The 72089-nt window shown below is 44.6% G+C and overlaps 1 protein-coding gene across 4 annotated transcripts; it reads right to left on the reverse strand.

The window, feature by feature from the left end:
• Nucleotides 1–5205: 5205 nt before the first annotated feature.
• Nucleotides 5206–60128, reverse strand: LOC147625024 (protein LOL3-like). Of its 4 annotated transcripts, XM_086818242.1 has the most exons (8): nucleotides 59569–60125; nucleotides 42690–42806; nucleotides 18890–19003; nucleotides 18648–18757; nucleotides 7973–8053; nucleotides 5900–5965; nucleotides 5747–5824; nucleotides 5206–5403 (listed from the first exon to the last, which is right to left on the reverse strand). In XM_086818242.1, exons 1-7 carry the CDS (start codon nucleotides 59624–59626, stop codon nucleotides 5780–5782), a joined length of 591 nt encoding a protein of 196 aa, XP_086674368.1. In that variant the 5' UTR covers nucleotides 59627–60125; the 3' UTR covers nucleotides 5206–5403; nucleotides 5747–5779. The 4 variants fall into 4 exon arrangements, 3 of the variants coding, with proteins under 3 accessions (XP_086674368.1, XP_086674369.1, XP_086674370.1); XR_015268903.1 differs by having other exon boundaries at nucleotides 5237–5824; nucleotides 7934–8053; nucleotides 59569–60126; XM_086818243.1 differs by having other exon boundaries at nucleotides 5237–5824; nucleotides 59569–60126.
• Between the last annotated feature and the right edge of the window lie 11961 nt (nucleotides 60129–72089).

Here is a 72089-nt window from a genome sequence, read left to right on the forward strand (position 1 = left end):
TTTTCAACATCAAGCATCATATTTCATCATCATGAGCTCCACATTCTCCGACAAATTCAACGGAACTGGGTTTCATACCTGGCAAATCAAGGTGAAGGGCTACGTCATGAAGAAAAATCTGTGGAGTACGGTCAAGCCACTTACTGAAGATGAAGCAGGTATTTCTGCTGCAGTTACAAGAGCTACAACGGCTGCACTTTAAGCAAAAGATGAGCAAGCACTTGGTATTATCATTACTGCTTTAGAAGATGATTTTATTCATTATATTGATGATGTTGAGTCAACTATGGAAGCTTGGGAATTATTAGAACGTACTTTTGGTGCTAAGGCAAAGCATTCCAAGATCAGTTTGAAGATGCAACTCTTTGATCTAACCATGGAGAGTAATGAAAATTTGGCAGCTTTGATTAACAGGTTGAAGAGCTTAATGACACAATTGGTTTATGTTAAGTCTCCTTTTCTTGAAGAAGATGCTATTGCTAAGATGCTATTGCTATCCTACTTAAAAGCTTATCTTCAAGCTTTAGACAAATTGTGACGGTACTTAAAGAGAAGGAGCCAGTCCCTTCTTTGGAAAGTATCATAAATTCTTTGCAAGAAGAAGACAAGAAGATTACAAAGGATGTGATAGATCCTTATGCATATGCTATTACTATGACATCGGCAAAGAAGAAGTGTACTATTTGTGGTCATACAAATCATCTTACTAAGAATTGTTTCTCCAAACATCCTTGTGAGTATTGTGGAAAGACGAATCATCCATCCTCAAAGTGCTACCAAAAAGATCAAAAGCTAGCAAAGGCACATGTGGTTGAAGAAGTCAACCAACAGGAAGAAACAAATCTTTGTTCTAGTCTTAGTATAAAAGATGTAGATGATGAGTATGCTTTTTAGATTATGTCATGTATGTGGTTGAGTCAAGACTTATGTTGTTCCAACTTGACGAGTTGTAGAGGAGAGTACACTACCCTATGTTGTTGTTAAGGGGGGACTCTTACTCATTGTGTCAAGGAGGTATGTTAGACTTGATTCATGTTCTTGTAAGAAGTTGATCTTAAGGGGGGATTGTTGGATAAATGTAATCCCAACTCCTTAGTCCAATTTAATGTGTGGTTGTTAGGCTAGTGGTCAGTGGTTGGTGTTGTGTAAAGCCTACAAATGGTTGGTGCATGTTGTAGAGGAGTCTCTAAATAAGGTACAAGTTGTGATCAAGTGAAAATGTAAGTTTGGTTCATGTCTAATCATAATTAGTGTCTTCTTGTGTTAATCTCAAAGCAATTTTCTACATATACCAGTTTTTGTCCCTCATATTCATGATGTTTTGTACAATCTTTGACCCACCTTGAGTATGTTTTGATCAATCTTCATAGCTTAATTATCATATCCAACAGTTGACAGAGCTAATTGGTGAATCCAAGCTCGTAGAATCATGGCTGCTCCTCTTTCTATGGTTTTGGTGTTCCTATGCTCGTGTAAGTGTTTTGTTAGCTCACTTCTTTCCAAAGCTCCTCGCTTGAGATGGATCGAAGTCTATCCTTCTTAGTAAGGGAGACTCTACTTAGTGCTAGTCATTTGTTGGGATCACAAGCTTCGTGGGTTTGAGAGTGTAGTTTGATGAGCTACAATTGATTATATTATCATTTTCAATAATTAGTCGAGATCAAGTTCGCATAAAAAGTCCCTTGTGCAATTCTGAAAATGATTTCACATTATTTTTTTGCTACTAGGGTCACGTTTGAAGAATCACATGTCCAGGCTCACATCTGAAGGATCACATGTCCAAGTTCACGTAGGAAGATTGGCTCACGTATGCAAGTTTACGTAAGCAAGCTCATGTGTCCCGGCTCACGTATCCACATTCATGTCTCTAGACTCATGTCTACAAGCTCATGTGTTTAGGTTTAGGTTCAAGACAATATTTAGGCTCACGTTTGCAACCTCATATCTTTTTTGTATGAACTCGGCTCACGTACTTTCTTTGTATGAAAAATCCTATCACAAGGGAACGAAAATCTAGGGACTAGGCCTATAACAAGGTTGGTGTGCACTTAGTAGATAATCATTATACTTTAATTTCTCAATAACTACGAAGGATAAGAATTTTTCTTGGAATTTGTAGTTGGCGATGAAACTCCTCCAAGAACATGAGTAGGTGTATACATACGAGTCTTTATGGTAGTAATAATTAATACGTACAATGTTAAGTATACCTAACTCTAGAATCACGTCTTCACGCTCATATCTCACATTTCCAAGCTCACAGCTCATGTCTCCAAGCTTAGGCTCATGTGTCCAAACTCGCATCTTTTTCACGAAATTGTGGACTCATGTTCCCAACACAAGAGTTGGTGTCGCTGGATTTTTATAGTTTTTGATATTTTTTAACTTAATGGAGTGTGGGTAATGATCTTAATCCTAATTAAATGTTATAATATAAGTAATTAAATATTTATTTATTATTTCTTGATGAATTTACATCAAAGTTACAAATTCATATAATGCATGAAAATTTGTAAAAATAAAATTCATAAACAAAAATGATAATCACACTCTAATTCACCCTATGTGAGCTCAATACTGATCTTTTCAAAGTGGATTCCACTCTTAATTACAATTGCTAAGCTAATCTTTGATTTGAAGCAATGAAATCTAAGCCTCTTGGACTCCAATTTCATGCAAATCTCTAATGAACCACGATTTTTTCCTTTCAATAGATGAGAATAGAATACCCTAATATAAACAAGCTTCAAAGCAAAATCAAACACAACAAACAAACACATCCAAAGCTCCAAAACCAAACATTGTTTGAAGTGTGTACTCTTTATCTCAACACTGGACAATATTAGATAATCCCAATAGCTTAGAATCGATAGATAAACAGAGCTAAGCCCTAGGCTAGTACCCGACAGCGGTGCCAAATATGTAAGTGAAGAGCTTACCTTAGCCTTATCGAAGCATGTGTCATTGGGTCATGCCTTAGAGCTACAATCTATAACTTCCCTATGTGGGTGTACTAGCTAGTCTATCATGTCTTCACTCCATTGTCAAATTGGAATGCTTCTTTGCGAGAGCTCTCTATGCCTAGATGGAGGTAAGAAGACATGGTCCTTCTCACGATGATTGTCTCTCACAAATGGTGGAGAATGAAGAGAAAGCTAATGTAAGAAGACAACATACAACCAAACATATCTAGCATGCATCCATCAAGCAAGCAAGATTCAATGGCATACAAGGAAGCAAGAAGAGACAAGATGAGAGCTCACACACACAAATATTACAAGGGAATGATTTTGTATTGCTTATTGTAAAAAATGATACATACAAATGACTAGTTTTCACACTAAGCTGACCATACTTAAAAAGGGTCCAACCTCTATTACTAGTCTTAGTGCCCATTTGAGCAAGTAAGATAAGAAAGTGCCTTACATGAGTCGGATGGATAAAACCATGTTTAACCTATGGAGTGGTTAACATCCCTCGTACTGTTTGCTTCTGTATTACACCTACCGTGAATAAGAGAAATAGTATGTTAATTTTCCAAGATCTTCTAGCATCTCACACCTATAATGAATGAGAAGTAAATAATTCCCCAAGATCAAGAATTATGGCTTAAGCACACAAGATTAATGTCTTCTTAAAATTTATCCATGAATTAGTTTGAAGCAGCTCGAGTATACTGTATGTAAAGAAGATATTACACATAATGTAGATATGTTCAATTTTTTCTAGGAATTATGCACCCAAAATATCTCTACACAGCTTTGAATTACTTAATTGCTATGATAAACCGTCTAATTGTGATAGAAATCATCTGCTTTGGCAGATTGTTTAGCTTTTCTTTGGGGTAAGTATGATCATAACCTCTTGGGCCTACCCTAGGAGTAGTAGGGTAGTAGATTTGGATAGTCCTTGAGTGCAACCGTCTACTTAAGTACATGGAGAGAGGAAAAATTATTACTACCCTTTTGGGGACCTCCCATGTCCCCACCTACATATATCAGTGTCATGGGCATGCTTTGACTGTCAATTAAGCTCACATGTAAGAACAATAAACTAGCCAACCAACATACTACTAAAGATTGACTTCAAAGAGAAACCTTAGCTGCAATCATTCACTTATTAGTGAAACCCATACTCTCAAACATAAATTTGGGAACATGGGGATTTTTACCTAGTTGGATGCATCTTGACTCTCTAGATCTACCACTTGCACAACTTCACGACTTAGAAATTAACACATTTATTATTTTCAAACTAATAGATTTGTGAAATTTAACACTTACATTCTCAAACTAATATATATGCTATTCTGGGAAATAAGTAAGCCTTTTTTAGTGTGCTTGTACACTACCCAACTTAAGTTTTTCAAATCGTTCAAGAATATTCTCTCCTCCTCACCATGCATAATCAATTAAGACCATTTCTTTATATTTTAATTTTGCATGCACAATTATCTAAGCATCTTCAAAATTACATTTTCCACCATGAAAGGTTTACCTCCTCCCGCTATAATGCTGGCCGAACACATACACATCTAGCACCAAATTTTAGACAAACAAAGATAGCACAAACCGTGTGGTAGAACATGATTTCCTCAGCACCTTTGATAAGACATTCAATTTCCTTTTGATATGGTTTCATAGCCTACTCTTATAGAGCAGCATCATTGCCTTGCTTCTGTCGTGTGTACTAAAAGGTTTCACTACATAACCCTTTGAAAATCATACCCATCACATTGACACGCTCTTCCCTTTGAACCCATGGACATGTTAACTTGTCTTTGCTTTGGCAATTCTTTTAGGTTCATTTTTTAAAAGTGACCACTAAACAAGGGTTTTTTTGGATTAAAAAAATTGAATATTAAAAGGCTTCAAACCAACGTTATTGGCCTAAAACTGCCCTCAAAATAATGCTTGGTCCATGGTACTTAATTTAACCATAGGGGGTTGCCAAGCCTTGTTTTTAGCACACACAAGAGAATACTTTTCTAGATGTATATGAGGCTTATAATGTAAGGTTAACCATATGGGGTTACCAAACTTTGTTTTTTGGCACATACAAAAGTGAACATTTTTCTAGATGTATATGATGTTCTAATGTGTAATCCACATTAGTTTTTAGGTAGTGTATTTTTGAAGCTAGTGCATTTTCTCTGAGTAATTTTTTTCTCCTAATAGGTCATTAAATAATCAGTACACTGATACATAAACAGTACATTACTTTGGCAGGACACTGATACATAAACAGGCCATTACTTTGGCAGGACATTGTAGCAAAACAATAATCAGTACACTGATACATAGCTACAAAACTTGCACCTGTGAACAGATGCATGTGCACATGCACACAGTGACATCATACGCCGTCAACTCACTTGAACCTCATAGGCAGTCTTGTTTCGACCTGTATGGGAGATGGAATTACAATTATAATAACTAAAATACATTATATTTCTGGAAGCAAAATGCATGGCTGTAATATCCATAGCTAGAGCGACTTCCTTCCCTGCCAGACCCACTACTTGAAGATCTTAAGAGATAAAGAGAAGCCATACTCACTCTTCTATATATTACTTACTGATAAAGAAAAGTGAAACACAAAGACAAGAAGGAAGGTAAAGACATAGGCCACAAAGCATAGTAAGGTGCCCACCAGACATTGTCAGTAGCATAAGACACTGTTATTTAGCAAATTACTTAGCTCCATACATCTAAGCAGGCAGCTTCGGTAAACCAAAAGCACTGACCATTCTTCCACTTATATTGCGACCATGGATTATTTATTTCTTCTCAACAGTGGTAACACCAACAGCAACATTGCTTACCTGTTAAAAAGCAAGTTATTAGTCCTCAACCAACCCAAGCATTTTTTAAAAGATGCATGAAAAATAATGCTTTACCAGCCTGCCGCTTTCATCAAAGGTCATTGGATTCTCGACTACGACAGTCTGAGTCCGTGGTGTTGGCTACATAATAGGCAGGAAGAAACAAGTTAAGGCCTCAAACATCTAACCCTGACACAAGCAGTTCCAAGTTCACTTGCCCTCAGTCTAAGTCCCTCACTTCATTGCGTAACACAAGTACTTGTACATTTGCTCTACTAACAAAGCCTGTTCACAAAGCTCAACATGAACTTAAATCACGCGAAGTTCAATGCGTGACAGCATGACATCAACTGTCTCTCTCACCATTGGTACAATGTATCGTAACTTTTTCTTTTCAACCATGGCTTTCTAGAGAACCACAGAGCCTTGATCAGTAACTAAAACAAGGAAAGTGAAATCTCGGCTCTTCTCCCATCTTTCACAATCTAGAAGCCAAGTATCAGGACAGTATTGTTTTCCAAAGAAAAGATCCATGTATTAGTAAAAATGCGTAGATCCATAAGGATGAGTTATCAGCCCTCTTTAGAAGAAAGGAAATGCAAGAGAACCCACCTGGGAGGCAGAGGTGGAATTCCAGTGGATACCATGGAGAGGAGGCACTCCAGTGAGTTGCTAGGTGGGAATGGGCCTCTACCTTGAGCACCAAATTGCTCCCTGCACTCCAGGGTCTACGCATGTCCATACAGCCCATAGGGACCCTAGAGGAACTTGTAACATGCCTGGAAGTTGGCAGGCACTGAGTGCAACCTAACCAGAATCGCAGTGGCGATAGAGGAACTCTGCCTCACTTCAAGTGAGAAAGTCACTGAGTGCAACCTTACCAGATGTGCAGTGGCGAAATCTGCCTCACTTCAAGCGAACAAGTCAATTGGAGAAAATCTTCCCGCTATTGCATAAGCGATACCCCACCCCAACCTCAGGGATGGGGGTGGAGTTCTACTGGATATCAAAAAGGCTCTCCAGTTTGCTACCATGGTTGCTAGGTGAGCCTAGGCCTTTCCAGTGAGTGCAGATCACTCCTGTCCTGACAAGGACTCCCAAGAAGCTTTTGCATCGGAGCACCATCAATGCACCATCAGATTCTCTCTAGAGGGACCTTCTTTGCATTCTCAAATCTGCCTGGGTTCTTCCTGTCTTTGCCCTTTTGGCAAGTTTTCTGAATCGGTTGATTTTCTTATCAAAACCTAGTGGTGTTGTTTTTCACAATGTATCCTCTCATAAAAGCTCTGCAAACAAAATAATAATGTGCGCGCAATATCTCCAGATTTCGGTAGTTAACTGCATGGCTTCCTTGTAGGCTGATAACAAGACTCTGTAGCCATGAAAGAACTTCTCAAGCCATACCACTGCATTGAAGCCTTTGTAAATGAGCTACGTCACAACTGAACCTGGTTAATGCAGAACAGAGGATGACCAGCAAGAGGTGACATATCACATGATGGCCAGAAGGACCTATTAACCACTTAAAGGTATATAAAAAAAAAAAGCAGCCCATTTCCCAAAGGAGTTTTCTCCATCAACATCAAAAGGAACGATTCCCATACCAAATTAAAGACTCCAAGACAAACTAAATCTGCACAAAGCCAGGATGACTCTCGCCCCCACAGATGACTCTCTCCCCACTGTTTCAAGACAAGTAAAAGAGGTGGCACATGCAACAGCTCCAAAGAGAGTCAATGCATGTGTGTCATCACTACAACACCAAGGAGTCCCACAGAGACAAGCAGTTTGTGGGGGGATGAAGGCCACATGTAACAAAGGGAAGCATGTAGATTAAATTGGGAATTGGAAGCACACACTTGTGATGGGGAATGACAAACAGAGGTACCAGTCTAAAAGAGCAAGGGGCAGGGTAACACTGCCAGACAAGGAGCATGGAAGCCCACCAGCCATGAAGACAAGGCTTAAAGAACAAAGACCAACAAAAACTGATGTTTTTCTTTACATTCAATTTGTAACTTGGAACTTTGGCAAGACAGGTCATGGCATCAATAGAACAAAACTGCCCTTGTATGAGAACCAAAATCATGCCCTGTAACCAAACATCACCTGATCGTCACCAATAAACATTGAGAAACATCACCCAACCTGCGAAGCTGGATACAGTTGCACAGGTGTGACATTTGAGGGCGGCCTTTGTGTTGGAAGTGGCATCCTTGCATTGCTCGTCTAAAGCACCAACAAGTAAAGGTGTCAGATAGCACCAACCACCATCTTCTTTCCTTCTCAAAAAATTAGAAAGACCAAATCCCAAAAAATAACAAACATTGCTAGACAATTGATACAATAACAAGAAATGATTTATCACATCAACCACCCCAACACGAGTAAAGGGTTCACCATAGGCCTGTCTTGTTTTCTTTCGGGGGTATGTGGGGGTTCATGTATAATAAACATTAAATGTAATTACTTAGTGTGATTATTATAAAATATGTATTATCTACTCAACTATATAGTATGATTAATTGTTGTTAATATTACAGTATAATATTGCAAGGATAAATCTTACATAGTTAGTGTTCACAATAATATGATCATTAAAATTTATATTAAGTTTATTATGAGTTGATATTGCAATTGATGTATTAATAATATATTAAAATTGTAATTATGAATATTATATCTTTTTACACATTGTGATAATTTTATTCATGTATTTATTTTTATTAATCATAGAGATACCATAGGAATGTGTGTGTGTCTATTAAGGCCAAGGGTCTTCAGACTTTGTATAAACATATATATACTTTTTGGATAGTATGAATATACATTAGATTAGTTGAAAATGCAACCTTTTCTCTCTCCTCTCAGGCTCTTCTTTATGTTTGCATCTATGTGTTCCTATAAAAGGCATTTAGGGCTGAAAGAAGACACAAAGCTTCCACGCATGTAACATTCGTATCAGAGCATCAGGCTCACCAAGGGCAAGTCCTGATTGTGTCGCAGAGGAAGGTGCACATTCCAAGGGTAACACAGACATGGAAGAAGATCCCAAGAGAATGGTTGGTGGCATTGAGCAAGACCTAAGGGGAATGGCAGCCCTGTGAGCCCGAATGCCATTGGGGGAAAGCTTTCACGAAAACAGTTCTAAGGGATGATGATCATCCAATGGGTGGAGTGAAGATGCTAGACTACTCAGGATAAGAGGACCAAAGAAGTGTTCGGGGAAATGGCATGGAGGACAAGGGGACAAAGTGGAACAGATGCATTGACTCACACTAGACTTTGGAGTGGAATCAAAGGATGGCAAGGTTTTCAATAGAAAGGTTGCCAGGATTTGAAGGATGACAATGGGAGTCCATGAGGAGAAAATGGGGATGATGACAATCATCCAAGAAGTTGGAAGCCCGAACATGAGTCATAATCATAAATCATATACGTCAAGGTACATCAAATACACATATTGAGATACTTAAAGCCTTGCGTTGTCTTGCATAAGGAACTTAGTTGTGTACAATATAATTGTAACGCTTCTAGCCTACCGGTGTGATCCATGTGTTACGTGTGTATAGCTCCAGTAGATCGTATCAGATCACCCGGATTCTATCTTCATGTGTAAGCCTAATATTTGGGGAATATGGATCATACGGAAATGTTGGGAGCCGGTGGTCCATCTGTAATCCATGTGCCTGAAACCAGCTAAGTATTGTGCCATACCACGATGAATGTTCTCCTCCAAAGAGCTAACTTCTCTGATGATTGGAGTGCAAGTCAGGGGAGCCAAAGTCGATCCATCTCCCTCACCCTCTGTATATAAGTGACTGTCTGGAACAGCGCCTCCGTCAACATAGGAGCCACAACAAACTCTGCCTGGATGATCTGATGGGGAACAAATGGCTTGCTACGTGTCATCCGTGATAGCATCATGATTTGAGGATGCTCTATGCACTGCCAATCTGTTGAGGATAAATCTGGCGCCTAGAAAGGAGCTGCATACATAGGTGCCTGGGTGACTAGGGTGTCAAAAAGCCAACCCTTTGTCCTCGGCTCCTGAAAATGCACCTAGAAACACTGCCTCTCCAATAAGGCTAGAGTTGCATATCCTCTAGTGAGTCTATCCTCTACTACCTGTGTCATTGAGAAGCATGGACTGGTGAAGGTAGCTCCAAGATAGACATATGAGTACACCACCTCAACCCTGCTACCCATGTATGTGATCTCTGTACGGCCTGCAACTGTGGAATACAATAACCTTGGTTTTCCCAAGGTTGACTCAGAGCCCCCTCTTTGTGCAAAAATCCTGTAAAGTATCCATGTGCTTCTGAAGCCCCTCCTCAGGATATGCAATGAGCACAATATCAGCAGCATATAAAAGGATGGAAACAAGAATACCTCCTAGAAAATCTCCTCCGCCTCTGTTTCTTTCAATGAAGTCTGAGATCTCACCTCTATAGAGTCCAAAGAGGGTCGGTGTGGAATGTTTGGTTGAGCACAATGCTAATCAATACACTTAAAAACATTAATATTTGATGAAGAAGCATGAAGCATTGGAAGAGAAATCCAGGAGGTGGAGTCGTGTGGTGTATGCGGGCGCATGGTTGGTCGCCAGAGAACACAAAACTACACGTAGAACTTCATCACAGGCAGCACTGGACAGAGAGAGAGCAGGGGTCGTCATTTTCCCTCGGCTGTGGCTAGCATTGCTGCAAGTGGTGGACGGGGTAATGTCCTCATATGGTGGCGCTGATGCAGGCGGCTGCGTGTATGAGAGACGCCAGGTGGCTGCGTGTATGAGAAATAGCCAGGCGGGCTACATATGTGAAAGCAGTCAAGCGGGCGCCAGGCGGGCGACCTTTGGCAGAGTGGAGCAGTCCACATGCATGTGGCGGCTGCCTGTGTGAAAGTAGCCAAGTAGAGTGCTGGTCTGTGGTGGTGGTGCAGGCGGAGCAATGGTCTCAGGTGGTGGCAGAGGCGGGGCATAGGTGGACAAGGATGGCATGGCCTATGAGACAAGTCCGGGCGTGAAGATGTACAGTCACTCCGACGCGATGGGTGTCCGGGGATGAGCTCCTGCGGGGCATCTACGCCTACGGCTTAGAGAGGCCCTCCGCCATTCAGTAGCGCGCTAACCCTCCCATCATCTAGAACCATGACGTTATCGTCCAGGCCCAATTCGGCACCAACAAGACCTCCATGATCCCTCTCGCCGTCTACCAGATCATCGACACCTCCGTCAGAGAGTTCTTTATTCGTGAATTGCAAGCCTTGTTTTAGAGAATGGGGTACAGAGGATCAAGCTACATATACACAGGATGATGTTCTTGGAAGAGATGTGTTGTTACTCTTCGTCTTGGACTTATGTGTATTTAGGGATTGCTTGACACGTCCTCTATCTTTGTCTCTCTAGGTTTTGGCAACCGTGATTAGATGGTATATTTGTCATGGAAACAGGACATTGATTTTCGAGAGGAAACAGGACATTGGTATCGAGGAAACAGGCCTATGGTTTATGGGATACAGGTCTTTGGTTTATCGGATACAAGTCTTTGGTTTCATGTGGAAAGCATGTCTTTGGATTCATGTGAACAGGTTGTAGTTTTCTCGAGGTTACATGCAAGCTGTGACTATAGGGGAGGACATATGGTTTGGTACAGCCCTACTGCTGTTCGGGAAAGGGTTTGAGGGATCCATAGTAGAGATGGAGAAGACCTTTTCTAGCAGGGAGGTGTTGTACACGTGTGGCTTCTCTATGGTATGTTGTGCTGTAATAACGAGAGTTCTTATTTGGAAGTCCTGGGTGAAACTATAAGGGATCCTATGGATGAAGGATTCTACAAGTGGTACTTTGTACTCAAATTTAATCAAGTAAAGAAATACCGCAAGGGACGCCACTGCGTTTTGGGGCCAATCGGTGTCCTTGTGCTATTTGCAAGAGCACTCTAGCTCCCCCTGTTTGTTTCCTTTTCCAGGTCCCCATGGGTGATGAAGTGTTTTGTGTGCGAGTGTTTGTTTCACCGCCCGTCAAATTTCTGAAGGCCGATTTCACATAATATCATGGCATACATAATACATAGGCATCTGACAATACATAGTCATGCTTTGAAACCACTGAAACAACAATATGAAACCCTGCACAAGACACAGCACTAGGGATTGAAGTTGGGCGAGGCCCCCCAGAGGTATCTTTATTGCCAACATAGTGATCCAATTGAAACCGATCCCATCAAGTGGGAATAGACTCCGTTGGACACCCACACGCGTAATAGCACAACTTAATATCACAATTTGAAATGGACAACTTAATAACAACTGAAAATTGAAATGAAATCAAATAAAATAGATGGACACCAGCACTGGGGCCGGAACGGGCCGACCCCCCCCCTCAATATATGATATATTATTGGGAGTATTTAGCAAATACAATGCTCCATGGGTTCAATGAACCAGATGATGTCCATGTACAAATGAATACAGTACCAAACAAGAGGCTCGAAGTAGATGTTCGAAGGAGAGCGACCACTTGAGTGGTCCAGTCTCTACGGTCCTGTGCCTTCAATGGACTCCGCGGAGCGCGCCACTCGTGTTCCAGGACCACGCACAAACAGGCGCTCCCGTACTAACGCCTGGCTCTCCCGATCTCGGCACCTTTGGACCGTGGTTCTCCAAAAGCTTGGACTACCCGGCACCGAACGGGTGTGAGCGGTAGAGAGAATCCTTTATCAGATTTACAACAAAGTTCTTTACTTAAATCTGAATTCACTTACTTGTAGCTCACAGATGGAAGACCAATACCCAAGGTGTCTGTGTGCAGCTATTTGAGAGGAACACCAGGGCGCAGCCGCCTATCGAGGAGGAGGAGCTACCTATGTTGAAGGTGTAACCACCTAGGAGGTGCAAAGCCACCTGTGACCACCTATGGAAGGGAGGTGCAAAGCCGCCTGTCGAGGAGGAGGAGGAGGAGCTACTTATGTTGAAGGTGTAACCACCTAGGAGGTGCAAAGCCACCTGTGACCACCTATGGAAGGGAGGTGCAACCACCGATGGGAAATAAGTACAACCGCCTGTCGGAGGAGAATGGAGCAGCCGCTATGCAGGGTAGGCAGCCGCCTGTATGGGAGGAAAAGCATGTGCAGCCGCCAGCTGTAGGAACAACAGCCGTCTGGCTGCAGTGCACAGCCGCCTGGCTGCAGCCTGCGCAGCCGCCTGCTGTGTAGTGGGCAGCCTGCTGGAGGACAGGTGCAGCCTGCTGAACAGAGGGAGCTGCCTTTGCTGTTGAGGTGGTGGAGATGGCACAGCCTGGAGGAGATGAACACACAGCCGCCTGCAAGAGAAAGCAGCGCAGCCTGTTGAAGAGAGAAGACAACCGCCTGAATGGGAGGAGCAGCATGCGCAGATGGAAGGAAACAGCCACCAGCAAAAACATGCACAGCCGTCTGTGGAAGAGGTGAAGGTGGCACAGCCTGAAGTGGAAGAGGCGCACCAAAATGTCTGCAGTGATGCTGAAACCACCGGGCTGCAACCTGTAGAGGAAATCACAGCCGCCTACTGTGTGCAGCCGTCAGGGTGTAGAGGTGGAGGAAGCGTAGCCTGAAGACGGAGGCGCACGATCATGTGTGGGATGCTGAAGGGTGGTCACTTATTTTTGTAGGAGATGGAGAGGAGTAAACAACCACAGCTGGCCGGCTCCCCATGTTTGCATGGGGCCGGCCAGCTTCATAGTGTGGTGTGGGTAGGTGACCATGCACCCACCCCCACACACACTTAAGGGGCTAAGTGTGGCTCCCCACCTTGGCCCATATGTGGGTGCCCCTAATGGGTGCCCACTTTTAAATGAAATGTGAACTTACAACCTTATAAAATAAAAGGTTAGAGATAAAACTATTAAACCAACAAGTGCAATACACTTACCACCTGTTCACACGCAATAAAACTCGTCAGAAGACAGAGCAAACTTCACGACTCACTGGCAGGCGTCCCCGCTCAGTAAGTGACACGTCAAGCAGGCAAACACAAGAATACAAGTCATGCGAAAACAGTTTCAAACATGCAGAACAGGAGTGCATGTGCAAATAGTATCATGGACATATCTCCCGTTCATGGAACAAGTACAAAATATCTGTCGGGCACAAAAATGGCACGACATAAAACATAAATCCTGGTCTTCCTATGGAGTGACAGTCCCATAGGTAAAACACAGTTCCAGGCATGAGCCTCCCTATGGAGTGACAGTCCCATAGGTAAGACACGGACAAATACTGGCTCTTCCATGGCGTGACAATCCCATGGATAGAACACAGTCCACGTCATACACGGGTGGCACCAGTCTGGCTCCCGTCCATGTTAAGCAAAAATATTGGCCCCTTCACATGAGACACTGGCCTGGCCTCAAGTGAACGAGACACAAATCTGGAGATGGACCAAATGGTCGGCCAATTGGTGACACCAATACAAGAGAATGGGTGCCAGAGAGTAAACACTCTATAGGCTAGCACCAGATACATCCATAATATGATGAAAACAAATAAAACAGTTGCCTAGGGCCTAAATCTCAGCCTTACAAGAATTCCTCGGGCACAGCCATACTCTAGTGGGTGATCACACCCTCTAGCAGTAGTGCTGTCATAACCAGCCATGAAAACCCTAGCTCTAGCCACTCAAAGATTCCGCCCTTAGAGCCACAGGCTTCACACAAGTTTATATATTGTTTGCCTTCGAATTCGTCACGAAGTACCTTGCTGAATTGGACTGTTTTCAGCCCACAAACATGCTGTACAGGTCAACCCAAGAGATGAGATGGATGCCCTGTTGTTTGCCTTGAACCCAAAGCCTTTGGAGCATCACAATTCAGCCCTATCTTCTCCACATGTGTATAGTCAAAAAACAACACACTCTCACTTATAAATTAATGCTAGATTCTAAGGCCAAGTTTTGACCAATACTTAACCACATGTCAATGTCTGCAGACAGTTTTGACCAATACTTAACCACATGTCAATGTCTGCAGACAGTTTCACACGCACGGTTCACGAACTACACATTGGTCAAGCAAGCATGAAAACAGCATGCAAATTCAATTTGCATGCAAGCACATAAAGATGCTATGCATCACAACATTGGTATGGACAATCCCCATTCATGTGACTATACCAAAATAGACGTGTTTCAGGTAAGTACACGAGGTACCAGACCCAATTGGAACACCAATCCTCCAGGAATTTCCGGGCACGTACACACAGGCAAAAGTCCCAACGGGAAGCCAAATCCACAGTATCACATGAGTGGCATCAATCCCCTGCATAACAGCCATGGACGCCAATCCAATGTATACACGTGATGAGAAAGTACAGGTGGACTTGTTGGGTGGCCAAATGGTGACAGTCGGAGATAGTGGGCATCCTTGTTTCACTCTGAGGGTGCTAGAGACCTCCTCACATAGTCCTCCCGGGCATCTCACCCTACCAATAACTAGCTCATATAAGGCAATAATAGCTTAGATCATGTCAAACGACCGCAAGATGCTGTAAGTGCTGTAGGAGAAAGGCACGAGATACAGTATCAAAAGCTTTGCGGATGTCCACAAAGCAACAGTATAGTCGGTAGCCATTTTCCTTGGCCTGCTCGATGATAGCCTCAAGCGTGAATATGTGATCCAGCGTGGAGAAGGTCCTCTTGAACCCTGCCTGCCCTGTGCCCTATATCCCTCTCTCTCTACGAGTGTGCTAAGCTCAGACTCAAGTATAGATCCATAGAGCTTTACCAAGATATGGTTTTTCATGATGGTTCTATAGTTATTAGGATCCATGGGGTCTCCCACCTTATGGATAGGCGCAATAATGTGTGATGACCAAGTGGGGGGAAAGCCCTCTGAGAGGGCCCTATTAAACATAAGGGCTAGGAGGGGTGCCACGATGTCGCTAGCATAAGAGAGTTGCTCAGCCATAAGCCCCTCGTGATCCTGTGATCAGCCATTCTGAAGCTTGTGTATCGCCTTCACCACCATGTCTCCTGTGAAGAAGGTGGATGTGGTGGAACGTGTGTGAGGAAGGGAGGGTTGGTGGGGTATGTGGCATAATGCGTGTGCATACGAGTGCCAGATGTGTGGGTCTGTGATGGGGGTGGGTAAGCGGCATTTCCGGATCCTACACCAAGCCTCGTCAGAATTCCCGCTCGTGAAGAGTTGGTTTAAGTCCTCGTGTTGTTTACGACAATGTGTTAGTTTCTTGCGGCAAGTAAGGTACCGGTTAGTTTGTTCAGCTTCACGCTTCTGGATTTTGTCGATAGCTAACTCATGCAAAAGACGTGCACGTGTGATACCACATTTGTCATCATACCAATAATTCTGAGGCATGGTACCTGCGCGGGCTTTGGTAGTGGACTAGCACATGTGTGGAAAACTGTCGCTGGCAGATGTGTGGATAATTGTTAAGATAATTGACTGTATTGGTGCCTCCCTTGTACGGAAAACTAGTAAGCCCTCCTGATGCACACGACCATGCCATCCCATTATAGATAGCAAGGTTGTGGCGTGAGCCAAGCTGTAGGAGGCATCTCCCATAAAAAGCGATGGCTCCATGGTCCTGTGAGATCCGTTGTAGCCTTGTGCCATCCTGGTCTATCACCTGCAACCTGATAGGGTCCTCAAAATCATACATTTGTATGTGCTCACTCTTGTTCCTTGCATTGACCTCCCCAAGTAAGAGACAAGAAACCAATGATATCCTCAGAGTGAGTTGTGTATGGAGACTTCCTCAACTCCTGTGGGGCATATCGTGAAGAATCCAAGACGAAATTGCATATTGCCACATAGATACATCTTGAGGCTGTAATCTGTATTTCCCGATACATGTGGTAGTCCCCTCTCTTGGCTCTGGTGCGCCTCTGTGTAAAAGATGATGTCGCATCCTATGAAAAGTCTCCTCGAATCCCCCAATGTCTGACCACAAAGTCCCATTGCAGTTCCAAACTGCCATCCTCAAATGTGTGGTCTTATAGACCCTGTGTCCCTATTTGGGACATCTGTCTCTATAAACTGCCCACTTTCCTGCCTTAACGCTTCAAGCACCTGTGGCGTGAGCTCATTTTCCTATGCTCCACTTGTGTGGGAGTGAGGTCATCACCAAGCCAAATTTCCTCACCTTTGAGGGCTGCTCTATGACCCAAGAATGCTTGCTGGCCGGTGGTGTCCTTGAATTTGAGGAGTAGCGGGCGGGCACCTGTGGTGTCATTACCTACTCTCCATGCATCCATATATGGTGTGCCTTCTATGCCCATTTTAGACAGTGTGTGACAGCGTCTACCTTGGTAGACTCCCCTTCTTGCAGCCCAACCACCTACACATGTAATGCCTAAATTTCCCTTCTTTATTCTCCTCAATCGTGTCATGAATAATAGTGGGCGTGTGTGGTGTCCTATGCCTTGACACACACACACACACACACAAAGAAATTAAGTTATATTAAACGTCTTCAAAAGACCCAATGGGTCTATGAGACCAAAAGTGATACAATAGTGTCCATGTAATCTCATCATGGTACAAAAGAAAACAAAGACGAGAGCTATGAGCTGGGAATGTCAAATCCGAGCCATATGATACAAAGTGGGACCATCATCATCAGACAACCTATGGAGCTAACCCCCCAGTAGAGGGAGGGGGCCATCAAGGATATCAAGCATGGGGTTAGCCTGTAGAAGGCTCTGCAGATCCGCCAGGAGTGGGAAGGTGGCTCTATGCCTCTCCAAGATCTCCTCAAGCTGGGGTTGATGAATGTGTTGCTGGCGAGGTCCACGGAGTCTGGGGCATCGGGCTCGCTGTAGTGTCGTGGCCTAGTCTAGAGTCACACCACAGTGGGGTCTGGCGGGGGGTCATGCACTCGAGAATGTGTGGCTCAATGAGGCTGTGGGTATGCCATCCATGGCTGGTAGGGCGTCCTCTCGAGGTCGGAAGAACTGAGTGATGGTCGCCTGGGCCGGGGTGGATGTCTCCCATGGAGTCTCCACTCCCTAATCAGTGAGTCTCCATGGCGTTGAAGCTCTAGTAGGAAGAGGCCTAGGCACCACTGATCTGGGTAATCCATGATCTTGGATAAGGGTCCAAACCCCTCTCTCAAGAGATAATGGAACCTCCCTCGAATCTCATAATATAAGGTGCACCTACATATGAAGTGCTCCTTTGACTCAACCTCCTGCTGGCACATAGTGTGTATCCTCTCCTCACGAGGTATTTGCATGGCTCTCCCTGTCTCTATCCTCAGGCAGTGCGATGACACCCACAACTAGCGCACTATAATCCGCATGGCATGTGACATGTATATGTCAAGATATGTGCCAGAGAGAGAGAGAGAGAGAGAGAGAGAGAGAGAGAGAGAGAATTGTGGAGGAAAACTCTGGAAATATAGAAAAAGGATTCTAATTTTTAAAGTTTTCCTTTACCTTTCCTTTCCTTTTTTTTATTTACTTTTTTGAGGTGTTCTCTAAGCATATATTACATGCTCTCTTAGTCTTTCCTTTCACAATGGCATGCCAAAAAAGATAAAGCCCCTTCCAATGTTGACTCAAAGAAAGGCAAGTGTGCTCCAGAGAAGTGACAAAACATTATGGTTTATCCAAAAAAACATGTTCACTAAAATGGACATATATTTATGCATTAAAATCCACCTACTCTTGGGTAATAATGAGTAGTCTACGCTATGCATGCAGTTGATGATTTGAAGCTTTGTGAGTAGACTCTTTGAAGTTAATATCACCATAAACATCCTGCTGTAATTTGCACATCAAAGATACATCACATCAATTTTGAAACAGCAAAAGAGTGAAGGAGATATACCCTGGTGGAAGTGACAAACTGGCAAAGGGCACATTTTACGGATTGTGCTCCATACGGGTACATCAACATGGTCCCACATCCTCCACAACTAATATGAGCAGCTTGGTTGGCTGCAAAGAGAGAGACATCCCAATTCAAACAAAACTAGGTACACTAAGCATATCCTAACAGAACTAGTCTGCCTAATTAGCCATCTGGTAAGCTTCACATCAATTTTCAAGGAAAATAAAAATTGTGCCAACCTTCCATTGCAAGGTTAACTGTATGGCAGCATGAGCATTGCACACTTGTTGCACCACGAACGTACATCAGCAACGTGCGGCAGCCGCCACAAATCAGTTGGGCCATCTCCGTCCCTGATGCACAATAAAGCAGGTCCTTGCAGGTCAGTTTCCTGCGACCAGTCTAAACACATGCATATCACAACAATGTATTTGGACATTTTTAATGCTTGGGTATGTCGTGAGCTTCTCCATGCCCCAAACGCGCTTTCTCCAAGTCTAACCTTATTCTGCCTTCAGGAATAATTATATGGAGGCGCTTTTATCAATTCATCAACCTACCATACTCCATCGATTCATCAACCTACCATACTCCATACAGCATCATACTTGCTGCCCAGGCCCCATACTTAGCAGTCCAGATGAACCTGCACCATAACTGTCTGTATTACTGACCATACCTACCTGTACAGCCTTGTACCTGTTGGGATTCGCAGCCTCATGTGTGTGTCTGTGTGTAAACACTCCCTATGAGTGTTAGTTAGTATGTGTGTGTAAACCCTCTTATATAGGGTGGATAAGTATGCATTAAATGCGAGTCTATAAAGTAGATGAACCTCAAGGCTATTAAAGCAATGTACTTGGTGAAGGCTGAGATCAATCAATCTAATCATCGTTGAGTCAAGCAACATCCTCTCTCTCCCCCTTTGAGCTTTGTCACATCTCTCTCTCTCTCTCTCTGAGACAGTGCACACAAGAGCCTCTCCATTTCCCCAGGGTTACTGTAGACAGGCGGTTCAGATGCAGCGAGCTAGACGCCCAAGACCTACTGGGCCGCATAAGTGCTCCACCCATCAGCTCCAAGTCCAGGAGATGCTCCGGCAATACAGAGATGCCCACACATGACATGTGGACATTGATGCCCTTTACACAGTTCCTGAGGATGATGATGAGACCTCTCTACCAGCCACCCTAGCTAGATGTTCCTTGGACCTTGGGTCATCGTGCTATTGTATTCTGATGATATATTCCTGAAGATGCTACTTGTATTTGTAGCTAGTAGTCTTTTTCCAGTGTTTTATTTTTCTGTTTTATCAGGATCAGTGTAACACTTGGATACTTTGTAACACCTTTTTTGTCTCATAGACCCTAGTGGTCTTTTGAAGACGTTAATAAAAGTTTCTTTCTCTCTCTCTCTCTCTCTCTCTCTCTCTCTCTCTCTCTCTACACACGCGCAATGAATATCTTCCATCCACCTTAGCTTCGCCTGATCCTGCAACCCTACTACCTTCAATGGGTATAAAGCATGGGTGAACCAAGTTAGATTATCTTCTCTGTGTTTTTTTCTTTTTGGGGGGGCCGCCATCAGATGGTGTGTTTTCTTCTGCGTGCCTCATCTGCTCTCGGCAGCAAAACACAGCTCATACAGGGCAACCAGGTTCAGGGCAGCAGTCCATTCAGTAATACCGCCTCCTTTACAGCTGTGATTATGTGGTATTTAATATTTTGGTTGTCATTGGATTATACTACAAGTGAATGGACGGCAAACCATAAATGTCTATACTAGAGGGTACATATCCTTTAGCATAAGCTTGCTAGATAGCCAGACACCATAACTTGTGTCGGTAGAGAGTTGCAAACAACATAAACTCTATTTGGTACAATTCCATATAAATAGCATAGACACTAGCCAATGCAATCATCTCCAACAATGTACTTTAAATGCAAATAAAGCTTATGTAACTTGTAGCATTTGTTGGGCTGCAAACAGCAGATATTCATGTTGGGAAAAATCAAGTGACACCCATCTTGGGAGAACCAATTAAATGTTCATGGTGTATTGTCCAAACCTTAGAAAAGAAAGCCTTGTAATAATGAGCCCATAAAGAGTGCACTTTAGAGTAAATCCAGACAACGTCAAAGCCAATAAGAGGCCTTCGGAGGTTTTTTCCCCCAAGCATGTGTACACTATTATGAGTAAGCGTGTAAGTGATCTTATCATGTTACTTCACTCATTCCCATCAATCTACTTTGAGTGTTGTGCTTCTCTCTATCTCTACTTGCTTGCTGCATTCGTGACCTTTGTCTCCGCTCCAACAATTGGTATCAGAGCAAGTTCTCTTGGCTCTCACCTCCATCATTTGCTCTCATCATCACCTTGAGCTGCTCTTCCAATTGTCTCAAATTGAGCTATCCTCTCAAGTAAAGAAGGTATACCTTATAGTGCGGTGTTAACTTCATTGACAGAGTTTGAAAAACTTTTGGGCCGTTTCAGGTGCGTTTCAGGGCCCGTTCGCATGCTGTAAGGTTTCTACAAACATTTCGGGGGAGTGTCAATTTGAACTACCTTTGTTCGATTTTAGGTTTTCTAGATAATCTCAAAGGGAGCTTTGCCTGTTGAGGAATGAACGGTGTTGTTGTAAGCATGTTCAACTTGTCACATGTGGAAGCCTCTGTGTCCAGATCATCACTCATAAGAAAACACAGCACTCCCACTGGATGCTTGATGCACAAACAACTGGATAAAAACGCAGAGAAAACAGTGACCTAACCTACTCAAAATCTTATTCATATACTTGTCTGTTACATTGCCAGGTTGGAAGCTTAGCTTCCCTTGAAAAAGGTCACTTGTACTCCTACCTATGACCCAAGTCCCAAGTGGGAACTTGAATGAATGACATAAAGACCTTGGCCCTCTTTATATAGCCCCTTGCAAATTTGGCGTTGGACCCAACAAACTGGCCGACCAACATTTAATGCTGCTGACCAGTACATTCTTGGCGTATTCCTCCTGTCGGGTTGCTGCCTGGTCCACGCCTTCTCTTGGTCCCACTCAGCCCTAAAAGGTGTCTGATTATGTCCTACTGCCTGTCCAGATCAGTGCGGAAGTATGTCCACGTGGCATCCCCCCCCCCCTACTAAACTTGATGACGGGGATCCAACCTGCCTCTTTGGATGACTATCATCATCCCTCATTCCCTGCCGTGTCTCCTCACTGTCATCCTTGGACGTCTGGCAACTTGACTTGACCTGGAAACATTGCTAGCCTCCGCGATTGCTCCACTTGAAGAACCTGCATCCTGATCCACTGAGTCCCCCTACCTTCATGCCCTGTCCCTTGAACACGGGGTCTTGGTGTCCTTCCCTGAGGCTGATCGCTGACATCTTCGCTCCCCCCTTAGATGACTACCATCCCTATGGGCTCACTGGTATGCCCTTTGGCACCCACCCATGGACTGCCTTTTCCCTATGGCTTTGCTTAACACTGACCATCCTCCTTTGGAGATCTACCCTTAGCTGTGTTCCCTGCCTCGAACTGTGCACCTTCTCTTGGGACTGCTCTTGGAGCACTGGAAATCCTGCTGAGTGCTGGCACTCTAATACCAATGTCACATGCGGAAGCCTCTGTGGCCAGATCATTACTCATAAGAAAACGTAGCACTCCCACTTCGATGCTTGATGCACCAACAACTGGATAAAAACGCAAGAGAGAAAACAGTGACCTAACCTACTCAAAATCTTATTCATATACTTGTCTGTTACAATGCCATGTTGGAAGCTTAGCTTCCCTTGAAAAAGGTCACTTGTACTCCTGTTGGGGTAAAGGCACTATGCCCACGCTTATAGTGTGTACAAGCCCATAAGTTATAGTACATAGTACACTTAGTACTTTTAATGTACTAAGTGCACTATGTGTACTAGTGCAATATACATGTGTGATAGGGGAGTCACACACTCAATGCTTGAGTTGACTTATCCCCACAACTCTCTGTCTCTCTCTCCCTTCTCTCTGTGTATGTCTCCCACATGAAAACCTAACCCTAATTCTCTTCCATTCAACTGGTATCAGAGCTTTGGTATCTAGGCGACTTGACAGTGCTGTTGAGGTGACACAAGGTGCACACAAGCGAGGCAACAGGTGGCTAGCTTGGGTGTTGCAGGTGTCAGCAGCTGCCATGACAAGCAGCGCAGCAAAGCGCTGCACAGCAGGTAGCGAATCAGTCGAAGGCAACGTGGTGCAGTCTGTGTGAGCGCCTGGCCACAAGGCGTAAAGCTACTAGGCGGAGGCGGCGAAGGCAGCAACGCGTTGGGCAGGCAGGCGGGCGTCCATCGAACACGCCTACGAGCGAGTACCCGTAGCGCGAAGGTGAGGCAGGCGAGCGAGGAGTTCTACGCGTAGCTGGAGGAGTCAGGAGAGGCTCCGTTCCATCGGCGCCTTTGGTGCTGCGTTCCATCGTCACCGACCTCACTAACGCAACTCGCCTCAACAACTGGCGTCCACGCGTAGATATGGCGTGAGCGAAGGTTTTTTTTTGGTGCTCTTCTTAGAGAGCTGCTGCACGATGGCGATGGCCGCTGCTGCGAATGTGTGCAAGTCGTCTCAAGCTTCCCGTCTCCTCCTACAGTCTCGCTTCTCTTCAGCCCCAACGGTTTCTCCGCCACCGCCACCGCCACAGCGCGCTGCGACCATTTCTGCAATAGCAGCACCAAATTCATCTCCCCCTTTTTCTGCAACAAAGAAATCAGAAATTTACGAGGTACATGCTTCAATTTTTTTTTTGGGATTTGCAATTGAGCAGGTACAATTATCAATTGAGCAGGTACAGGTGCCAAATTGCTCAATTTTTTGAGCAAAATTGGCAAAATTGGGTGACATTGGTCACAATCAGGATCAATTTGCAAGAAATTGGATGTCGAAATTTGGGGCTTTTGATGTAATTGTGCAATTAAGCATTCATACATGCTGTATGATGTGAGAAATCGCACATTCGGGCAAAATTGCAACAAATTGCAGTGCAAATCAAGGGGCTTTTGTGCCGATTGGGTTGATTTGCATGCAGGCACTCACAATTGATGCTTTGGGCAATGTGTTGATGCCTGTCAAGCACTCAATGTGCCTGTAAATCAAGGGGCTTTTATGTACTGGATGTATATGTGGCCAGGGGGAAGCATTGCGAAGACTCTGGATGCCTTCATGTGCGTTAATGTACCATGCATGATCAGAAATTGATCTTAAATCAAGGGGCTTTTCAAGATTTTATGCTTGTTGAGCTTGGCAAAGCAGCAGGCAAGACTTTTATGCCTTGAATCCTCAGAAATCAGCTTGCAGTCAAGGGGCTTTTGCCCAATTTCTGTTCGGGACTGTTGTATACAGTGATCGGGACTGTAAAAGTCTGATTTTCACTCATTTGGGCAGCCAGGAGAGCATTTATTGCTACTGTACTTGCTGGTACAGATTTGGTACAACTTTGTGCAAGTTTTGGCATGGCTGTACACTGATTTGAGTGAAGAAAAGGTTCAATTTCAGCTGCTGTACTTGCCGGTACAGGTTTGGTACATCATTGGTGAGCACTTGGTACTGTTGTACAGTACTTTGGAAGGGCAACAGAGCACATTTAAGGTGCTGTCCTAAATCTGCAGCAACCAGATTTTGGTGATTCCATCACATACAGTGGGAGTAGAGTTGCATTTGTGCTTCCGCAGTGGGAGATAAACTTTGGGAGAACAACTGTGAGCACTTTGTGCGCTTTTGGTGCAGTGTTTGCACATTTTGCAGGGAGTCAGGCATTGACAGGTTGCATATTGCTATGGCAACCAAGGTGAGAGCTCTTCATTGCTTCACATCAAGAAGCTTGAAGGCTCACATAACTATGATATTTGGCAAACCCAGTGCTATAATGTGTTGCTCCAGAAGAAGCAGCACAAGCCTATCAAAGAAAGGGGTGTAATGCCCGCTTCTCTTACTGTTGAAGAGTGGGAAGATATGGATGAGCTAGCAAGATCCACCATCATGTTGTCTGTGTCAAACACTTTACTTTTCAGCATTCGTGAAGAGAAGACAGCTTGGGGAATGTGGCAGAGATTGCAGGACTTGTATGCCCAGCAAAGTGCCTCAAGCAAAGTGTATTGGTTGAAGAAACTCATAGGTCTTCAGATGAAGGAAGGGGCGTCTATGGCAGCCCATCTAAATGAGTTTAATGGTATTGTCAGCCAGGTCATTAATCAAAAGTTGGCAATGGACGATGAGTTCAAAGCCACTTTTCTCTTATGCACTTTGCCAGAGAGTTGGGACACATTCAGGACAGCCACTAGCAATTCGAATGCTATGCTGTCATATGCAGATGTTGAGGGTGCTCTTCTTCAAGAAGAGATGAACAGGAAAAACGACTCTGTTGGAAAGTCCAATGCAATGAATGCACGTGGGAGATCCCAGCAAAGGGGTAAAAGCCAAGAACGGGGAAGGAGCAAGTCCCGCTCCAAAAAGGACTTGGAATGCCATTATTGTGGCAAGAAGGGACACATCAAAAAGCAATGCTACAAATGGAAAAATGATCAAAAGGAAAAGGGAAAAGGCAAAGACAAAGACAAAGATGAAGCCAAAGATGTAAAGCCAAAGGGCAAAGTGGAGTCAAGATTGAAGAAGTCAATGTGTCACATGCAGGTGACAGTAAGGATGAGGTCCTATTCACGTCTTCACTTGATGCCCATTCACTTCTTACAGGAGATGGTCATGGTATGCACTCATGGATCATTGATTCAGGTGCCTCCTTTCATGTCACAGGTTGCAGAGACTTGTTTGTCAGGTATACTACTGGCAATGAAGGAGTAGTTTATTTGGGTGATAACCATGCATGCAAGATTCTTGGCAGAGGTGATGTGAGGCTTGTGTTTTCAGATGGCTCACAGCTTATGCTCCATGATGTCAGGCATGTGCCTGAGATCAAGAAGAACCTGCTTTCTACTGGACAGCTTGATGATGCTGATTATGTTACCACATTTGGTCGTGGAAAGTGGAAGATTAGTAAGGGCTCACTGGTTGTTGCCAGAGGCTCTAAGGTGGACACTCTTTACTTCATGCATGCAGGTGTTTGTCACCATGCTAATGTAAATGCAACCGAGCTGCCGGAAATCTCTATGTGGCATAGCCGGTTGGGACACATGAGTGTCAAAGGAATGGAGCAATTGTCTCGTTTGGGTTACTTGCCTTCTCTAAAGTTTTCAAGTTTTCAGTTTTGTGAGCATTGTATATATGGCAGGCAACTCCAGTGCCCCCACAAGAAAGCTCTTGGACAGAAAGATGCTCAGTTAGAGCTTGTGCATACAGATGTATGTGAGATGCCTCAGCTTTCTTTGGGAGGGGCAAAATATTTTGTCTTTTATTGATGATGCCACACGCAAGGTGTGGGTTTATCCTCTTCGTTTGAAGAGTGATACATTCTCAGTGTTTCAGAAGTTTGTTGCTCATGTTGAGAATCAAACTGGCAAAACACTGAAGGCTTTGCGTTTCGACAATGGTGGAGAGTATATGTCCAAACAGTTTCAGGACTTTTGTGATGCTAAAGGCATCAAGAGGGAGCTCTCTACTCCTTATGATCCTCCACAAAACGGGACAGCAAAGAGGATGAACAGGACCATTCAAGAGAAGGTCCGTTCTATGTTGTCACATGCTGCATTATCTCATGGTTTTGGGCTGAAGCTGTTATGACAACCGTTCATCTTATAAACAGGTCACCTAACACGAGGCTTGGTGGGAAAGTGCCAGAAGAAGTATGGACAGGGAAGCCTCCGTCCTACAAGCACTTGAGAGTGTTTGGTTGCGTTGCGTACGTGCACATACGCAGGGAAATACGCACCAAACTTGATCCTAAGTCTCACAAATGCATATTCCTAGGATATGGTGACAGAGGTGAAATGGGGTATAGACTTTGGGATCCCGTGAATAGAAAGATTATACGCAGCAATGATGTCATTTTTTATGAAACATGCATGTATAAGGAGCCTGCAAGGCAACAAGAGCCTGGCAGAGTCATCTTTGATGATGATGGACATCATGGACAACAACCAAGGGCTGTAAATCAGCCATTACAGCAGCAAAACCGGCCCTTAAATGGTGCTGAAAATGGTCCAAATGGACAGCCAAAGATGGCAGAAGATATCCCTATGGATATACCACAGTTAGAGGAGATACCGGGCATGATTTTTCAGCCTTATGGCATGGAACAGGAGCCACCAATAGGTGATATGCAGGCTGGACAGCAACCTGCAAATGATGGTCATTGGGTACGGAGGTCCACTAGACCCTCCAGAGCCCCTGACAGGTTTGTTCCAGGGGTTGACTACTTGATGCTCACTGACTGTGGGGAGCCCTCATGTTATAAGAAGGCTTTACAGAGGGCAGACAAGGCTCTTTGGGAGCGTGCCATGAAGTCAGAGATGGATTCTCTGCACAAAAATGGAACATGGAAGTTGGTGCATTTGCCTGTAGGCAAGAAGGTTTTGCCATGCAAGTGGGTTTACAGGCTCAAAGTTGCACCTGATGCAAAGCCAAGATACAAAGCCAGGTTAGTGGCTAAGGGCTTCAAGCAGGAATATGGTGTGGACTTTGATGAGATCTTCTCTCCAGTGGTCAAAATAACCACACTTAGAGCTGTATTAGCTTTGGTTGCTCATGATGATCTGGATTTGATTCAGATGGATGTGAAGACTGCTTTTCTTCACGGTGATCTCCATGAAGAGATATATATGCAACAGCCAGAGGGTTATGCAGTGAATGGAAAGGAGAAGCTTGTATGCAAGCTGAAAAAGAGTCTTTATGGGCTCAAACAAGCACCAAGGGAATGGTATCATAAATTTGATACATTCATGAAATCTCAAAATTTCAGGAGAAGTGACATAGATCACTGCTTATACACCAAGAAAGCTTTGGATGGCAGTCTATTGATCCTCATCTTGTATGTTGATGATATGTTGATTGCCGGGAAATCTCGTAAAGAGATGGATGCCTTGAAGAAGAGGCTGCATCAAACCTTTGATATGAAGGATTTGGGTGATGCAAATCACATTTTGGGTATGCGGATACTTCGGGACAGAAATCAGCATCTGTTGTATTTGTCTCAGAAGGAATATATTGGCAAAGTTTTGCAGAGGTTCAATATGGACGGGAGGGAAAATGTTATTTTTAGATATGTTTTTAACTCCCAATCATTCCCCTATCATTAAGGAGCTAATAACACCCATCATTTTTTGATTTTCCCAAGGACAAGAACTTACTAGGAATGGTAATGATAAGCCTAAAGGAATGCACACTTGAATTATTTTCAATGGGGAAAACACTTTTGAGAAGATATTTGCATAATACACTAGTATTTGAGCATAAAGGAAAATTTATTACATTGCAAGGAGTTCTCCTTTGATATGCAAAATTGCACTGCAAAATTGCGCTCCAAAAGATTCATTAAGATAATGGAATAGAACAAATGTTTCTCTGTTATGCAATGCCTTGTTGGAATTAGGGTTGCAGGAAAGCACACAAAGCTTGGAGAAGAAGAAGCAAGAATGCACACAACACAAGTGTATTAGATTGTGTCAATGTATAAAGATAAGTTAGCCCTAGAATAATGGGCTTATATACAAGCCGGGGGAAAAAACCTCCTAAAAGACTCAGTGCTATGGACAGCCCACAGTCAGATAGTGGCAGGGCTGATATGGCCAAGATTCCGTATGCTTCAGCTTGTGGCAGTCTCATGTATGCCATGGTTGCTACTAGGCCGGACATTGCATTTGCAGTGGGAGTGGTTTCTAGATACATGGCCAACCCTGGCAAGAAGCATTGGGAAGCAGTGAAAGGTGTCATGAGATACCTGAAGGGCACACAGGATATGTGCATATGCTTTGGCAAACAGGATGCATTAGTGCATGGTTACACGGATTCGGATTATGCCGGTCATCCAGATAACCGGAAGTCTACTACCGGTTATGTGTTTACATTCACAAGAGGTGCTGTGTCATGGATATCCAGGATGCAGAAGTGCACTGCCTTATCTACTATAGAGGCCGAGTATATTGCAGCCACAGAGGCTTGCAAGGAGGCATTATGGCTATCTCGGTTAGTGGTTGATTTGGGTTATACAGGGGATATTCCATTGTTGCATTGTGACAGTCAGAGTGCCATCCAGTTGGCAAAGAACCCTGTCTTTCATGCAAAGACGAAGCATGTGGATGTGAAGTATCACTTCATCAGAGAGGTGATAGAGAACAAGCAAATTCAGCTTGTTAAGATTCATACGGATGACAACCCGGCTGATCTGTTGACAAAGAGTTTGCCTCCGGAGCGGTTTGCTCATTGCAGACACTTGATGGACATTGGATGAGGCCAGTTTCAGCCTTGATATGGCCTTGTATATTATCATGTACATGCTGTTTTTTCTTTTCCTTCATTTAAGGGCACTTTGCCTTTAAGTGGGAGGTTGTTGGGGTAAAGGCACTATGCCCACGCTTATAGTGTGTACAAGCCCATAAGTTATAGTACATAGTACACTTAGTACTTTTAATGTACTAAGTGCACTATGTGTACTAGTGCAATATACATGTGTGATAGGGGAGTCACACACTCAATGCTTGAGTTGACTTATCCCCACAACTCTCTCTCTCTCTCTCCCTTCTCTCTGTGTATGTCTCCCACATGAAAACCTAACCCTAATTCTCTTCCATTCAACTCCTACCTATGACCCAAGTCCCAAGTGGGAACTTGAATGAGTGACATAAAGACCTTGGCCCTCTTTATATAGCCCCTTGCAAATCTGGCCGACTGGACCCAAACTGGCCGACCAGCATTTAATGCTGCCGACCAGCACATTCTTGGCATATTCCTCCTGTCGGGTTGCTGCCTGGTCCACGCCTTCTCTTGGTCCCACTCAGCCCTAAAAGGTGTCTGATTATGTCCTACTGCCTGTCCAGATCAGTGCGGAAGCATGTCCACGTGGCATGCACATGACACAACCAAAGGCAAATACTTCTCCCATTGATCCTTTGCTTCAAGACCATAACACTTTAGCATATCCAAAATAGTGAGGTTTGCAATCTCACTTTGTCCATCGGTGTGAGGATAATAAGCTAAAGAGAAATTCAGCTTTGTCCCCATGTTGTCGAAAAGAGCTCTCCAAAAGAAACTAGTAGTCCGAAGATCTCTATCCCCCACAACGGATTTAGGTAATCCATGATGCTTGAAAATCTGTTGAATGAACAATCTTGCCATATGATTTGTGCGGATAGTCTTCTTCACTGGAATCAAGTGGGCTTTTTTTTTTTTTCCGAGAAAAGATCCCTTCATTAGTTATATATGGGTTTTGGTCCCACGCGGATTATGCTCAATGGAGGACTTTCGGATGGTATTTCTCTCACCCGTTCTCTCCGGCAGGGCTGTCCTCTTAGACCTCTTTTCTTTGCCATTGCCACTCATCCTATGTTATCTCGCCTAGATGCTATGGCATTGCATGGTGAAGTGGTTGGTTTGCATCTCCCTCATGGCAAGCAATTGGTTGCTCAAGCCCTTGTGGATGACACTTTTATGTTTCTCAGGGCCGAAAAAGCCAATATAGATCGAGTAATGGAAGCTTGGAATAATTTTGCATTGGCTTCTGGGCTGAAAATAAATTCAACAAAATCAGCCCTCATTGTATGCACGGAATTTGATCTTGAGGCATTAGGGTGGCAAGGCCGTGTGGTGCATACAGGAGTCATTGTTCGTCATCTTGGGTATCCGGTGTGGACCCCCAAGCGCTTCTTGCTTGGATTTCTGCTCGGATCTCGGATAAATTTGTGTATTGGAAAGCTCAAGGGTGGCCTATGCACGTGAGGGTTAAGGTAGCTCAGGTTATTATGCTTAGCATGATTTCCTATTTTTTGCCTTTGCTACCTTGGACGCACAAATCTCTTCTCCGTTTGGTTGCTCCCATTCGGTTTATGCTGTGGAAGAGGCAAGGAAATATTATGGGTCAAACATGGATAGCTTGGAATCACATTACGACGCCCAAAAGAATGGGTGGGGCTGCTTTACTTGATGTCCGCTTGCATATGGTGGCGCGTAGATGGGCGCTTTTTCAGGATATGTGTTTGCAAGAGCAGCCTTGGGTATTCATGGCTCGTGACTTGATTGAGTTGGAGGGATTGTCACATGGACGGACACGTGTGCAGGCTTCATGGTGGGACATTGTGAATGCGGCTCATCCTGTCCGTATTTGTTCATCTCACATTTTATCGCATATTCTCCTTTCTTGGCATGAAGTTCTACTATTGACTCGGTGGGATCCTGGTCATGAAAGACTACTTTTGAACTCTTTGCAGTTCGAAACATTTGTGGAGTCGCGTGTCATTGTTTGGCCAGACAGAGATGCTTCACGCATACGACTCAACCACATGGTCAAGTTAGGCTTGGTTAGAATCCGAGATGCTGTGATACCTGGTCGTGACAGGCCATATTCGTTTCGTCGTATTCGGCAGCACTTTAGGGTTCCTCGGACATTTCAGCCACTATGGGTTGACATCATGCATGCAGTTGAGCCTTTTACTCCATTGCCTCGGCCATCTGCAGATCAGCCTTGGCTTGATTGGGCACTATGTAAATCTGGTGACTTGATATCACTTTCAGCTAACCAGGTCTATTATAAGCTCGTATCAAAGAAAGATTAGGTTTCAGCCAAGGCCAATAAGGTGTGGGGATTGCACAAGTCTAAATCATAGTGGCAAAAAACTCTTATGCGTGGTTGGCAGTCTAAACTCCCTTACCAAGGTAAGGTTTTCATTTGGAGGATGTTGGTGGGAGGGTTACCTACACGGGATCAGCTCAGCCGTCGTAAAATTGCATTGGCCTCTTGCTTCTTCTGCACGACATGCACTGAAACAGTTATGCATCTGTTTATGAGTTGTCCACTGGCCCGTCAGATTTGGTCTTTTGTCTCTCGCGTTTGGGAGGCAGTAGAGAGGTCTACTGTTTCGGCTCATCAGTGGATATTTGGGATTTGTCCTCAAGTCATTACTTCGGACAGTCACCTTGTGATATTCCATTTCCTTATATGGACAGGACTTTGGCATATTTGGACTACACAGAATGGGTTCATCTTTGATTCCTTGTCTGGAATACATGGGCACATTCTACGTATCCGCGGTTTGCTGCTTTCGCAGTTTTCTTCTCTTCTCTCAGCTCAGCTACTGGATGCAGATGTTATTTCGTTATGGTCTACGGCGGCTCGGCTGGCTCATCTTTGATGCTTTTATCTGGGATGCTTATTTGGCTAGGAGGCTTTCTTATTAGTGTACACGTTTGCATGGTCATGATCCTTTAGAGGATCTTTTGTGGGGGTTTTTTGGGGCCATAGGTTCTGTGTGAGCCATGTGGCTGATGTACATTTTTACATATAATATAAAACACCATTTCACGAAAAAAAAAAAGATAGCTACGTCGTACGACTGTTCTGTCCCCAACCAGGGCACAGAAGAGGGGAAGAAAATAGGCCGGCTGTCCTGCTGCAGTGTACGGCCAACGCCTGAAGAGAGAGAAACAGAGAAAGAGAGATTTCAACACCTGCTGCCCCTTCTTGCCTTCCACGAATTCAGCCCCCATCCCCCTTACCAGCCTTCTATAGCCCATGCTTTTTCCCTTTTTGCCAAAAGTGGCTTTGGCTACCAGAAATAACTGCTTTTATGCTTTTCCAAAACTTGCTCCCCAAGCTGGAGCTAAGCTCCTCCTCCTGTCCACTTGTAGATGCCCAAAGTAATAGTTTGTCCAGCCAGATTTCAATAATGTGTGCACACACTGACTTATAAACCTTATATGTTACTTTAATGATTAAAATCCTATGCTGCTCATGCTCTATAGCCATCTTTCAAGCCAAACTTTGCCAGTGAATGCCTCAGCTTTCTTCTGTGGAAAATCCCCATTCTCACCTTGGTTCTACTCACTGATCAAGACTGGTGAAGGGACCAAATGGTGACACGGGAAGAGGGGGCTAGAGGGGCGCACTGCGCAGGCAGAAGGAGGGGATGCCGGCGGACAGAGGGGGAGAGAGGGAGCCCGGGCAGTGAGGAGGGGGCGCAGGCGGGAGCAATGTGGAAGAAGGAGAGCGGCAAAGGGGAGGCAAGCGCTGTTCGATTGGGGGGGGGGGGGGGGCACAGCTCCAAGCTCACGATGGTTCGTCTCTGGCTCATGTTGTCCCTTCATCTTAGCCATCTCCTCTCGTATTTCTATCATCTTCCATTCACGGTGATCTTCGTGGATAGTCAAAATTTCTTTCAGACTCTAGTAAGCACACCGCATCTGTTTGGTTCAGTACTTACATTGACTTGGGCATCAATCTTGTCGAGCAATTTTTTCAATTCCCCTTGCAATTCATCCCACCAGCTCGATCTAGTCATTTTGGCTTGGGAGCTACTTCTTACCTTTCTCAAGTTAGGCCCAAGGACACGGGTGAAGACGGGAGCCAGCCCGATGCGCGATGAAGTAAGGGTGGGAGTTGCTTATCATTGATGGTTCAACCATTGGTCCACGGCAGGGACACAGTATATCAGAGAGAAGAAGAGGGAGAACAGAGACAGAGAAGCACGGGCGGCGGGAAGCATCGGGCAGGAGAGCATCATGCGAAGAGAGAAAAAGGGGGAGTAGAGAGAAGCGCGGGCAGCGGGCGGAGGAGCATCGCGCGAGGGGACCACCGGCAGCAGGAGAGCGTCGCACGCACGAGAGAGAGAGAGAGAGAGAGAGAGAGAGAGAGAGAGAGAGAGAGAGATTGCATACTACACAGGATAGGGGCCCAATAACCCATTGAATGACCCACCCCCCCCCCCCCCCCCTAGATGGTGCATTTGCTTCATTGCTGTGAATTCTGCAGCAAGTGCAATCGGGGTTACATCTGGTCAACTTCTGGACTGGATTGAGATCTGTGTTTTCCCCTTTGGGAACACCCAACTAGACTCCACATTGGTTGCCGAAAGGACTACTGAATCTGGCTGCCCTCTATGGATGCCTGCGTTTTGCTTCTAAACCTTTGCATTAGCCTTCCACGGCTTCCCTTTAGCTGCAGCCTGAATCCTGGACCACCTTCACTATGCGTTTTCCACGTGCTTTGCCCTGTGCCTGCCTAGAGGAGCATCTGCATGGACAATGATGAGATGTCACGAAGAGGACCCAATGGGCCTTAATATAGCCCCCGTGAGGCTGATCCAGCTGGCCGACTAGGCTTGCACCTGGCCAACTAGGGCCTTGGGCTGGTCGTGGCACTAAAAAAGTCCACAAGGAAATTCCCATGGGCACTGTGCCCTTGCCCACTTGGCCAGCTGTCTTGGTGCTTGTATGGCTGCCCATGCCCCATGGGACTGTCCACATCCCTCTAAACAGCCTGCACACTTCCTTGCCTAATCAGGTTGCCATTAGTACCTTAGACAAATGGGTTCACATGCAACCGGACTCTGTCCTAAGACACCGACCGGGGTTGTTCAGGCCACCCGAAAACTGTCTAACAAGTGTCCAGACTTCCTTGCCTAATCAGGTTGCCATTAGTAACTTAGACAAATGGGTTCACATGCAACCGGACTCTGTCCTAAGACACCGACCGGGGTTGTTCAGGCCACCCGAAAACTGTCTAACAAGTGTCCAGACACCTTGTACTTCATTACATCGCAAGTGGGTTACATAATCGGTGCACAACTGCCAGGACTAAACAGTGAGGGACTGGCACGGCTTGACCACTCTTGGCGCTGCACTGGTGACTCGTCCCTGTGTACAAGGCCTCACAAGAAGCTCTGTGTCCGGCCTTAGGTCCTGCACTTGTATGTACAGTCATGTCCCCATTGCATCCAAGTACAGGACGCACATGACAAATGGAAACGGCAATTTTGAGGGGGTAACAGAAAAAATGCCTCGTCAGTAAAGGGAATGCAAAATAAGGAGGGAAAGCGAAGGAGGAGAAGAGAAACCTATGGAGATGTAAGAAAATAGGAGAGTGTATGACTAAAGAATAAGAAAAGGAGATAGGTGAGAACAAAAGAGAAGCTAATGATGGCCTGAAAGTAGGGTTTTGCCCGGAAATGGAAGGCGTTGTTAGGGGAACGAACGGAGCCAGGGGAACGGCTAAACAACCCAAAAACCCGACATTTCTGCCGTTTCTCGTAGAATGTAAATATGATCTTAGTAGACAAACAAAACTCATGCAATCAAAATTTGAAAAAATTGGGCAGAGGCACTTGTCTGGCACAATTGCACCACTCTTCATCACCTAAAATTCTGGTCATTTTGCGATGTTGGTGGTCTTGGGTTCTCTAGCACGACCTAAAAGTGATCAGCTTGGAAGACATCCGTACAGTACCATACGGTGTACCTGCACGTACTGTTCCGATACTCTACAGCAGCCATACATCACTCGTATAATGCCCGTCTTGCATCTGTACAATCTCTGACCTGTCTTGCTGCTGTTACATCACCCGTACTCATCCCATATGCCCTGTATCAGCTCCTGTACATGTACCCAGGCTCCTCGGATACCTGTACTTGCTGTTTCTGCCCGTACAATGTCTGTACCCTGGCTGTTGAAAGGACACCTTCTGTTCCATACTGTACACAACTCATCTCGCTGCATTTCTTCTGTACATGCTGCATCCAGTGTCATTTGTTGAGGCTGTTCTTCTATCTGCTGATTTTGGAGTAAAATCTGTACCTGCTGAACCCACCCCCCCCCCCCCCCCCCCCCCCCGGTGTGGTTCCAGTTTTGTGATCATCTGAAGTGATTTAAAAAATTAAGGGTTAAGTGCTCCAAGATCCACACTCCCAGTTACAGTAACAATAGTGCTTCATGATCTGCATACGATAAAATAGAGACTACAGTCTCAGGTAGAATGGAACACTTGCAATTGCACTTGTCAATAAAATCTGCTAACTCATCTATGTAGAGCCCAAAACGGTGGGGGATAGAGGTATACCTTGCTTTACCCTGTTGTGCTCCACACTGGCTGTGAAATTCCCTGCTGTGACTTGCTCATACAGCGTGATTGAGGGAAGAGGGTTATCTTTGTTGCAACCTAAGACTCTTCAGCCCAGGGGCCCAACAGACCCATAAGACCAACAGTAATACATAATGGCTGGTAGTGATGTGATAGAAGATGCAATACGGCAACATGAAAATCTACTAAAAACATAGGAAAAGAAACCCTAAATTGTTTGGAGTCTCTCATGAGATGAGGCAATCCATCATCCATCAAGGACTAATAGGGTTACATAGCCATCTAGCAATGCCTCTCAAGGCTCAATGAGATCAAAAATAGTCTTCTGCAGTTGTGAGTGTGTCCAACTTGATCGGGATGCCTGATAGCAGATTGCCCAAGGACCTACTCCGCTGTGTCTCAAATTTTTGGTGACAAGCACATTTGGGGACTTCGAGGCAACAAACCATCTAGATGGTCACAATAAGCATGCCCTGTGATTGTGGTTGCTCTAGTCGTGCTCTGGAAGAATTAAGCTGTGGCATATCCTGGTCCTCTTCATGCGTCTCTCGCTTTCCCTTGCTTGTGCTCTTGGGCAAGGTAGTGGAAAGTGTCTGAGTATGATCCTATCCTCAGTGCAAGCTCTAACAGCAATCAGGATCTCCAACTGTGTAAGGCTCCCATCCACCGTGGGGGTGTTGGCTCGAAAGGCGTGAACCACTCCTCAGTGAGTGCCTCCTGAATGTCATCCCTCATAATCAGCCCCCTCTGAAGTGACTCAGCCTCTCCGCCTGGATCTCCTCCGGGAGACTGCAAAAGGCCTGCCAATCTCCCAAAACTGCGTGCTGGGCCTGCCGCCAATGGTCCCCATGCTAGACGAGGCCAAGAACCCAGCATATGACCCTGCTCTATGCGTACCGTGGGGCTCCAGATGAGCGGCTGTCTGGCCCTCTCCTCATCACAAGTGGGAGGTCTCTGAGAAAGCCCCGGTCTCAGCAGCTCCCAAGCTCGCAGGATGCTCAAGGCAAATCTGTCCTCCCATCCTCTACTGAGGCCTGTCCTCCTCATCTCTATGAAGATCCACCGTATCTCTGGTGCCCAAGTGCCCCCTGCTGGGGGAGCTCTAGCCTGCAGCCGCTGAAATAGAAGCTCCTTCCAAGGCTCAGCGCCTGGAAGCAGCCCCCGAACAATAAGCTTCCCCAACAAGGCTCTACTCTGATCAGCTGGATCTATAATGCCCAAGCCCCCCTGGGCCAGCGGAAGAGTAATAACTACCCAAGCAACCTTAGCCCGGGCCGGCTGACCATCCCGCCCAGACCAAAGAAAGTTCCTGATCAGCCTCTGTAACTGGCTGATGCAAGAGCTCGAGAAGATCCAGCAAGACGTGATGTACCACATAGTCGCTAAAAGCACCTGATTTGTCACCACCACCCTCCCAGCCAAGGATAGCCGAGCTGTACTCCAATATAAAAGCTTCTTCCGAATGCTCAGAAGAAGCGGGGCGATCTGCTGCTCAAGTGACAAATCAAGTCCAATCTGGCATCCGAGATACCGCACTGCTGTGCCAGGAGGAATCCATCTAAAACCCGGGTCTGGGCTCCATGCCGGAGCGGGAGCGCTACTGATCCAAAAAGCCACTATCTTGCGCCAATTGATCAATGCTCCCGAAGCCACACCAAAAACCTGTAGCGACTGCTCTGCCCTCTGTAGATTGGCCTCCTGGCCATGCAGAAACAATCCCGTGTCATCAGCAAACTCAGAATCGAGCAGGTCCTCAGCCCGGACTGGGAGCTGGAGTCCTCTCAAACCAACCTCCTCTGCTGTCAGATACATGCTCATAGCCTCTGCAAAGAAGAGAAAAAGGAAAGGGGCGAGAGGGCATCCCTGACGGACTGATCTGGACTGATCTGGTCAACTCAAAGCTCGGCCCCCGTCCTCCTGGCATCAACACCTAGCTACGAGCTGTGGAATATAGAGCCGCCACTCCTCGAATCCAGTCTGGCTCAAAACCCAGGCGAAGCATAGTGCCCTCTAGGAAACCCCAATCGACTCTATCGTATGCCTTCTCAAAATCGAGAAGCATCACGACCAAGTCCTCACCGAGAAATCTAGCTCAGGCCGTCACCTCCCAGAAGGTGAAAATGTTGTCAAGGATACTGCGCTCCTTGACGAATCCTGTCTGGGTAGCATGAATCAACTCCCCAAGGAAGGGCTGGATCCTCAAACTCAAGGCCTTTGCTAGGACCTTGTAGACAGTATTGAGGATCGTAATAGGCCTCCAATGCCGAATATCATCTGACACTCCCTCCCCCTTGGGGATAAGAAAGATCAAGCCCTCTGAAAAGCTCTGTGGCATCACCCCAGTGTCCAAAACATACTGAAAGCCCCTACGGAGGCCTGGCCCCAAAAGGTCCCAATAGCGCATAAAAAAGGCACGCGTCAATCCGTCCTCCCCAGGGCAACTATGACGCGGAAGGACCCTCAAAGCCTCAACAAGCTCATCCTCTGAAAGAGCCTCACCCAAAACTGTGCGCATACGATCTGTGACCCTCCTCTGCACATGGGCCCACACAGTCTGTCTGCAAGCATCACGTGCCTCCGTGGCTGGCTCCGCTGAAAGCAGGTCTCTATAGAACTCAGTGGCAATGGCTCTAATCTCCCCGGGCTCAGTGGCTAACGATCCGTCCTGTCTCCTGAGCTGGCGTACTCCTGTTCGAGCATGGCGGGGTCCAGTGATCTCAAAAAACTCCCCAGTCACTCTATCACCAAGCTGCGTCCACTGAGAGGCCTGACGATGATGGTAGAACTCATGTCTCTGCTCCTCTGCCTCTCTAACCTCCTGGCGTGCCTGGCTCAGCTGGGACGCCACCCACTCACATGTAGGCAGCTGCTCCTGAAGACGTTGGAGCGAAGCAAGGCTACGTCTCAAGCGACGCTCCCGCTCTCGTGTCTCTCCCAGCCGTGTCAAGGCTGTAGCGTGCAAAAAAGAGCTGAGCTTGATGAGTCCCTGGGCACACTGGCCTGCTGCATCCAGGTCAAAGCTCTCGCTATCATGCCATATCCTCTCAATGTCCTCAGAAAGACTGGGATCTGTAAGTATCCTCTCTGGGATCCTCAACTGCAAGCTGGTCTCCCATGTCCTCTCCTCAAGTGTCAAAATAACTGGCGCATGGTCTGAAAAAGAGGTGCCAGCGAGAATGCCAACGGAGCCCCCACACTCCCCGAACCTGTCGCCCACATAGAAGCGATCAATCCGTGATAGATTAGTCCCTCCCTGCCGGCGATCCGACCAAGAAAAACTAAGACTGTCCTGAGAGCGGGAGAAAGCCTCATGCTGCCATGCATCAGTGATCCGCAGTGTCATACAAAATTGCTCCCAAGCTGCAAGCTCCGTGCCGTGCACTGTAACATGACTGCCTCCCAGCCTATCGGCCGGGTCCTCAAGCATATTGAAGTCTCCCCCAACACACCAATGTGCGGCCTCGGGCAATGCATCTATAACAAGGGTCCAGAACTCAGCTCTGGCACTAGCATGGTTGGACGCATAGACATTGAGCACACCAAAGTGCTCATCGTGCATCCTCAGAATAACATACTGTGCTCTACCAGGCACAATGACCCCGCGATCCACAATGGCCTGCCGCCATACATCCGCAATGACCATACATACTCCTCCCTGCCCACCCAAGGGGCCAAAACCTACAGACCAAAATGTGTCCCATCTACCAGGCATCACCGAACCATATCTCCAAATCCTGCTCACTCAAATGGTGCTCCTGCATCATCAGAATATCAATACTGCCCCCAACCAGGCATCTCTGAAGTTCTTGCCTCAAGCAACCACGATAACGTACATAGTGTGCGCCGCCAATGCCCTGTACATTCCATGAGATGATCCTCATGGATGACCTGCTGAGGTGGAGGCTGTCTCAGCCATACGGCGGGCCTTCGCAAGCGGCTTGGATGGAGAGTAGTCCCCATCCGAGCGGCTACGAATTTGCCCACCCGGTGTGCTGCAAGAGTCTCGGACCAGGAGCCAGTGGCTGTGTCCCATGGCGACTGCCTCCCACTCAGAGAGAGAAACCTCATGTATGCATACATAGCCAAGGTCTCGTGCTAGGTCTGCCACTATGCGAACCACCAAATGTCGAATCCCGAAGGCATCCGCACTCCCGGTATCAAAGAAATGTGCCAACTCCCAGAGTCGGCCTATCACGTCTGTCATCTCCAGATCGCTCACATGGCGAGAAAACTCAACTGCCTGAGTCTTCAAAATACTAAGAGCGAGATCCAGAGTCCACTCCCAGTCGCTAGTGCTGCAGAGAGGGAAGGAGAAGGCCACCGCTGAATCAAGTGCCTCCTCTCCTCACGCCGGAGGTATCACCACATGAACTCTGATGGGTGCTGGCTCATGGGGGCCCTCCGCTCCAAAAGGCGTGTGAAGGAGTAGTCGAAAGCCTCCGAGCGCTATCTAGTGTCGAGACTACTAGATATCTAGCGCTATCTAGTGTCGAGACTACTCAGCCGACTGCGGATAGAGGATATCCGTGAGGCACGAATCGGCATGGTAGGTCTCCTCTGCGGTGCTCGAGCAAGGTCGGTGCTTGCCCGCCGAACTGCAGGTGAGCGCCAGGGTACTACCAGTGCCTCCCAGGGAGCTGAGGCGAGCGGAGGGGGAGGAGGGGGGGGAGAAGGGGGTGGGGAAGGAGCCGCTGAAAAAGCAGGAGCGGGAATGGGAGGAGGCGAAGGTGGAAGCGAGGCGGGAGGGGGGGACGGGGGAGGGGGGACGGGGGAGGGGGCGAAGGGGGGGGTGCTGGCATCTCCTGATCCTCATTCTGCGCTGGGGTCTCCTCCTGGAGGGGAGCAAAGCTGTTCCTCACTGGAACCCAGTGATGCTGAGGCTGTGATTGCTGCTGCGTCGGTCTCTGGGCATGCTACTGTGGCTGTCTCCCTCTACGGCGCCCCTGTCCAGGCTGCCAATCCGAGGTCTCTGTGGGCTGAGCAGGTGTCCCGGAGGCTGCCTGCCGAGCCGCATCTGTGGGCGGGCCATCGGGACTCTGCTGCTGCGGTGAAGGTCGGGGTCTCCTGTGAGGACAGGCCTTGGCCAGGTGGCCGACCTGCCTACATATAAAACACTGGTTCGAGAGCCCCGAAAACTCCACTCTCTAATCGATCCATCCCCCCCCTATCCTAGGTAACTGAATGACCTTCGGAAGGGAGGAGATGTCGGGAACCAAAACTCTGACCGAAGGCAGGCCAGCTACTCTAGCCACCACTGAAGCTGCTGTGGGGTCAGTCTCAAGCACCGAGCCTACCAATGATCCTATCCTAGAAAGGAGCGGAAGGTACTCGCAGCGGAGTCCAAGAAAGCAAACTGTGACATGGAATAGGCGCTCTCCTTGCTCGGCCGCTGCTAGGTCGAAACCATGCTGCCAAGGTCTGAAGAAGGCCCAAGCGCCCCTGATGTCAAGGGGACTCATGGCTAGGACTTGGGCCACGCTCTGGGCTATCTCGAACTCAATCTGGTAGTGTCCACGGCCCAGCAGCTGAACGTCCAGGATCTTGCCCACATCTGCAAGAAGGTGGGCCTGGAGAAGATTCCGGATCTCCCCTCTGCTGGGGCGAGTGCCAAATATACGGCAGATGGTGGAATGTCACCTCTGCGCCAGGCTCGCTTCCTCTTCTGGCGAAAGAGAAAGCCTGATGGGGGTATCCTCACGGGCGGGCGAGGGGGTTGCGGAAGAGTCCCTCTGAGGTGGGGCGGGAGGAACCTCCATCAGAGTTTGAAGCTGAGTCGAGAGCGAAGCGAAAAACGGAGGGTCCTGCAAGTAACCGAGCTGCACAAAAAAGGCGGAGCGGGGAGGGGAAGAGGGGGAAGGGCGGAAGACAGAGGGGGAGGGGTGGAAGACAGAGGGGAAGGGGCGGAAGACAGAGGGGGGTGGAAATAACAGAGGGGGGGGGGGGGCGGAAGGCAGAGGTGGAGAAAAAAAAAAGAGGGGGGGGGGGGGGGCGGGGAAAGCGCAAAAGGGGGGGAGGGCGGGGGCAGGCAGGGGGGGCGGGACGCGGAGGAAGGGGGGGCAGCGGGGGGGCGCGAAGGAGACGGGGCAGGCGGGCAGGGGGCGACGGGCGTGAAAGGGAGGGCGGGGGGCGCAAGAAGCACAAGGGCGCGGAGGGGGGGGGTGCGAGCAGGCGGGGAGAGGCAGTCACGAGGGCAGGGAGGGGAGCAGCTCGAGCGGGGGGGGGGGGGGGGGGGTGGAAAGCTTCAGCGAGCACGATAGTTGCTTTTCTTGTCCCCCTGAGTTGTCTGCCTCTCGTGTAAGTAAGGGCCACACATCTTTGATCCAGATACTCAAGTCAATGATCAGCGGAGAGGACCAAATCCCTCTCGAGAAGCAATGGAATGTCCTGTGAACCTCATGATATGCTGGGTGTTCCAGGATAAGGCTCTATCCCATGCATGTCACATTGGCATATCCATAGCTAGCCGCTCTTCCCCATTATGTCTACCTCTCCACATCTCAATGTGGTACCAGTGTGATATTAAAGGGAGAGAGAGAGAGAGAAAACCTTTGCAGTAGTCTCAGAAAGAGAGAGGGGGGGGTATCTTCGCAGAAAGACTATAATCTAGACCCTTCACAAGCAGTTACGCAGGGTAATCCATGGGCAGACCGATACAATCCATGACAGAGCACGAGCCAAACAAAGAGGCGTGTACCTCTGAGATTGTGGTTTACAACTAGCTACTAAAAGGGTTGTCATATGGCCTGCACATCGTTGCATCTAACAAATAAGGATGCTAGTGTTGCAGAAAACTAAACCACTAGAATTTCAAAACTGGGCCATGTATTGTACAAAAAATAAACGTATACCTTGGTGTTGGTAAACTTTGAAAGAATTGCACAGCTTGCTTTATTTTTAAATTTTGAAGAGATTATTCATATAAGAGTCTTTGTAGCAGCTTGAGCATTGAAAACTATTATGTTACACAATTGCAACAATCTCCTGTCTAACAACCTACTAAAATCATCCTTCTTGATGGAATTATGTTTGTTTAATATAGGAAAAGAGAGAAAATCACCTGGGGGAGGGACTGGAGTTACAGTACTACACAAAGCACAACGTACATTGGCAGCTCCTTGGGGATACATGAGAAGTGTTCTGCAGCCATTGCATACAAGCTGACCTGGTGGTCCTCCTGATTAAAGAAATGACTCTTTAGACAATGATTGATCCAAGTAAGCAACATGACTACAGGACAGACAATGTGAGCATGTATGCAAACAAAAACACCTCAAGAAGGGTAAGCAAACAAATGAAATATAGTGATAGCATTTACCTGTACAGTCAACTATTCCATCCCAATTTGCATATACTGGTACCTACTTCAATTAAGGTTTTACACCATTTCAACACATCCTTCCATTATCTACAATCACGTAGATATAAGGGCATTAACATACTATTCTTCCATCTTCCAAACACGGGGAATCTTGTCCACCCGAAAAGCTTAGACGCAAAATCCCTCCAATCCAAAGCCCCTTCCAATCTGATGGCTGGAGGATTTTCTGTAAAGACCCTAATGCTTTCACAATGCCAATCCTTAAGAGGATGCTAACAGTATGAGATGTGGTTGTCCGACGTAATTGTTGAATATTTTCCGAGTCCAGTAGTGTGTCAATGATGTGAACACCCTTTTATTAAGAGAACATAAGATGAGGCTTGATGCCTATATAAGCAATGTACATGGTGGAAGTATGATCATAACTCATGGATCATTGTGTGGTGCAATCTCTCTCCATTGTGCTCTCTCTCTCTCTCTCTCTCTCTCTCTCTCTCTCTCTCTAATCTCAACATGGTATCAGAGCCACCCTATCCACCTCTCACCTGTGGAAGTATGATCATAATTCAGGAATCATTGTGTCAGAGCCACCCTATCCACCTCTCACCTATGTTTACATCCCACCATGCTCATGCCTGACTAACCCTTTTCTCCACACCTTCCTGCTCATCTTGCCATGCAGCGCCATACATAGCTGTGTTTTTTGCTACATAAGCTGCATATTCTGATGTCCATCAGCTGTTTGCTGCCTCCGTACATAAGCCACCACAAGATCATACATAAGCTGCGTTTTTTCCTTCATCTACTACAGCCCACCATGCCTACACTTGGCTACACCTGAAGCAACTAACGCATGCAAGCGAAGGCTATTAATGCAAGCAAGAGGAGGAGTTGCAGATCAGCAAAACGCACGTAGCTACATCTATAGAGGGCAATCAGCAAAACACAACCATCAGTCACCATTTGGCCACCCAATTGGTCCACCCGTGCTTTCTCATCATGTTGTATATGGCGGGGATTGATGCCACTCATGTGATACTGTGGAATTGGCTTTCCGTTGGGACTCGTGCCTCTATGTACATGCCTGAAAATGCCTGGTGGATTGGTGTTCCATTGGGTCTAATACCTCGTATACTTGCCTGGACTCATGAACGGGGATTGTCCATACCAATGCTTCATTGCATAGCATGTTTATGTGCTTGCTTGCAATTAAAATTGCATGCCATTTTCAGGCTTGATTGACCAACGTGTAGTTCCGGGTAAGGAGACGCCCACCCGTGAACCGTGCGTGTGAAACTGCCTCCTGGCATGGTTATGTGGCATGTGTGACAGGTGGTAAGTATTGGCCATAAACCTAGCCTTAGGAATTAGCACTAATTTATAAGTGAGTGTGTACACACTTCATTAAGTTTTGGGCAACCAAAACTCACTTATAAATTATGACTAGCCCGATGTTCACACACACTGATGTCCCGAGGTGGACAAAGCCCAATGCCCACCGCCCAGACCTTATCCCCTTTGTACAAAGGGAGTAACCAACCATGTGTCCGTTCTAGCTTGCACCATAAAGCACCTACCTGACACCTAGAGTGGACAACTCACCACCTCACTCTTCCCTCTCTCTCTAGAAGTAAGCGCCTCCTTCATGAGGCCTCTTTGGCTGTATTTGTTGGAGGTGGCAATTCTCGTAGCTACTCTCGGGTTATCTCATGAGTAGAAGTTGTGGTGGATTATCCCATAATACATATGCAAGAGCATGGAAAGTCGAAGAGCCATATATAGGGTGTGATGGCACCTTGTCATAGATATCTCCTCCAGACGGGTTTTGGGGGGAAGCAACAGCTAGGAGATGGGAGCCCAACCACCAACGTTGTTAAGTGCCCTAGGGTGGTGTGCATACTGCTGCTGCGTGACTTGACATGGTATCAGAGCTCAGCCTGTGTGGTCGTGGGCAGTCCTAGTCTCTATTTGATCAAGGTGCTCGAATTGAAGGAGGGTGTTGGAGGTGGCAATTCTCGTAGCTACTCTTGGGTTATCTCATGACTAGAAGTTGTGGTGGATTATCCCATATGCAAGAGCATGGAAAGTCAAAGAGCCATATACACAGGGTGTGGTGGCACCTTGTCATAGATATCTCCTCCGACTGGGTTTTTGGAGGGCAGCACAGCTAGGAGATGGGAGCCCAGCCGCCGACGTTGCTCAGTGCCCTAGGGTGGTGTGCGTGCTGCTGCTGCTGCTGCTTGACTTTGACAGTATTTTCTGCACTTTCTCCTTCCCAACTCCATATCCAAGCTTGCTAGGGTGTTTTCCAAGCTTCCAAGAGTGTTTCCAGGTGCTATACACTCTCCTACACACTCCCAATGACTAAAATTCAACAAAACAGCTCTCATTTTTACTGTAATTTCTAGTCTTTTTACTAAAAACCCTAATTTCAGCCTACCTTTCTCAAGTTGAACCATAGGGGAAGCTTTCCCAAGGTTCCCTTCATCCTCTTGAAGACTTTTGTTGCAAAGGATTGCAACAAAGCAAAGATTTCAACACTCCAAGCACTTCGACTTCGGTTGTCATCGACTCTACTTGCAATTGGTAAGATTTTATGCTTAAATATGGAAGCAAGTAGCAGGAGGGAAAAACTGGATTACAAGATCACATATTTTGTGTAGTGTTCTCTTGTCCTACGTGCTCTTTTGCAGATTGTTGCTACCATGTGCTGATGGAACAATAGAGAGCAGATGGTAGGGAACATGGGCACTTGAGAGAGTAGTGTGAGTTGCAAGTCTACACCGACAACCACATTGTTTGCAATACTGTATTCATAAACATTGGTATGGAAATCTGGTCAAAAATGCCCATGACATTATGTACTTGACTCTCCCAAGATCATTATCCTTTATTTGAGGGGCCGACCGTTCCGGCTCATTGTGCGTCTCTTGTCAATTCAGCAAATTACTTCTTGTATTAAGCATGTTGTCCATTAAATCTTGGTGTATTTAAGTGTATTGATTAGCATTGTGTTCAACCAAGTTACATTGGTATGAGAGCATATGGTTCTCTCACTTCTATCGTGAAAGATGATCACCGTGAACACCAGCCATCTCTACACTTAGAACACTATGGACAACCATACAATGAATGTTGGAGATACTAACACAAGAGGCGGCGACAATGAAATGCATGCCTCCAATGCTTTATAGGATGAGCAGACTCATGTGGTGCACATTAGGGAACATGAATATGTGGGACAGCCGTCCCGTGGCAAAGAGAAAATGCAAGAAGAAGAGTCCATAGTCCTAAGGGCTGAGCTTACTCGTATGCAGGCTCTTCTCCATGCACAACAAGAAGAATTGAAGCTCTACCGCCGCAAGGATCCATTGGTACATGAACGTTTGAAAGCCAAAAAAGCTGAATCTTATATGGATCATGCAATGGCAATGATTGCTCAAGAGTTGCTCATGCAACCGAGGGATGTAGCACATGCATATTTGGCTCGTACCGAGGATGCCTATGCAGAAAAGGCAACCATCCCACATGTCTTGGAATCCTACAGGTACTCGAACAAGAACTTATGTCTAAGAGGATGAATCTCCATGCTATGGGAGAGGAACCATCGGCGACTTCAGGCCATGTAGGTGTACCTTATGTAGCCCGTGAAGGATGTAATGTTTGTGACAGTGGTCAAAATATATGTCAAATGCCATTGCCGATTGAAAATGTGCATGCACAACACATGCAACATGGGCTGCAATTTTCTGTTGGTGCAGGTATTCTGCGTATCTCTTATGCCACTCATGCCTTCGAGTGTGCTCGTGAAGGAGAAGCTATGGGTGAAAATGCACCAATGCATGTTGAGGGGCCAGCCATGCCTCATGCTTACAGGGCACATGTATCTATGCCTAATGCATCACTTTTTGCTCCTAAAATGATGCCACTCACACAGGGGCTGTCCCAATGAACAAACATTTGGAAAAACATGTTGAGAATCAGGCTCAGGCATCAAAGTCTCATAACTTCAAAGACGGAGACAAATCTGTGAAGTTTAACGCATATCATGGAGAATATGATACATCAAAGGCACTTGCTTTTATTGCCCACTTTGATATTGCTTTCAGTGATGAGGATTTCACTCGGAAATCCATGATTCGGCATGTAAGCATGTTCATGAAAGGCACTGCTGCCCATTGGTGGCTCACAGAGAAGCTCTCACCGAATCCTGTTAGATCATGGGAAGAGTGCAAGGTGAGGTTCTATGCCCAATTCTTGCCTCCCAATGCATTGAATGAGATAACAATGAAGTGCGATTGGGTGAAGCAAAATGATGCGAAGAACACTATAAATAGGCTGAATGGCCTTTATGAGAGCTTCAGCCTCTTGCCACCAAGTGTCTCTCATGACAACACGTACAAATGCAATGGCCTTGGAACTATCACGATCTTCCCAAGCCATCCACTCACTGGAAACCACTGTGCGTAGGAGTCCATGGCGGACTCTCACCAACCTCTCAACCACAATGAATGTGTATGCAAATCTAGTGGTAGAAGGTTTGAGAAGCTCTAAGTCATTGTGTGCTCGATACACTAGTACACAATATCATAGAAGTTCCATAAGCACATGTACTGTCAGCCCAGTACCTACGGGTGAATACAAAGATGTCACCAAGCGACTCCTAGATGACAACTGAGTGTGTCTGTAACAAGGGAGTGGAGGTGCTACCCCCTTCTTGAGCACCCCAGCTCTGCTGAACCTGAATGAGCCATAGCAAGAGTCGGCTCCAACTCAAAGGCATCAAGATAAAGCTGCAATACCTGAGGTGAATCTGCTAAGTCATCCTCCTCCATCCACTTCGCATCCATCGGTGAATAGTTCTTGAACTTCACAAGATAGCAACGGGAAACTTTACCTTGTACCTTTCTTTTCTTGTGTGCCAGTATCTGCTTGGGAATAAGAACCTCATCAAGTTCCTCCGCTTCCGATTGAGCCTCATCTGATACATCCTCAAGCACCCAAAACTTGCTTGCACTCCACCCAAGTGGTAAGCACAAGTCCCTAATGAAGCATAGTAGATCACCACTGCTAAACATAGAAAGAAACTGTCTTCCGAACCCATGAAGCCTCCGTGAAGATACGACCGGTGACAAACTGTCCAAAGCCATAGCCTTCAACCCATGTTTTGCACCATAACACTTCAACTGCTTCTTGTTCCTGGCCGACTACTTCTTATCCTTGGTGTCTTTTCTCCTGAGCTTCATCTTCAGCTTTTGCTCTTCACCTCGTATAGGCAAAGACACACAGTCATGTACACTTCCTTTTCACTTTCCTCATGTAGAAGCTTTTGATGCGACTCTCATGAAACAACCACAGGCTCGCCTCCTTGAGAAAGTCGACGATATCCCAGCAATGGAACCATGAAACCGGCCTTCAAAAACTTGACGGGTGGTGAAACAAACACTCGCACACAAAACACTTCAACACCTTTGAGGACCTGGAAAAGGAAAACAAACAGGGGGAGCTAGAGTGCTCCTGCAAACAGTACACGGACACCGATTGGCCCCAAAACGCAGTGGCGCCCCTTGCGGTATTTCTTTACTTGATCAAATTTGAGTACAAAGTACAACTTGTAGAATCCTCCACCAACAGGATCCCTTGTAGTTTCACCCAGGTCTTCCAAATGAGTGCTTAGCAAGCCTTACCTCATGTATTCTTCAGCAAGGGCCATTCACAAAGCCTTATCCCTTGATCTTTGTCTTCAAAAAGCCTTCAAGCTAAGTGCTCGAGGACCTCGCACACACTCAAGGCTCAAGACTCGCTAGCCAGCACCTCTCATGGCGCCCTCGCTCTCTTGCAAGTCTACCTTGGTTGTGTCCCATGATCCAAGTCCTACCACTTGCTAGCCAAGACACTTTTCATAGCACCCTTGCTCTCTTCGTAAGGAGATGAAACCGGCTTTCAAAACAGCTTCCATCATGGCCTTCCCATGGAGTGTTTTCTGAACCAAACACTTTAGCACTCCAGACGAACAGATTTTTGTCTCCATAAAGGCTCACGCTGCAACCCTTTGTGCGCCTGACCATGAAACGACTCTGCAGTCTGCCTCGTAGCCACATCTCGCCTCCTCAATCATAGTCCCAAGAGCACAGATCCAGAGAGCGCCAAGCAGCCTTTCAAGCCCACTGTTGGTGTTGGACTCACACACTCACACACACAAACCTGCACATTAGGGTTAGGTGCAGGATAGAGAAGCTCACACACAGTAATGAGAGAGAGAGAGAGAGAGAGAGAGAGAGAGAGAGAGAGAGAGCCAAAAGTGTGGTATCCACAAAATGCAAGTCAACTCTTGCATGTGTGCCACATCCATATAATATAGAAGTACAAAATATTATAGGTAGAGTGTCCTTTCACACTTGATATCCAATGGGGAAAAACCATATGGGAAAAAGTGCCCTTGGTTAAGCCCTGTTCACACATAGCACTACCATAAGTGAGCATATGCCTACAAATCCCCCCTGTAGTGGAAATGTGAACCTGTTCAAGGTAGCAGATCACTCATTGTATGAGAGTAAGCCGAAAGCTTTGCGGAAAGCTTCAAACTTTTCTTGAGGTAAAGCCTTTGTGAATAGATCTGCAACATTATCCTGTGTAGGGCAGTAAGATAAACTGATCTCCCCTGCATGTAGCCTCTCTTTGACATAGTGATAATGAATCTCAATGTGCTTGGTAAGTGCATGAAATACTAGATTTCATGCCACGGCCATAGCACTCTGGCTATCAGTGAGAATGGTGGTGGGTGTCTACTGACACTCACGAAGATCAGCCAATAGTCTCCTCAACCATACACAATCTACTGTAGCTGTGAAGGCTGCCCTGTACTCAGCCTCACAAGTAGATGTGGCAACAGTGGGTTGCTTTTTACTCAACCAAGATATGCATGAACTGCCAAGAAAAAAACAATTCCCACTGGTGGATTGCCTGGTATCATAATCACCAGCCCAATCTAAATCACTGTATGCATAAAGTTGCAAGCTGCCCCCCCTGGGAAAGAACAAACCAAGATCCAGGGCACCCTTAAGATAACGAAAAATGCGTTTGACTGCTTGCCAATGCTTTGTGCCTGGGCTGTACATGAATTTGCTCAACAAAGACACCCCAAAAGATATGTCTAGCCTTGTGTTACACAAGTAAATGAGACATCCCACTGCTTGGCTGTAAATGCCGGCCTCAAAAGGCTCTCCAATATCATGCATAGTAAGCCGTACACCTGGTTCTACGGGAGTAGAAATGGGCTTACATTCATCCATGTGAAACCTTTTTAGCAAACTTTTTATGTACTTAGTTTGCTACATAACAATGCCATCATCTGTATGCATAAACTGTATGCCGAGATAGTAGTGTAAAGGCCCCAAATCTGACATATCGAATTCAGCTTTCAAATCAGCTTTCAAATCTGAATTTTGTGCTTTGCTAGTACCTGTAATGAGCATGTCATCTACATACAAGATGACTATGAGAATATCGGCATCGGTTTTCTTCACATACAATGTGCTTTCAGCTGGACTATTCACATAACCTTGGCTGGTTAGATGAGCATGTATCCTGTCATACCAAGCTCTTGGAGCTTGCTTTAACCCATACAATGCTTTGTGTAACCTGCATACTTTATGTTCCTCACCAGGAACTACAAAACCAATGGGCTGATTTACATATACTTCCTCCTGTAAATCCCCATTTAAGAATGCAATTTTGATGTCCAATTGATGCACTTTCCATCCTTTATGTGCAGCCAATGCAATCACTGATCTTATTGTGGTCATTCTCGAAGTAGGAGCAAAAGTCTCTTCATAATCTATTCCCTTTTTCTGGGAGTAGTCTTTAGCCACAAGTCTTGCTTTGTACCTTTCTTTTGACTTTGTACACCCACTTTGTTCCAATGACATGCTTGCCTTTAGGCAATTCCACAAGATCCCAAGTATTGTTCTTCATGATAGAAGAGATTTCAGCTTGCATAGCTTGCACCCAATGCTCATTCTCATGTGCTTCTTCATAAGAAGAAGGCTCTTCTGAATCAAAGAGACCACCCATTTCTAATGCAGACTCCCCACGATGTATATTCAAAGCATGGCTGGAACTAGCCCTTGTTCTACCTGTGAGTGGAGCTGCAAGTTGGCTTTCTTGCAAAGTTTTCAGCAACCATCTTGGCATTGACTTGGCTGTGTCTATGGCTGTTTGCTCTTCCCTGACAAGATCTTCCACTTCTTCCATAGAAGGGGGCTGAATGGCTGGCTGTTCCACATGTTCTACATGATGATTTTCTTGTGTAGGGGCTGGCTGATCTGAATCCCCCCTAATTGCAATGGGTAAAAGTCCATCAAACATGTCCTGTATGCCTGTATCATTACTTTTATACAAGCTGTACATGGGCTGTTCTGAATTTTCAGCAAATACCACATCTCTACTGACAAAAATCCTTCGTGTAGTTGGATTATAAAGACGGTATCCTTTGCTCTCATTGCTATAGCCCACAAAAATGCATTTTATTGCTTTGTTATCTAGCTTTGTTCAGAGTTGTTCTGGCACATGTGCATATGCCAAACACCCAAATGTACGCATATAATCCACTGTTGGCTTTCGGCTATACCGAGCCTCAAATGGTGTTATGGTTTTCAAAGCTTTTGTTGGACACCTGTTCAACACATGAGTTGCACACATTATAGCTTCCATCCAAAATTTGTGAGGCAACTTTTGTGCTTTCACCATGCATCTTGCCATCTCCATGAGAGATCTATTTTTCCTTTCTGCTACACCATTTTGCTGCGGTGTATAAGGCACAGTACATTGGTGTTTGATGCCCTTTTGAAGCATATAATCCTTGAATGCATTTGATATGTATTCTCCACCTCTATCTAAGCGGAGTGTTTGGACTTTACATCCACACATATTTTCAACCATTGCTACAAAGTGTCGAAAGCATGTAAACACATCTGCTTTCGCTTTCAAGGGGTAAGCCCTAGCAAACCTGGAGTAGTCATCAATGAATGTGACGAAGTAAAGATGCCCCCCTATGGATGGTGTCCGCATTGGACCACATACATCACTATGTATGAGCTGTAATTTACTTTCAGCTCTAACAGCTCCATCTTTGGGGAATGGTTTTCGTTGCATCTTTCCCAAAATACACCCCTCACATACATGTCTTGTTGGAGACTCAAGAGGCGGCATATTATCAACCATATGATGCTTCTGCATAAGCATCAAACTCCGAAAATTTACATGCCCAAAACGAGCATGCCATAGCTCTGCATCATGCATAGCAGGAGTGTGGGCAGCCACTGTATTTGCATCATAAGTACGCTTGTCATAGCTGTCCATCTTATACAAGCCTTTGTATCGTGTTCCAGAAGTGACTATTTCATAACCCTTTGATGGGTCTTTTACCAAACAGTTCCCATCTTCAAATTCAACCTTTAAACCTTGGTCGTTTATGGCTGAGACGGAGAGCAGATTTTTCTTTATCCCTCGAACATACAATACATTTTTCATACAAATATTGGCACCATTGGCTGCAATAAGTATGACATTGCCAATTCCCTTTACTGGATATGTGGTATGATCTGCACATGATACAATGCGGCCATTTGAAGCATAAACCAAGTGCTGAAATACATCTTTGCATGAAGTGATGTGGCTCGAAGCACCACTATCAAAATACCATGATGCATTCTATCTGTTAGATGCAATGCAAGACATATCATTGTCTAAAGCACTTGGTGTGCCACTAGTGCATGTGACCAAAAAAGTGTACTCTTCCTGGATTGCATTAGCTGATTGCTGTGCTTTGTCATCAGAAGAGTCTGCTACTGCATTGCCCGCTTCTTTCCTTTTCTCTTTTGTAATCCACTTCCTACATTCACTGATGTAGTGTCCAGGCTTATGGCAGTAGTGACATTTGCCCTTCTTTTTGGGCTTGTTTGCATCCCCTTTGTCAGACTTTTCACCACCAAAGGAGGGCTGTCCATGACCAGCCTTGCTAGACTGTTGTCCCCCATGCTTAAAGCTCTTTGCTTTACCCTTATCCTTGGCTGTAAATGCCTTGTCTCCGCCACGGTTGCTCGATAAGTTTGCTCTTGTTTGCTCTTCCTGCAAGAGTAAACCCACTAGCTCTTCAAAAGTGACGGGATCACCACCTCCTCTCATTAAGAGGTTGAGAGAGAGGTGAAAGCCCAAGTAGGAAGGTGGTAAAGAATGAAGAGTGTTGGTGACCATCTGTTTGTCCTCATCAATGTTGAGCAATTGTTCCTGCAAATCTTTCACTTTGGTGAGATGATCTGCCATGGAGTCACCCTCATCCATAGAAAGATCATCCAATTGCCTCTTCAAGTAGACAACTCTTGCCTCGTTGCGTACCTGATACATTGCTTCCAATGTGTCCCATGCAAGCTTCGATGTCTTGCAAGAGCGAATGTGCGGAATAATAGTCCTTTTCACTGAAAGAGCTATCAATGACATGGCCTGTGCATCTCTAGAGTCCCATCTCTTCTACTCTTGTGTGGGAGCAGGTTCTACATCAGGAGCTCTTTGAGCATCTCCCCTTTGAGGCGTGGCTGGCTGTATGGTAAGTGGGCGTGTGTCATCACCACACACGATGCCCCAAAGTCCTTTGGCTACCAGCAAATTACGGATCATGAAACTCCAAAGGGAGTAGTTAGATCCATCCAACTTGTCCTCCTGGGTGAGCACACCAAATACATCTGTAGCATTTTGTGCCATGTCAACAAAATATACCTGCAAGCAAACCAAACACCAATGTGCACTGCCAGGCAACCAAATGTCCTGTGCAAATGTATGCCTACAAACCGAAGCAAGTGTAAACCTGCACCAAATTGTCCAATTACACACAATGTGTATACATACGCGACAAATCACAGCTGTAATGCCCAATTACATGCTCCAATCTGAAAAGCCCCAATTTTTATGCACTCCAATTGCTTCAATGTGCATTTAATTGGCCAATTTTCACAAAAGTCCTAAATTTTTGCAACTGAAAGAGGCTCAATTTGCTGATTTTGACCTCAATTTTGAAAATCCCTAAATTCCAAACCAAACAATATGAATGGCACCACCTGATATTTTTCTTGCAGAGGGCAACTTCTGGCAAATCCCTAGAATTTTGTTTGAATCTGTCCTGCCCTGAAATGGCTGCAAAATTTGTATTTGCATGTGAATAAAAATCTGCACAAAGAATACCTGTAGGCGAGGATAGCACGGATGGTACAAACGTGTAAAGCAGGTGTCAATCGGGAAGCACACAGTAGCTATGAAGAGTGGCGTAGGCGTACAGGTCGACGTGCACTGCCAGAGTCGACGGGCGGCGGAGACGGCGCAAGTAGGCGGCAGTGGACAGAGCCAGCGGACGGGCAGGTGGCGGCGCACAGAGCCGACGGGCCAGGCGAAGGCGGTGGTAGTGGGCGGCGGCGGCTGTCTGTGCAGTCGCGCCGCCGGAGGAGCTAGGCGGTGGTGGCTGCCTGCGCACTCGCGCCACCGATAGAGCTGGGCGGAGCCATCGGTGGTGGAGAGCTGGCCATTAAGAGCGTCGGCGGGGCTAGGCGGCGGCGGCGACGCTGGGCAGCGAAAACAAGGAGACGGACGGAATCTCAGTTTTCGACGGAAATTCGACGACGGAATTCCACAATCAACTGCAGGCCCTGGACTGAGGCTCTGATACCAATTGTTGGTGTTGGACTCACACACTCACACACACAAACCTGCACATTAGGGTTAGGTGCAGGATAGAGAAGCTCACACACAGTAATGAGAGAGAGAGAGAGCCAAAAGTGTGGTATCCACAAAATGCAAGTCAACTCTTGCATGTGTGCCACATCCATATAATATAGAAGTACAAAATATTATAGGTAGAGTGTCCTTTCACACTTGATATCCAAGGGGAAAAACCACGTGGGAAAAAGTACCCTTGGTTAAGCCCTGTTCACACATAGCACTACCATAAGTGAGCATATGCCTACACCCACGAGGCCCGGTGCGATGCTAGCACGAGACAAAAGAAGGCGCATGCGAAGGGGGCGAAGGGTGCCCGAAGAGCTTGTCCAGAAGCCGCCTCCCATCCTGCTGATCCAAGGACCCGAGCATTGTCCAGAGAAAAACACAGGGTCGTAACAAATCACCTACACTATATTCTATGGCCCAATCTCCATGGCAGCCTCTCGAATGTGTTGCCAAACGTACACCTGTCACCACTGTGCCTGCCATGGATGCATCTATGGCACGCAAGAACATTGTGCCCTTGCATGATGAGACAAGGATGTTATAAACATTCCTTTTTCTAACATCCGACCATCCATCACATAGAAGAGTGCATCCATATTTTTTCCATGTTTCCTTGAGAGGCTCTACCTCCATCTCCACAGCTTCTCTCCCTTCTGAGCTCCCATGTGCACAAGGCCGCATAAGAGGGCCCCTCCCACTCACATCCTATGCGGCTGATTGCCCTCATGGCCTTTTTCCATCGTGCGGTGCGCACAATATTGAGAGACAAAGCACATTGTATGAAGAGCTTTGTCAGCTCTCGGGTGCATCTGTAGACTGGCTTTGATGCTCCCTCTTTGCAAGGCCTTGGCAATGGGGATGGGAGTCCTTTGTGCCCGTGGTGCAAAGCTACCTTCTGAAACCTTTTGTTCTTGGATACACTTGTACTACCTGTAGCTAACACATCCACATCTTCCTCCTCATCTTCATTCCTCTCCTTTTCTGTCGGTAACTTCATTTGGCCTAATAATTTGGCTCTCTTCCACTCTTGTAATGATGCCTTGATAGCATCCGGCACAGGTGGACAAGAGCTAACTCCCTTCCCCGCTAAACCTGTGAAGTGGGCCTTCACCCGGTCTATGCTGCCACCAGACTGCAAACCACAATACTTGCACTGCCATTTGGAAGCACCTCCACCCTTGTAGGAGGCCGATTCGATCACATGGGTCCACATATCATCTCTTGTGCGAGGCATTTTGTTGAAGGAGTGTGCCTGTAGAGAAACCCCCAATTTTCAAACCACTTCAATTGACAAAAAACAGCCATGTAATGGATTACATAGCTACTTAAGACCTTGGGCAAAGTCTAAGGCAAACATTGGAGGCTTAATGGGGTCTCTGTGAAGAAAACCCCCATTTTGCAGCATCTCCATCTTGCCCCAAATTGGCTAAAATTAGCAAGCAGGATTGATAAAAAATCACACCTAGCTGTAGACACGCGACTCGAGGGAGGAAACGTGCAGGTTTGGGGCAAGCCGAGCAGCGCTTGTATTCGATGTTGATGATGAGGGGAAGACGGCACACAGAAACCAAAGAATAGATAACCGAAACACTCGCCTGCTGTTGACGTGGGATTTTATTTATTTTTTTTTGGGGGGGGGGAGGAGTTATAAAACATGTGTAAAAGAAACACGGAAACGTTTCCACGTTTCTTTCCTAGTAGGAAACGCATTTCCTAACTACACTGCTTGAGGCAAAAGGTTTTGGACGAGTGTCATGCTCCTGCATATGCTGGTCATAGAGGCATAATACCTACTACGCACACAACTGAGCGGTATTTCTTTTGGCCAGGTATGCGGAAGGACATAGAGGCACATGTACATGCATGTATTACCTGTCAAAAGGTGAAATTTAATACGCAAAAGGCACCAGGTTTACTTCAACCATTGCCTATTCCCACGCATCCATTGGAAAGTATTACAATGGATTTCATTCTGGATTTGCCAAAGACCCAACAGGGTAATAATGCTATTTGGACAATTGTAGACAAGTTTAGCAAGCAATCTCACTTCTTACCAACAAAAAGACCATCAAAGCTAAGCATATGGTTAAAATATATCTTGCACAAGTGTAAAAGAATCATGGAATGCCGTGGGGAATAGAGATCCCAAGACTACAAGTCTCTTTTGGCGGGCCTTATTTGATAACATGGGCACCAAATTGGACTTCTCATCAGCTTATCACCATCAAACGGATGGCCAAAGTGAGGCTGCAAATTCAGCCGTGTTGGATCTCTTGAAATGTTATATAACGGATCAGAAGTCTTCTTAGGAGAAGTACTTACCGCTTGTGGAATTTGTATACAACACCACGGTACACGCATCTACGAGAAAGGCCCTGTTTGAGATTGTTTATGATAAACTAGTTTTACCACCCATCCTTCACACAAAGGATGAGATATTTGCAGCTGATGAGTGTGTAAGAGACTTGGATATTGCTTTTACTCAGGTGCAGACAGCCATTGCAAGGTCACAAGACAAGCATAAAAAGGCTACCGTCAAGCATAGAAGGCAATTGGATGTTAAAGAGAATGATTGGGTATTGCTGAAATTTGAGAAAGCAAGACTTGCAAAGAGGCCTGGCAAAGAGGGTGCGTATCCTAAGCTTGCAACCAGGTACTATGGGCCTTTTCGAGTGATCGAAAAGATCAATGAAGTGCCTTTCACATTGGCATTGCCTAGTCATTGGCACATACACGATGCTTTTCATGTGAGTCTCCTTCGCAAGTATATAGGGCCAAAGCCCAATGAAACGGTCATTGAGGATCCACCAGAAGTGAATGAGCTTGAGGAGATCTTGCAGCCAGAGCAGATTGTGTTTCACAAGGAACGCAAGCTTACTGCAAGCAAAGTTGTCACGCATTACCTTGTGAAGTTTAAGACCTATCTTTTCATTGATGCTAAATGGGTAGATGAAGGTTCTTTAGAGATTGCCCGCATGTGCTTCAGACATATTTGGATGCTTTTTGGTTGCGAACAACTGTTTAGAAGCCGGGAGGGATGTCACCATTTGGCTACCCAATTGGTCGAGCCGTGCTTTCTCATCATGTATGTACATTGGACTAGTGTCCATGACAGTTGTATATTGATGCCACTCATGTGATACTGTGGAATTGGCTTTCCGTTGAGACTTGTGCCTCTGTGTACATGCCCGAAAATGCTTGGTGGATTGGTGTTCCATTGGGTTTGGTACCTCATGTACTTGCCTGGAGCTCGTCTGTTTTGGTATAGTCTCATGAACGGTGATTGTCCATACCAATGCTACATTACATAGCATCTTTATGTGCTTGCTTGCAAATGAAGTTGCATGTTGTTTTCATGCTTACTTGACCAATGTGTAGTTGCGAGTAAGGGGACGCCCACTCGTGAACTGCGCGTGTGAAACTGTCTCCTGACATGGTTATGTGGCATGTGACAGGTGGTAAGTATTGGTCATAAACCTAGCCTTAGGAATTAGCACTAATTTATAAGTGAGTGTGTACACACTTCATTAAGTTTTGGGCGACCAAAACTCACTTATAAATTATGACCAGTCTGATGTTCACACACTGATGTCCCGAGGTGAACAAAACCCAATGCCCACTGCCCAGACCTTATCCCCTTTATAAGTAACCAACCATGTGTCCGTTCTAGCTTGCACCACAAAGCACCTACCTAACACCTAGAGTGGACAACTCACCACCTCACTCTTCCCTCTCTCTCTAGAAGTATGCGCCTCCTTCATGAGGCCTCTTTGGCTGTATTTTCTGCACTTTTGCCTTCCCAACTCCATATCCAAGCTTGCTAGGGTGTTTTCCAAGCTTCCAAGAGTGTTTCCAGGTGCTATACACTCTCCTACACACTCCCAATGATTGAAATTCAACAAAACAACTCTCATTTTTGTTGTAATTTCTGGTCTTTTGCTGAAAAGGATTCTCTGCCCGAGATGTCTCCCAAAGTCTAAATATTTTGGATGTCTTTTTGTAAGCCTTGTTTCTATAAAAAGCTCGACCCCTTTGTATCTTCCTTTCCCTACTTTGAGCCAAGGGGGGTGTCTATGGATAGCCTAATGTAGGCATTATGTATAGTCAAGCTCTTGTATCAAGCCTGACATGAGAGTTTCATGAGTTGACATAATTGTGTTCTTTTGTATCACATGTGTTCTTTTGTATCACATGATTGCAGTCTACAAAAGCCCACGTCATCATGCTGAATAGATGACACTCCTCCACTTCGACGGGAAATTTGTTGGATATTTTCGGAGTCTAGCAGTGTCGAGTGGTGTGAACACTCTCTTATTAAGAAAACATAAGAAGAGGCTTGATGCCTATAAAGGTAATGTACATGGTGGAAGTATTATCATAGTTCATTCATCATTGTGTTGTGCAATCTCTCTCCATTCTGCTTCATATCTCTCTCTCTCTCTCTCTCTCTCTCTCTCTCAAGAACCATGTCATCTCAACAGTAATGAGGTGAGTGTGTCAAATACAGTGTGATAAAAGCACAGGATGTTAGTATGATGATGTTCACTAGATTATGGGCATACAAAATGGGAACTGTAGCTAAACAAACAGAGGGTACCAAGCCAAAGCAAAACCAAACAGCCAGATGATGTTACAAATGTAATAAGCTCATAATAAGTTGTGATAAGGGGAAGGTCAACAGAGATGTAGCTGATGCAAACAATTAAACACCAATAGATGTAAAAATCGGGGCTTTTATGGCAGCATGGTGCCCCCCATTGGTTGAGATCTCCCTACCTTTTGGTTTGAGACCTCCCTTTGAATGATTTCATTTCTCAAAAAATAAATGGAAATGTTCCTTTCTTACCAGGAGGGGGAGGTGCCATTTGCGGCTGAGAGGGGTAGGGTACCAAAGGTACAGGCATTTGGGAAAGGCCAACAATGCTGCTGATTGGCTGCTTTGATCCACACACTCTGCTCTCCTTAGGGATCCTAGCTCTATTCTCAGAACACTGGGTGAAGCCCTAGACTTCTGCAGGCTTGCCAAAAAACCCTAGCTTTCTGCAGGCCCTTAAAACCCTAGCTTTGCACAGACCTTGATTCTGAAACCCTAAATTCCACAGGAAACCGCAGCTTGTTGTTTTGAAACCATCAACCAAGCAATCAATGGCTACGGAACAGCAAATCAGAAGTCGCAGCGTAATGGAAGATACGTGAACGTTAAGCTGTAGAACTGGATCTTTGATTCAAGAGCAGAAGCTATGGCTGTAGCTCTGTTCTCCTCACGTTTCTGTAATCGATACACAGAGACTGCTAACCACGGTTACATAAATCCTGACGCCGTGCGCTAACCGCGATTAGTATGAATTTGGGCATTTGCAAAAACATCAAAGTCGTGACTTACCAAAACTGAGAGAGAGAGAGACAGAAAGAGAGAGAAAGAGAGTCTTTTGCACACGGTGTACATGAGATAGAGGGGGATAATCTCTCACAATTCATGCATTTGCAAGAGTAAAAGAATGCTTGTGTGTGCATTCATGAAAGAGTGTGCGCGCTCATACAGAGTGTGTGTACGGGCACGCAGACTTTTTGGGAGGCAGTTTTGACTCTTTGGTCGACTCTCTCCACCATTTCCAACTTATGTAGTCTTTCTAAATTGGTCGAGATTTTAGGCACTCTAGACTATCTACCATGTCCGGAATTAGCTGCTTTTTTTTGTTGTTCATGTCGACCCTTTTTTCTTTGTTTGTACATCACTTGGGATTCCTTTGATCTTGGAGAGCTCTCTTTTCTGTAGCTCAAGGTGTTTTCCCATTGTTTCTAATTTGAGTCGAATCTATCCCACTCTGGGATAGCTATGAATGTACATTACTTTTATTAATGAAGCAATGGCTTCACTAAAAAACAAGTGTGTATGCACATGAAAGAGAGAAGAAAGAAAATAAGCAATGTTAACTTCTGTAGAAGGCCAATAAGAACTGAAAGACCACGTTGGTCTTGGGCTAAACCTACGGTCCATTTTTTTAAAAAAGCATACATGAAAAGTAACTAGTAATTACGCAATGTCCAACATCAAGTACAACCACCTTTTGTGTGTGTGTGTGTGTGTGTGTGTGTGTGTGTGTGTGTGTGCACGCGTGCATGTCATAAATTCATCTACACGAGAGAGAGAGAGAGAGAGAGAGAGAGAGAGAGAGTTGTGAGATGAGATGATTCTCCTCTAGAAGGCTAGATATTATAGTTCAATAAGTAGACTTATTTAATATAACAAGTGGAAACTGTCCCTTTGTCCATATAACTTTTCTAGTCAAGTAGTGACGAAGGCATTCATACTATCTAGAGCTATTTTGTTTGCCTTCCAAGGCACTCCAAAATCTTCCATTTGTGAATATTATAATTAAACTTCCATAAGTGAATATCATAATTAAATTTATTAAATTTTTAAACATAAAGTAATGCACTACAAATTAATTTCAACCATAAAGGGATTTAATGAAGAGCTAGGGTGATATGTTTTTAAAGAGTCTATACCTCACACTAGTCTATCTTTGTCATTGTACTAGAGATGTTCTGAAAAGAACCCTATCTTTACGGCATGGCATTCTCAAACATTAACTCTTTTCTCAAAATGCTATTAAAAAAAAACTCACTTTTAAGGTTTGTGACTATCCATAACATATCCGCTTTTGGTATCAAGGTCGTTATCCAAAATCTATAGCAGTAAGAATTTAGCTATCGCATCAATGTAAGTGATATGTTTGTGTGAAACATTACTACGAGTATCTTGTGCAATAACACCCCTTAGTCTGCCACTTAACATAATCATGGCTTTGTAAATTGATATCTTTGGTGTGGTACAATGGTTTGAGCCAATTCTGATTGAAATTTTGAAGCACAGAGCAAGCAAAAGTTTGTTTAATCTTGACACATATTCATGCATAAGTCACCCACACAACCAAAGGTATTCATGCACTCATGCATACACACATACCCATGCATACATGAGGTCCACACACATGTACAAACATCAACACGTTCTTGTGCACATGAGAGAGAGAGAGAGAGAGAGAGAGAGAGTTTTCATCTTTTGGGGCCATAGTGAGATTATATTATCGTCTTTTGAGGCCGAATATAAACTATGAGGCCCAATCCTATAAGTTCATATCTATATAAAATTAACAAATATAAAAAGCCCTGGTATCTACCTATGTGTGGATGTGGTGTCCTCTAAAAAACTCCCTGATATACATAGGCATGGCAACAAACGATGTGAGAAACATAGGCTAATAGTAGCAAAATCCATATATTTGGTGGAATAATGCTGTCGACATCTTGCACTCCCTTGGGACAAAACGTTGTATATCCTCGCTCATTTAAATTTACAATGTCATCCTTACGCATGACATCTCAAATGGTGAGAGCCTAGTGATAGTCTCATCATCCTTGCATGTGACATCTTGAATAGTGAGAGCCCATTTCTAGTCAGATGGCAAACCGCAGATTGTGTAACGTGGCATTGGCCTTATCACAGAACAAGTGTGTGTGTGTGTGTGTGTGTGCGCGCGCGCACGTGCGCGTGTGCATGTGCATGTGTGTAAATTCACCTTCACAAGGAGTTGTATTTAATAAAGAGAGAGGAAAGAGAGAGAGAGACAGTTGTGAAATGAGACGATTCTCCTCTCCAAGGCTAGACATTATAGTTCAATAGGTAGACCTGTTGAATAATAAGTGGAAATTGTCTCTTTGTCCGTATAACTTATCTAGCCAACTAGTGACCAAGGCATTCATTCTACCTAGAATTGTTTTTCTCTTCAATAGGTAGACATGTTGAATAACAAGTGGAAATTGTCCCTCTGTCCACACAACTTATCTAGTCAACTAGTGACTATTATGTTTACCTTGCAAGACATGCCCAAAAACTTTCGTTTGTGAATATTTATTCAAATTTTCAACATAAAGTAATGCACTACAAATTAATTTGAACCATAAATGGATTTAATGAAGAACTAGGGTGGGATGTTTTCAAGGAGTCTATACCTCATGCTAGTCTTGTGAAACCTATCTTTGTCATTGTATATTAGAGATGTTCCAAAAAGAACCCTATCTTTATGGGATGTCATTCTCAAACATTAACTCTTTTCTCAAAATGCTTAAAAAAGGACTCACTTTCAAGGGTTGTGGCTATCCATAACATATCCATTTTTGGGATACATCAAAAGATAATATCTAGGTCGTTATCCAAAATCTCCAGAAGCAATAAGGGTTTCGTAACTGCATCAATGTAAGTGATATGTTTGTGTAAAACATCTGCCACTTAACATAATCGTGGCTTTGTAATCAAAATCCATGGTGTGATACAGTGGTTTTAGCCAACTATAATTAAAATTTTAAAGCACATAACAAGTAAAAGTTCATTCAATCTTGACACTACATGGTCATGCAAAAATCACCCACATAACCAAAGGTATCCATACACTCGTGCATACAATGTTTGTGACGGTTGTATTCTTGGAAAAATGCAATGGGCAGCATTAAGATGGTTTAGTTAGAGCTATCCAAAAATTGCATAGTGATGTATGTGGTCCTATGAGGATACCATCTATTGGGGGATACCTCTATTTTTTTTACATTTATTGATGATTATTCCAGACATACTTGGGTATATCCATTGAAACAAAAATCAGAGGGTTTTATGTGCTTTAAGCACTTTGTTACTATGGTTGAAAATGTTTCTACATGTAAGATTGGTATCCTACGTATTGATCAAGGGGGGAGTATATATCTAAAGAGTTTCATGCATACATGACAAATCATGGGATAAAACACCAATGTATTATGCCCTATACACCTCAGCAAAACACTATAGCTTAATGTAAAAATAGGTCTATAGTGGAGATGGCACGTTGCATGATCAAAAGTAAGGGGCTATCTCATGGTTTTTGGCTAGAATCAGTCATGTGTGCAACATATGTTTTGAGTAGGTATCCTATAAAGGTTTTGCATACAATTATACCTTTTGAAGCTTGGAATGGTAGAAGCCCTCTGTGGCTCACTTACACATTTTTGGTTGTCTTATGTATGTACTTGTGCCTAAGCAAATTCATAGTAGCAAGTTTGATAATAAGGCTATTAAATGTATTTTTGTGGGGTATAGCTTGGAAAGTAAAGGTTACCATCTCTATCATCCTGTTTACCAAGCAGATTCTTGTGAGAGTAGAGATGTTATATTTGTGGAAGATGTAATTCAACCCTTGCTTTTATGTAAAAAACAACAAAATGTATGTTCACTGGACATATTCGTCTGAACACCCTCCTTCCATCGTTCAATGCAGGACACATTGATGTAGAGCATTTGGGCACTCAAAGGAATCTTGAAAATCAGATACACAGGTAAAAAATCATTTGCATATTTTTCAGTCCCATAGATCAGCTTATTGATTGATGAGGGAAATGTGGATAATGCAGTTTTGATGAGGCTTATTTTTTATGCTCACACAAAGCACATTGAGGTGCATTATCATTATGTTAGGGAGAGATGCTCTACAAGGGAAATCGGCTTGGCTTATGTGCCCACATAGGACAACATAGTAGATTTATTCATAAAGGTTCTCTCAATGAGAGAAGTTTGAAGCTTTTCGCAAAGCTTTGAACTTACTTCCCTTTGGGGATCAGTTTGGGCTTCCTCTCATAGTCCAAAGAGCCTCGCAAATCTCTTTACTTTTAGTGCCAGTTCAACCCTTATTCACATCATCACTCCCAAGGGGGATTTGTAGCCATATTTGGTAGTGATGTGTGTGAACACACTAGGACCAACCGAGGTACTTTTTCCCTCTTTAGGAGTTTTTTCCCCTCGTGCTAATATACACCAATCTTGGGGTATAATTATTAGCTTTGTATAACATACATTTATTATCTATTAATTATCTCATTGTGTTCTCCCTTGAGCTTCTCGACTGTGTGCGCACGCGCGCGCGTGTGTGCGCGTGCGTGCATTCTTACAACCCTATTTCCAACACAAGTGTCTTAAAGGTATTGACATTTATGTTTTATCTCACCTAATATTTATAGGATATTTTCATGTAAGGTGAGCAACCTTCTCCTCCACATAAGGTGAGCAACCTCTCTCTCTCTCTCTCTCTCTCTCTCTCTCTCTCTCTCTCTCTCTCTCATGATAAGCTTTATGTTTATGGTTTATGGTTCATGTCTCTCTCTCTCTCTCTCTCTCTCTCTCATGATAAGCTTTATGTTTATGGTTTATGGTTTATGGTTCATGTGTCTGTATGTCCTTTTTTGGGTCCAAAACCTTGCATTTCCTATTTAGGTAAGCTCTAAACCCTAAACCCTTTCTATTAATTATACACCCTCATGTGCTATGGGAGTTTTTTTTAAAATGTTACTAGTATGCATAGAGGGTTCTATGTTGCATGAAAGTCCTTGGGTTCTGTGGGAGTTTTTTTTCATGCTACTAGTATGCATAGAGGGCTTTATGCATAACATGCCTCCTCCTCTATGCATAGAGATATTATGTGTAAGAGGCTTATAAACATGCATATTAGAGCATACACATAGATCTAATAGGCATGCATGCATAGAGAATACATATGTCCTATGCATGCATAATAGAGCTATGCATGCTCTATGTGTGCTCTAATATGCATGCATGCATATTTATGCTTTTATGCATGCTCTAATATGCATAGATATATAGCTCCAATAATATGCATGCATAAGAAGCTTCTATGCCTATGTATTGCCTCTACTCTATTCTTTGTTTTGGTCTAACACCCTACCCTTCCCCTCGGCTGTTTTGGTCTAGGATTAATTATCGATTATACATAGACTAAGCTCATAGGAAGTTTAAGTATTTATTTTTATGCATGGGTATGGTGCCATGGTCTAGGATGAATTGCCAATTATACATAGACTATGTATATGAATTTTAAGTATTTATGTTTATACATGGATAGATGGAAAACGACTTACAACACGATGTTTATGCATGGGTAGATGGAAAACAACTTGAAACATGGTGTTACATGTGAAGAAGGAGTAGATATCCCAACAGTCTTTGTAAGTATATTGCCTCAAATTGTATCTTATCTTTTAAGAAAAAAAGATTACCTTATAACAACATAAAATTAATGTTCACTTTTGTTTGTATGCCTGTAGCTTGATTGCCCCCTACGTAAGATGAATATGAGTTCGCATTACAATGGGGTTTGGAAGCTCTCTTTGAAAGGGCACAAGAAGAAGGATGGATTATTATTTCTAGAGGCCATGCTTGGTAAGCATGGCAAGGAAGTACATTCCTAAACCCATGACCTCTTTGTTTTTTAAAAATTGAGTTTCACTTATGTTAGTTTTATTGTGTTTTGAGAGGTATGTTGTAGTTGAATTATGTGCCTTTATTTTCTTGATCTTACAATAAATAGAGGGAAGTCGTTGATATGACATTCTTACAGACATTTTGATGGGGGCCCATAGTGGTGCTTCAGTTGTCGCTAGGGCCCCCATAACCTTGTAGTGCCTAATATCTAGCTATGTGTGGATGTCGTGTCCTATAAATGATTCCTTGATATACATAACCATTGGCAACAAAAGGATGTGAGAAACATGGGCCAATAGTAGCAAAATCCATACATTTGTTAAAAGAATGTTGATTGCATCTTGCACTCCCTCTAGACAAAGCTTTAAGTCCTCATTCAAATCCACGTGCCATCCTACATGTGACATCTCAAATGGTGAGAGCCTACTATCAAATGGCAAACTGCACATTTTGTAATGTGGCATTGGATTTATCAAAACAAATGTGTGTGTGTGTGTATGCATGCATGGTGTGTGTGTGGGGGGGAGGTGTGTGTGCATGCATGCGCACGTGGTAAATTCATCTCCAAAGGTAATGACATATCTCATCATGGAATGGAAAATAAAATAGAATAAAGCAAAACTATTTCACTGGAGTGACACAAAACTTTCCATGAAAATCACATCATGGAATACAAGGAACATGAAGCATGAAAGGAGCATTAGCCCCCAATAGATGGTACTAAAATATCAAGCATGCGGCTAATGAGGATGGCTAAGAGGTCTTCCTTAGTTATGTTACATGGAAAGGTAGCTCGATGGCGATGGAGTATGTAGATGAGGGGATTGTGGTTGATGTCTGGGGGTACCGGGCACATTGGAATACGGAGGTCTTGTCTGATGTAACTCGTCTTGAGCAGCAAGGTGTGTCCATAGTAGCCTGAGATGGGTCCACGGGATCCCACTATATTGGTGTCATCCTCCTCATGGGTCCTAAAAAATTTATGTATGGTTGGCAAGGGAGGGGTTGAATTGCTTGGGAGCTCTCTCAATAAGTGTGCCTAAATTTGTGGAGCTCAAGTAGGAAGAGCACTAGGAAATGTTGGAAGTCAATAATCCTGGAAAGAGGCCACTCCCATGGATGTCATAGTATACTAGGAAGTGACATATATAATGCTCATTTGTCTCAACATCTGTGTGGCATAATCAGTAGATCCCCTCCTCCCTAGGTCTCTATATAAGCTCCCCAACTCTAAAATATGTTCTCAGATCTCTCCCTATCTCCACTATGAGGAAATGGGATGAAACCCGTATCTGGCCAATCACAGTGCACATGGCATGGGACATGTGAACACGCAGGTTGCCAAGTTTCTAGATGAATCCATCTTCATGAGTGCAAGGAAGTGATTTCTATAGAAGTGCATCTTTGGTGGGAGCTTCGAAGGTGTGATCAAGTGAGGCCTTGAGACCCGGCCTCCCTTGGGTCCACGACCACTTGGCATGCATGGATTGCCTCCACTTTGGTCTTGGAATTCCATTACCTAGCCCAAGGGGTTAACTTATAACATCTCATAATATAATGATAGGAAAACCATAGCTTGTGCTATGCCCAATATATAAGAAAAATTCATCCTTGCTTAATCCCAATTCTTTTTCTATGTAAGGATAATCAAAACCATAAACCTAATTAACCATACTAACAAACACCACATCATAAAACTATAACTACAACAATAATTACTCTACTCTTTTTTGGGACAATAGGAAGAGCTGGATCAATCTCTAATCTTCCTATAAATCATAATAGTGATATTTAAATTTATACTTAAAATAATTGATAATAAACATAAGGAAAGGGTTGAATCTCTACGAGAGAAATTCTCATAAGTAACCTAGCTTTAGCAAGAAATTGATTAGAGCATAGCTTATGTACATAATTTAATTTCTCTAATTACCCTAATCATTATGCATAATTACTAAACTTAATTAATTAATTTTTCTTGACTCAATTTAAGAGAAAGAGCTCTCAAATATCAAAATTGAGTGAGAGAGAGAGAGAGAGAGAGAGAGAGAGAGAGAGAGAGAGAGGGAGGGAGAGAGAGAGAGAAGAAGAAGAAGAAGAAGAAGAAGAATAGAAAGCTCTAAGAAATAGCTTCCTAGGGCACTCTACGACACTCCATAGCACATTAACAACATAATTAAACCCTAGGGAAAGCCTAATTAATGTTGCTAAACTTTAACTAAAAACTAGATTTTTTACTTACATCACATAGATTTTGACTTTGGGAGTGCAGGATGTGGTCCTTTATCTCTAGAAACAACTCTAAAAGCACCCAAGAGTGGAGGGGGTAGTAGTGGGAGGCAATAAATGTTAAATTTGCAGCAATGTGATGAGCTATGGTGGATCAAATGCTAGAATCGACATCATTAACAAAGAGATTAGATGATAATTAAGATGTGACTAGTGAGCAATTAACTTATAGCTTAATGTAGGCATGGATAATAAAAAACCAGCAAATTCTCATTAGGTCAATTCCTCAATTTATAGAGTTTACATCCAAGCATCCAATCCCACTGATTTCTCCTTGATTCACTCCACCTCTTTTGCTTAATTCTCTCCACCTCTCCCAGAATATCTCCACACCTCCTAAATCTCCTCATGCTACCCTTTATTATCTCCTAGTAGATACTTCTCACCTTTTCACAGGTTCTCTTACATTTACAGATTCTCTTTTATAGCCTCTTGCCAAGGGCTTGTTCCCGCACACACTCTATTCACTTGTATATTTCAACCTCTCCCCTCAAGTGAATACTTCTAGCACACCTTACCCTATACCAAGTTTCCCTCTTACTTGATAGTCCGCGACCAGTGCCTCAAGTCCCTAAACTCATAGTCCTTGACACTCTCTTCTCTATGTGTCCAAGGCTACTATACAAGTGCCCGTGACCTTGACTAAAGTACTCACACATACATCTACCACATGGCCTACATCATCGGTGGCTCAGAGGTGGTTTTACTTTGTTGGGGCAGGTTATATTGGGTTGTGGGGTTTCACTCTCTCTCTCTCTCTCTCTTAGAAAAGATGATCCGACTCCACTTCCTTAGGAGCCTCCATGAAGTTTGCCGATGTCGTTCCTTCTCCACTGGGTTTGCTGTAGCAGTCTCTTGCCATGTGTCCCGGCTTTCCACAATTGTGGCAAGTGAAGGTCCTTCCTCCTACTCTGCCTCTTCCTCGTCCTCATCCTCAAGAGAATCCTCCTAGGGTGAAGAATGCTTTTTCTTCTCCTGCTGTTGAGTCCAGCCATTTCTTCTCTTTGCCTCTGGTCTCTTGCTCTAGAAGAGCTCCTTCTATCTCGTGTAGCTTCAATTCAGGTACATTCTTTAGTGTTGCTACAATGTTTTCATATTCACCTTTGTCCACACTCTTCAAAAGCATTGCTAGTGCCTTATCATCTTCTACCTTTTTGCCAATAGCTGCCAATTGTTGCTTAATGCTTTTATATCTGTTCAAGTGTGTGATTAAAGGTTCACTTTCCTTCATATCCAATTTGTAGAATTGCATTAACAGATTTATCTTTGAATTTTAGCTTGTGTGCCAAATAATTTATTGAGTTCATCCCATGCATCTTTTGCCCATTGTATCCTTATGATGTGATGAATGATTTCATCATTTAAACTGAGTGCAATAAGTCCCAATGCTTTTTCATTCCTGCTCTTCCACTCATTTTTCCCTCTCACCTCTGGGCATTCATCTCTTCCCTCAACTAGCCCCCACAGATTTTTCCTCATGAGCATATATATGGTTTTTGTTTACCATGTGTAAAACTGCTCCCCATTAAATTTGGCTATCTCTTGTGCCGTACTCATGATGATGTGAAGGGGATCTTACCTCTTGATCCAATTTCAAGATTCAAGGACAGTGTCTACACTTTTACTACTCAATCTGGTGTTTAGGTGATGATTACAAAACAGATTTATCAGCATAAAATCACCAGAAATTACATTAAACCAAAGGTAACAAATCTGTATGGAATGGTTGGAGTATCAAACCATCTCTGAATTACAATCTCGAGTTATAGGGATATGTATCAAATACCTAATGGTTAATTTGAACCCTCAATTGCACCAAAATATAGTGATTAGTGCTGATTAATGACTGATTAGAAAATTAATCCTCTATTTTGTGTGCAAAAAATAGAGTATGCGGGGAGTCCAGATCTGAGACCTTAGAGTTCAAATGAGCTCAAATCCTTTCAAGGCCATCAATAGTAATTAGTCTAGTAGAGGATTAAGCCAAGAAACACAAGATTTGACCAAACATTGAATGCTTAATCTCTGTTTTACCAAAGTCACCAGCAGATTTGATAAAGACCTTGGATCTCACTGTAGACTTGAACAAATCAAAATTTGTCTTCATCAGCTTGTAGAGCACCCTTGAAAACCCCTAGGGCCAAGAGGAATTAGAGCAATTTGGTATGGAGTAGACAAGATCTCATTTTTCCTCAGAAAAAAGGTACCTGTAGATTCGCGATTTTCTGTAGCTTGCATTGGCGATTTGCAAGTTTGTCTTGATGGGTTGAAGCATAAGGGTGATAGCTATGTGTGGCTAAAGTGGTTTGGGCTAATTTGATGTATGTAGGGAGATAGCGCTCCTCCACCAGCTGGGGGTACAGAGGGTTTGTTGAAAAAGAGGTAAAAATCTAATTATCTTCTAATCCTAATTAGCCAAGTGATTAGCAACATAATGGGCTCATAAACTTGATGGATTCTAGGCTAGGCTCTGGTACCATGTTAAATTTACAGCAATGTGATGAGCTATGGTGGATTAAATGTTAGAATAGAATCAACATCATTAACAAAGAGATTAGATGATAATTAAGACGTGATTAGTGAGCAATTAATTGATAGCTTAATGTAGGCATGGATAATAAAAAACCAACAAATTCTCATTAGGCCAATGCCTTAATTTATAGAGTTTACATCCAAGCATCCAATCCCACTGATTTCTCCTTGATTCACTCCACCTCTTTTGCTTGATTCTCTCCACCTTTCCCAGAATATCTCCACACCTCCTAAATCTCCTCATGCTACCCTTTATTCTCTCCCAGTAGATACTTCTCACCTTTTCACAGGTTCTCTCACATTTACAGATTCTCTTTTACAGCCTCTTGCCAAGGGCTTGTTCCCGCACACACACCTTATTCACTTGTATATTTCAACAATAAATAGAAAGAGGGAAACCATTTTATGACAAAAAGCAACCACTAGGAGGTAGGAGTAGCAATTTAGCATTGCTAGGAAGGATAAGAGCAAGCAATAATCTTCATGATTAAATAATAGGAAAATCACTTAAACAAGGATTAACTAAAGCATACTCAAGACACTAAACCACATGATGATTAAATTATCAATATCTTTTAAAATGATCCAATGATTACATAATTTTATAGCTCTCAATAAGTCCTTACCACAAGATACGTGCACCCTTGTGCCATCCATATGTCAATAAATGCCCACACTTTATGTGCCTCCTTATGCTTTCTATGTGCTACCTTTTTGACCATTGACTTCACCTTTTGCAACAAGGAACCATACAAATCAACCCTTGAGTTAGGACCCTTAGTCTTTCTACCTTTTTAATATGCATGCCCTCCCCCTTTCTCTACTTATGTTGTACCCTTGCACATTGCTATTTTAACACTACCCCCTAATGTGATGGGGGTCTTTACCTAGCATGCATTACATGGACCTACACTCTTGGTCATATGTTGGAGTGGTTCGTCCCAATTTTCCTTATGGGCTATAATGTTTGCTTTGACTTGACACTTTGTACATGATAGGATGGGGTTACAACCAAGGGTGATAATCCATGCCCTTTCGCTCTTTACTACCTTTATAGTAGCAGCCTTTGATTGTTAAGCTTATTGGCTTGTTCTTTGCTTCAGACTTAGAGGCTTTGATCTTGGTCTTCTTGTTTGTGAACGACTTGAGTGGTTGTGTTCCTAAACTTTCTCGAGGATCTTTCTTCACTCTCACCTACTCATTCTATGCATGCTCATTTGGCTACGATTTACAAAGGTTTT

Source organism: Cibotium barometz, chromosome 24 (genome assembly GCF_041138505.1).
Source record: "Cibotium barometz isolate CiBa-2024 chromosome 24, ASM4113850v1, whole genome shotgun sequence".
NCBI lineage: Eukaryota > Viridiplantae > Streptophyta > Polypodiopsida > Cyatheales > Cibotiaceae > Cibotium > Cibotium barometz.

What these genes read in the sequence shown, in the direction of transcription:
- LOC147625024 (XM_086818242.1), bottom strand. Translation starts at nt 59,626, where the DNA reads ATGCCTGTACCTTTGGTACCCTACCCCTCTCAGCCGCAAATGGCACCT. An exon ending in AGTTAACCTTGCAATGGAAG is followed by an intron (nt 18,758 to 18,889) that starts GTTGGCACAATT and finishes CTCTCTTTGCAG; the next exon opens with CCAACCAAGCTGCTCATATT. An exon ending in AGTTTGTCACTTCCACCAGG is followed by an intron (nt 8,054 to 18,647) that starts GTATATCTCCTT and finishes TTGGTGCTTTAG; the next exon opens with ACGAGCAATGCAAGGATGCC.